The following is a 62,930-nucleotide window of genomic DNA, read 5'->3' on the forward strand; positions in this document are numbered from 1 at the left end:
TTTTGAGGGACCTCATCCTTGGAGTACCTCTGACTCAGCATCATGAGTCTTTCGTGGTTGCCAAAGGCATGAATGAATGAAACAAAGGAAGCACAGTTCTGTGCTGGTTAATGGACCAAAAAGCCCAATGAAAGGCAGCGATATATATTCAGAGCATCAACTACATGCGAGAGTCGTGGTAGGTTCCACCCTGGACGCAAAGTGAAGGCCATATCCTTCCCAAGGCTATTTGTCACACAGGCCCTGAAGTCTTGGCCTCAAATAGGCCAGGCCATAACACTCTGAGAAGTCGGGATTACCCTGTCCTGAGCCACTTTCCCCCTCTAGCTCCTGCACCATTAGTGGCCCCTGACCTCACAGACCTATTCGTCCCAACTTGTCTGAGCACACACAGTTGTTTTCTTTTAATTGGCAGCCTTTGGAAAACAAGTACCTGAGTGAGCACAGAGCAAAGGGTTCAGGCTGGGAGGCAGTTCTCAGAAGCTCCTTTCCAGGAAGAGTTCCTAGCCCTTCTGTGCTTCCGTGTGATTGAAGAACAAGGACGCAAAAGAGGGGCCCACACGCTGCAGCGCGTTATCTTTGGATTTGATAATCACCCTAATGAAGCCCCAAAGCTATCGTTTGGGGGTGAGTTTCTCAGACATGGAATTCTACCAAGGATTTCAATCAACAGGCTTTCCTCACCTCCCCTTGCTTGTTGCTTGCCAAGCCACATTCGACGCAAAGGGAAGAACAAGCGATGCATTGAGACACGTGCTCACCGCAGCCAGGGCATGAGCAATGTCCACCCACACAGGCTGCACGATTATCAGCAGGAAGGCTCTGTTCTCCCTACTGCAGGCTGCACCAGGCGCTTCCCCACCTCTGACCCAGTGGCTGAGCCAGGCCTGGGCAGGAGGCCCAGAAGAAGCCCAGACCTCGCTGGCCTCCTACCTCCTGTGTTAAGATCTTGCTGGGATGAGAGATCCTGAAGTCCTTCCCTAACAGGACTGTCTGTATAAGGCTTGCCTTGGTGTTTTTACAATCTCCACCTTTTATCGTCCTTTTAAAATCACAACACCAAGCAGGAAAATGCCAGGATGGGTTGTTCTGCTTATCTGCTCTCCTGCTCATCAGCTGCCCTGCTGTCTTCCCAGTTCCCCCAATCCTTGACGTGGGAATGGACGTAGACATTTTCCCTACTTGTGACTGAAGCTGTGGAAACCTCAGCCTGTTTTCAATCGCCCTGTTGCCTGCCGTGTGGCTCCATCCCTTTTGCACTGTAAGAAAAACAATGGCTGTAGCGTTCCAGCTCCAGTGTGGCTCAGTCCCCCTGGGAGAAGCTGATGTACTTTCCAGCACAGGGTGGGGCCCCCAAAGTGTGGATGAGGACAGATGTGGGACCAGCGATGAGGGAGCCGAGTAAAGAGGCTGCCCTCAGGGATAGGAGCCCTCCTTAGGGGTGGGAGCAGGGGTATCGGGTGTTCCATGATGAGGTCACTCTGCAGCCAAGCCCTGAATAGCTGAAGAAACAGGAGAGCCAGAGATGCAAAAGTGTTGAGCCATATCAACTGCAGGGACAAAACAGCTGGTTACTTAAACCTTTCGTGTACAGTATGCATGTAAAACCCACGGGAAAATTTGTTAGAATGCACATTTATGGACTTAACCCCAGACATTCTGATTCAGCAGGCCTGGAGTAAAGGCCAGGTAGGAATCTGCATTTTCCACAGCTGCTCTAATGTAGATGGTCTGCCAGCTGCCACTGGAGAGGTCCTGGTCTGCAATAAGTTTGGTTCTCCTGGAGACCTGGGCCAAGGTAATTTGCAAAGTATGTGCCTGCTCAAATCCTAAGGACAGGGGTCAATGTTGCAGTTTAGTGAGTTAAGCTGCCACCGGCAACACCAGTATCCCATAAGAACACCAGCTTCAGTCCAGCTACTCTACTTCTGATCCAGCTACCTGCTACTGCACCTAGGAAAGCTATGAAAGGTGGCCCAAGTCCTTGGGCCCCTGTACCCATGTGGAAGACCCTGATGAAGTTCCTGGCTCCCAGCTTCAGCCTTGCTTAGCCCTGGCCATTGTGGCCACTTGGGGAGTGAACCAGCAGATGGAAGATCTCTCTCTGTATCTCTCGCTGTAACTCTTTCAAGTAAAATAAAAATAAATATTTTTTAAACAGTCCCAAGGACAAATCTAGAATCTGGAGGAACTAACATAAGGCTCATCACTTGAGGGTTACATCTAGGGCCCAAAGGAGGCACAAGTTCAAGGATCTGAGGCAATCTTTGTAGTGAACAAGCCTCCCAGAGCACGTGGAAGCCAATGGTCTGGTGGACAGCACACATCAAGTGAGCCCTAAATGCACATTGCTCATATACCATGCAAGGAAACAAGGCAGAGACCTACACAAGTGCCTGGCCCCTCCAAATCCAGAGTTAATAGGCATCCTTTGGAAACACAAGTCCTTTGGGGAATTTTACCTTCCCTCAGCAGAAACTCGTAAGTATAGGGTCTGCAAGGAAGCAAACCGTATTTCAGCATGATGACCCTATGTTCTGTGAGAGATTCTGAGGATGACACAGCTCTATTGTCAAAGAAGTTATAATACAGTCATAGAGAGAAATCTAGCACATAAAATACTTTAGAAAAAATGAGTATTTAAATAGGCCCCAATACTGGATAACACTGAAGTTGTTGGCCATAATCTAGATACAAAGGGGGTCCCTATGAGGCCAGGGAGAGGCTCACAGACTAGGCAGATGGCCAGAACTAGGTGATTTAAAGTCCTCATTATCCTTTCTGTTTGGCTCCTTTTCCAGTAGGTGAGACTCTGTTCAATGAAGCCCACATCATTTGAAAACAGACCTCAGCACTCCAGTTCACCCCATATCCATATCCAGTTCTCATCTTGCACCTTTGGAAGTCCACATTCAGTATCTTCTCCTGTTCCTATTTTCTCAGCTCTGATGACCCATCTTTGTTAAGTTCTCACCATCCCCTTGAACCTGACATTACATATCACTTTGACTTTAATTTTGTTACCTTCTCTCCCCTACCTCTAACACAATGGTTCTCAGACTCCCACCAGCCACTCTGCCTTTGGCCATCTAGATAGGTAAACATGCTCCCTCACCCAACCCTGCCTCTGATATGTCCATTCTTGTACCTAGGCTTAGCCTCCATGAGGTCTTTATGGCCCCAAAGGAGAATTCATATTTTCAAGATGGAAGAGAGCAAGTGGGCAGGATATGAAGGGAGAAAGGAGAGACGGCAGGTAAGGAGCAGAGAGAAGACCCTACACTTTGAGATCAGTAATAACGTCCTCCCTCTCAATCAACATATTTCCTATTCTTCACCAATCAGTTGGGAAAGGAGAGACCTGTTGTTCCTGGACTTGAATAAAGTAATGTTGGGCTTAAAGCACCAGCCAATCATAGTCTTCTATGTCTTGATGAAACCAGATAGGAAGGTGGTGGCTAAAACATGATTGATACATAAGGGAAGTCTGGAGAGGTTGATAATTAGTGGAAGAACCTCAATTCCCTGGCCTGATCTTGGCCAGAACCAGAATGCTAGAGTCATTTCTAACTTAACTTCATTTGTAGCCCCAAGTCTTCAGAGATTCAGAACCAATGAGAATTCTGAAATCTCCACATGATTCCTAACTGGCTTTGTGCTCTACAAACAAATCATGTCCCAAGCAAGAACCATCGTCCAAATACCCCACTGAAGTATCGGTGGTAGAAAACCAGTCTGATGCTCATCAGGGGTGGAGAACATCAAGCCCATGGACTGTTTAAGGCCCACAGCATCATTTGGTCTGGCCCTACCAAGGCAGTGGGACTCAAAATCCAATAAATCTGTACAGGCTAATTTTTAAGTTGACAATTTTGTAATGTTACAAATCATGTTATAAATATCCAAATGGTCCTTGTCAGAAAAAAGGTTCTTCACCCTGCATGAGTTGAGTATCTTGTTTCTTCTCATTTTCAACCTTTTTTCTCAGGCATACACATATGCCTGGAGAATACTGCACATAGTAAGTTTTCAAAAACTCTGCTAATGAGAAGGATTCATAATATTAAAAAAGCAATGTTCCTGAGAGTCTGAGCTATGGGAAGATTCCTGCAGGATGCCAAGTACAAGTCTCTTCAGAGTCCCTCCTGCAGGAATGTAGTTTCACAGATGTCCATCTGCTCTGTAACTTACAAGCTCAAATTAAACCAACAAAGGGACTAAAACTTGTCAAGTCCTGTATCATCTTAATCGTACCTTTTGCAAATTTTCATGACAGTGAGCATCTATGACCAATCAGCAGTCACCTTCCAAGGTCCAGCCCTTGGATTTGGGGGGATTTATAGCCTAGATCTGTAGCTGGATTGCAGAGGGTGGCAATAGTTAAGCAAGCAAGGATAGGTAAGAATTATCTATTTTACTCATATAATAAAACTATAGAAAAGCCATTATTCACTTCCCCAAGAATGCTTCATTCATAAAGATTCACAGAAAGTGTGAATCTCTGGCCCAACTCTTTCCTTCCCCTTTCATGAGTCAGTCACAGCAGGTTTTCTCTTCAACTTCATCTTATTACCATGATACCAGCAAAGATTTTAGGAGACGGCACAGAGGTCTATGGCCCTGTCTCCCATACATGAAGATCAGAGGTCTCAGGAGACATTTTTCATGAAGGCTTGTCCAGAGCTTGGGCCAGGCCCACTGCATTCCAGATTCCTAAGGCTTAGCTAAAAAGCTTATGGGAACAAAAAGCCCTCCAAGCAGGAGAGAATCAACATTTTCACTTTCTAGTTGTTGTCTTCCCTAGCAAGCTGTTCTCTGACAGATTTATAGGGCACTATGCTATTTCTCCCAGAAAGACACTGATTTAATATGTACTAAACTCTACAAAAAGTTATAGAATAAAATCATTATTCAGATTCTTGAATTTTTTTGGATCCCCTAAACAATTTGAGAAAACCGAATGTCATGTTTTCCCAGAGAGAAAAGCATCTGCCATTTTGGCAAACCAGGTATGATGTGATCTGAGAGAAGGAAACATTGCCCAGTCCTGGGTTCAAGGCCATAGGGCCAACATAAAGGAAAAGAACAAAAAGACTCTGTATTGTTGAGCTGAATGGCCACCCAGAGATGCCAAAGAGTGAACTTTAACTTTCCCAACAGAAAGGCAACCACAAGAAGCTTGGCAGCTTGGGGAAAAAGTTCCTTCATGAATGTGGGGCCTTTACAGCACTTCCTCTTTAGACAGAGCTAACACAGGGCCTGAACCGCGTGTATCTTTTCTGATTTTGTTTTAATGGCCGACTCAGAACACGAGGTACAGCTTTGCTTCTGTCTTTAGAACTGTCCTTGCTTTGCCCTCCAAGGCCTGCAGCCAGCTGAGCATTTTTGGCCAAACAGAAACACTACCCACTCCCAAGAATGCCCAGGAACCAGCAGACCTAGGTGGTTCCTAGGCCTATTTCCTGTGTTCAGATTTTGTGGTGGAATCCCAGGTTGGCCTTGCTACAAAGGCTGGAAGGTGGGAAAGGTGAAATATTCTCTAACACATTTCCAAGTTTTCTATTTACTGGATAGACAACAAGCCAATAGCTGTTTGGAGGAACTAGCTGACTGGCAGCAATTTTCCAAGAATTTCCAAATAGCCATGCATGGCCTAAGGGAGGGAGGTACTAGGAACGGAATAAAAAGAAATAAAAGTAAAAAATGATTTATTGGTGCCCCTGGCAATTTAAGCTTGGAGTGGACAGCACAGCCACTTGCTACTGCAGTGTGGAAATTAGCCAAAGGCGGTGTCAATTAGAGCTGCAGAGGGTGGCAATTTCGCTTGAGAAGCCAATCTAGGCAAAGGGTAGAGGAGCTGGACCACTGCCTCAGCCACCTGCCAGGTGGTATGCTGTTCGCTCCCACCAAGACTGTGAGGTGTGTTACACTATGGAAAGAGAAGGTTAAAGGGTTGAGAAAAAGCATTTTCTCTAAGATTTATTGTAGACATGGAAGATTCAGTGTCTATGGATAAAAAAAAAATTACAACAAGAAAATAGGAAGATAAACATTTGAGAAAATGTTTAAGGAGACTCAAAACCAGAGATGAGATGATAATAAATGAAATGACATGCACAGATGAGAAAAAGAAAAAGGACATGTGTTGCTTTCCTGATCAGAGCCCCATTCTTTAGATGTGAGTTCAGGTTCTCTGGAGGAGCTACGTGATTGGCTGATGAGGAACCACAGCAAAAATCATCTGCTGCAGGCCCTAGTGAGATTTGGGAGTGGGGCTCCCCATTGAGGGGTAGAAAGGGGCTCCATGAGTAATACAGACAGGCAGTGGAGAGGTGCATCATCCTTTGAGAGGCAATGACAAGGTGACTTTGATTTAAGAAATAAGTCACCACAGTCAACTCACAGAAACACTCAACTGCTTCTGTATTAATGGGGATAATTTTGGAGTCATATAGACACCACTTTTCTTTGTGTGTGCAACTGGAATAACAATGATGCCTCCAAGCTTGACTATAGACTTCAGAAGAGCACAGAAAGTGTTCAGAATTGCTCCTGGACCACAATAGATGTTCCCTTCCCCCTTCCCTCTGAGATAGAGAGCACCAACAGAAGAAGCATGAGATACATTTTCCAGAGACAGAAAAGTAAAGGGCATGGGAGAATCAGTGGTTTTTCTCACTGATTCTTCCAGTGGAAAGTTGGAGGTATTGGACAAAAAGGAAGATAGAAAAAGCAAAGGATTGTGTAGACAAATGGAATTCAAAGCAAGTTTTTTGTGTCTGGCTCTTGGTTTCAGACACTAACATATAGCCTCTAAGAGGGGCACATATCTCTCAACATCTTGAGGCCAAATGAACTGATTCCGAGGCTTCAACTAATATGGGAGAAACGCCATGGAGAAAAACTTTAAACAAAAAGAGATTTGGCAAGAATGACAATATTGGAAAGTTGGTCTGTAAATCACACGAAGAAATAACTAAAAAGCAAGCAAAAACAATATGAAGAAACTCTGTCTACATCACATGGCAGAGTAGGGGGCAACAGAAAACAGAATCCCATCACTTAATGGAAAATTTGACCTCAAAAAATTTCACTAGGACTGGTTGAAATGGAGCTCAACATTGGCATATTGCAGGCATGCTGAGAAGGGAAGACAAAATAGTTGTAGAGCAAAATAGTGCTCTGTGCTGCTGATGGTATTACTCAGTACAGGCAGAGATATGAAATGGTGCAGATGTTATGGTGTGGATATTGTGTGAACCCATCAGATCTTCAGAATCAAAGGAGCCATTCTCGCAGTTGCAAGAGTACAACCTGCTATATTGGTCTCTTACAGAGGTAACAATTACCACAAACTATGTGATTTATTTTAAGCAAATGTTGACAATTTTTCAAACAAATTTGTTATCATACAGTTCTGGACACATAAATGAGTCTTACAAGGCTAAAATTAAGGTGCTGTTAATGTTGCATTCCTTTATGGAAACTCTAGGGGAGCACATAATTTGTTTGGTGGGAGGCATTTTATTGTGTGTAAGTGTGTATACACATATACCTTTTTCAGCTTTTAGAGTTGCCTACACTTCTTGGCTCATGACCCTATTCCATCTTTGAAGTCAAGCCTTTCTCACATACCATCATTATAATTCACTTTCTCTCTCTCTCTCTCCCCTCCCTCTCATCCCTGTTTCATTTTTAAGTTCCTAGTAATTATGTTGGACCTACCTGGATAATCCAGATTCTCTCCATTTTGGTTCCATCTGCAACCCTAATTCTCTTTTGCCGTGTAACCTAACACCGTCGCTGACTACAGGAATTGGAATGTAGACATCACTGGGGGCTGTTATTCTGCTTGCCACGCCTGCCAGTAGTTTACAACTAAGTCCCTTCTCATGAGTTACCTTCAAGTAAAGGCAGCTACCTTACCAAAGTTTATGCGCACAAATAAAACTAAAATCCAATGCTGGTCAATTTAAAGCTAACAGAGATCCAGCCTCCCTGGGCCAACCTAGTTTCAGAGCCCCCAAGAACCAATGGGAGCCATTGCTTACTGCATTACAAAATCCTGTTTCTTTCTTCCTCTGATTAATCATGTTTCTAAGAGCTCTCCCCAAAATCTTCCTGATAACAAATCTCTGTCTCAGAGTATTTCCCAAGAAACCCAACCTAAGGTAGTTGATGTCAGAGGTGGTCCAAGAAAGCCAACTCTAAAATGAGATTTGGGAGATGAATGACCTGCTGACCCATTAACAATGAAGATCCCATCACCAGTTAAAAGTGGAGTATGCTCTCTGCCATGGCCAGGAAGTGCAGTGGAGGATGGCCCAAGTACTTGGGCCCTGCACCCCAAGGGAGACCAGGAAAAGCACCTGGCTCCTGGTTCCTGCCATGGGATCAGCGCGGTGCGCCGGCCGCAGTGCGCTGGCCGCAGCGGCCATTGGAGGGTGAACCAACGGCAAAGGAAGACCTTTCTCTCTGTCTCTCTCTCTCACTATCCACTCTGCCTGTCAAAAAAAAAAAAAAAAGTGGAGTATGTAGAAGTACATGTTATACTAGTACAAGAGATAAAATACATGCTAGTGTGAGTCAGGATGGGATATGAGCAGAAGGAAATGCACCAAAGGATGCAGTACCTCCAGAGTTTGAGCCATTCAGAGGAAACCGGGATTACTGTGGTTGAGTATTATCAGTTAGTGTATTGGGAAAGGCCACGAAAATCTAGGGGGAATCAGTTTCTAAATAAAGCTGTCTGTCTCCTTGGCAGCACCAAAAAGGACCATCGCCTAGTGCAGCCAAAAGGCAGAAAAGGCTGAGAATCAGCGTTCAATTACAAGTACAGCAGAGCTCAAAAGGGTTGAATTTTCAAACCCAGCAAATCATCTACACCAATGTTAGGACTCTGGTTGAGAAAAAGGAGAACCTAGGCAGGCGCGGCAGCTCACTAGGCTAATCCTCCGCCTTGGGGCACCAGCACACAGGGTTCTAGTCCCGGTTGGGGCGCCAGATCCTGTCCCAGTTGCCCCTCTTCCAGGCCAGCTCTCTGCTGTGGCCAGGGAGTGCAGTGGAGGATGGCCCAGGTGCTTGGGCCCTGCACCCCATGGGAGACCAGGAGAAGCACCTGGCTCCTGCCTTCGGATCAGTGCGGTGCACCGGCCGCAGCGCGCCGGCCGCGGCAGCCATTGGAGGGTGAACCAACAGCAAAGGAAGACCTTTCTCCCTGTCTCTCTCTCTCACTGTCCACTCTGCCTGTTTAAAAGAGAGAGAGAGAGAGAGAGAGAGAGAGAGAGAGAGAGAGAAAGGGGAACCTTGAGACTTGAGATGAGGACATTCTGAGTAGAGGCACTAAAAAATCTTGAAACCTCTGATCTGAGCTGATAGAAGTAGACCCCTACTCTCTGTTAAAGAATTTTGTAATGCCTTTCATACTCAAAGACAATGCAGGAGTCTCTGCCCACAAAAAAATGTGGTCTCCCTCAGGTTGTGGTCTATCCATACCCTCACAGCCAAAAGGAAGACAAGTCGTAGCCCAACATGGCCAGGAAAGTGTTGGGTCTTCAATGAAAAGGGCCCCTAATCCCAAAGGAGCCGCAAGTTGCAGCCAATATGTACCACCCTGAGTTAACAAACTAACTGGCTGGAACTTGAGGGAACTGTATCAAGGGGAAGAGGCTATAAATTTCAATAAGGAAGATGTTGTTGCTATGAAAGCACTCTCTTACAACACAGGATCCATCAACCCTGGTAAGCACCCAGGCAGACGGTGTTAACATTCGGCCAGGAAGGTTTTTGAAAATGAGGCAAAAGCAAGGCCCACAATAAGTGAAATAGAAGTCAGAACTACCATGAATCAAGACTCAAAGACAGGCATGGGGGACCAGCTTTGTGAAGTGACAGGTTAAGCTGCTGCTTGCAACACTGGCATCCCATATGGGTGCTAGTTTGAATCCCAGCTGCTCCACTTCCAATCCAGCTCCCTGCTAATTTGCCTGGGAAAGCAGTGGAGGGTGGCTCCAGTACTTGGGCCCCTGCATCCACAAGGAGACTCAGATGAAGCTCCTGGCTCCTGGCTCCTGGCTTCAGCCTGGCCCAGCCCTGGCTATTGTAGCTACCTGGGGAGTGAACCAGAGGATGAAAGATCTCTTTCTCTCTCTCTCCCTCTCTCTGTAACTCTTCCTTTCAAATAAATAAAATAGATATTTTAAAAAAAGGCACACATGTGAAATGTGGTTATATAATGGAAGGTGAGCAGATTCTGTTCTAAAGGAGGCTAGGAGCACATTGCCTTCACCAGAAGGATCAGAGATATACTGGGAGAGCAGCAGCAGCGAGGACTCAGTAGTAACTGTCCACTTTTGAGTGGGCTGGTCATGAAAATTAAACAGTCATGATCCCTGGCCCACATTCCAGAACTGAGCCAGTTTTCAGACCCTCCACTTGTTAATGGAAGGAGAGGCCATATACCAGGAGGAATAACCCTGCAATGACACAGCAAGTATGCAAGGTCATAATCACCTCAGTTCTTACCTACAGGGTTCCAAGGTCCCTTACTCAAGGAGCCATAAATGGAAGAAAAGGGAGTATCTCAACAGTTCCAGAACTGGTGGCTGTAGACCACGTGGACAGCTGGAGAACTGAAGGATCATCACGCTTCCTGTTTAGAGTGAAGATATAGCAGAACAGCTAATAAAGTGGCACGAGAAGGAACAGAGATCACAAGTTACACCAGTGAAACTTAGAACTGATTTTTTGAGAAGATAAACATAATTGATGATGTTTAGTTAGACTAACTAGGAAAGATAATGGTCAAATAAATAAAATTATAAATGAAAGAGGAAATATTAAAGCTGATAGCACATAAGTACAAGGGATCTAAATAGATTACTGTAGACAATTATATACCAACTACTAATTGAACAACCTAGAAGAAACAGATACATTCCCAGAAATATTCAACCTGCCAAGACTGGATTATGAAGAAAAAGAAAATCTGAACAGATCTATACATTCAAGGAGACAGAACCAATAATTTAAAACCTGTTAATAAAGGAAAGCCCTGGCCCATATGACTTCCATGATGAACTCTATCAAACGTTTAAAGAATTAACATCAATCCTTCTCAAACTATTTTAAAAAACTGAAAAGTCAAAAACACTTCCAAACTCATTTTTACAAGGCCAACATTACCTTAATACTAAAGCCAGTTAAAAACTACAGGTCAGTATCCCTGGTGAATATACAAATAGATGCAAAAATTCTCAGTACTGATAAACGAAATCCAACAACACACTAAAAGGGTCTGAAACCATGATCAAGTGGGATTGTCCCTAGGGCAGAAGAATCATTCAACATACGTAAAAGGATACGTTTTATGCACTGGAGCTCACATTGTGACCCCACGTGCTAAACCACCACTTGTGATGTTGGCGTCCCATAATGGAATGCTAGTTTGAGTCCTGGCTATCCTACTTCCAATCCAGCTCCCTGCTATGCACCAAGTATTTGGGTTTCTCCCAGCCATCAGAGAAACCTGGATGGAGTTTCTGGCTCCTGGCTTTGGATTGGTCCAGCCCCAGTGGTTGTGGTCATTGGGGAGTAAACCAGCAGAACGAAAATCTCTCTCTCTCTTTCTCCTCCACCCCCATGTCTGTCTGTCTGTCTCTCTCTCTCTGCCTTCCAAATAAATAAATAATTGTTTAAATATTAGACATTAACAGAATGAAAGATAAAAACCATATCATCTGGCTGGCACTGTGGCTCACTAGGCTAATCCTCTGCCTGTGAAGCCAGCACCCCGAGTTCTAGTCCCGGTTGGGGCGCCGAATTCTGTCCCGGTTGCTCCTCTTCCAGTCCAGCTCTCTGCTGTGGCCCAGGAGGGCAGTGGAGGATAGCCCAAGTGCTTGGGCCCCGGACCCACATGGGAGACCAGGAGAAGCACCTGGCTCCTGGCTTCAGATCGGCGCAGCACGCCTACAGCCATTTGGGGGGTGAACCAACAGAAGGAAGACCTTTCTCTCTGTCTCTCTCTCTCTCACTGTCTAACTCTGCTTGTAAAAAAAAAAAAATCATCTAATTAGATCCAAAAAACAAACTTCACACAATTCAACAACTTTTCATGATTTAAAAAAAAAAAAAAAAACTCTTCCACAAATGGTATATGAGGAATGTATTTCAACATAATAAGACACAAACCTACTGCAAACATACTCAATGGTGAGCTAAAGAGCAAGCTATCCACTCTCATCCCTTCCATTCAACATGGTACTAGAGGTTGTAGTCAGAGCACTTGGGCAGGAAGAAGAAACAAAAGGCATCAGGTCAGAAAAGGAATAAGTAAGTTGTCCCTGCAGATGACATGATCTTATATGTAGAAAACCCGAAACACCCAACCAAAAATCTGCTAGGACTAATTTTAAATGGCAATAAATTTGCAGGCTACAAAATCAGGTGTGTTTCGATGCATTAACAGTAAACGTGTTAGAGGTAGTGTCATTTCCCATCCCACCCAATGACCAACTCGGGGAATTTATGTCCTCCAGCCCCACAATTCTGCGTTCTGCAGCTCTAGAGATTTTAGCTCCATAAACAGAAACACTTGCATCAGGGACACTGAAAGAATCCCATTAAACTTTAAGCTACAGCTGCTTCCCAGGCACTTGATAAAACTTGTGCCAGAAGATCAACAGACCAGGAAACACATCACCATGCTGGCAGTGGTAACTGATCAGAAGACTGAGCAGTCTCTCCTCGGTGTTAAGGGAATGCTTAATACAATTCTTTCATACAGATCTCTCGGAACCTACTTCCTTGGGATATGGTCTAAATTCAGATATACATAAAAATCCTTAGAAATGTTCATGTAGTGTGACCTAGTAGCTCACATCTAAGCTAATCTGAGGAAATAATGAGAGATGTAATCAGAGTTCTGAGTTTACTGCTGTGCCACTAAGTTTTGCTATAAGGAACCTGAATAGTTCATAAGAAAGACAATTAAAACAACCGTATGGAATTCTTTTCAGCCACTTACAATTCATAATTTTGAAGAATACAGTCATAGGAAAATGTCCACAATATGATTTTAAATGAAAGCAGCAAGATACAAAATGATACAACTGTAAACTGCTCAGAAAAGTATTACTTAATGAACTATCATGTTTAAGAGAAATCTGATGATCTCAGTGGTACATGTGTGAGAACCTAAAAGAACAACCAAATTTTGTTTAAGTAAAATTCTAGCAGCCAGATACAGTTCTAGATAAAATGAAGATAATGAATCCTTCAGCATTGAGTGTTTCAAGAATACCATAAATGACACTTGGCAAGCTTGGTATAGAGTTAAGTATTCATTTTCAAACTGAAGGCACCGTTTACCCCTGTGTAATTCCACTCGGTGCTGGGTGTCTTCACTGGGTGTGGTTGCGGTACGTTTTCCATTGCTTCCCCTTGGTTTGCTTTGCTTGGATTATTTTTTTCTTCACTAACAACTTAACTCTTACAGACATCTGATTTCTTTGGCTTACTTTGACAACTCAGTGAGAAGGAATTTGCTTGATCATCCCCACCTCAAAACCCTATAACCCTCAGACCTTTATCACAAGCATTGGAGGAAAAGAATTCAAATGAAAGAAACTTGCTTCAGATGATATTAAGACATATATCTAAGCAATAAGAGAGAGCAGCCCCACCCTAGTATCAAGGCAAGAGGAGAGCATTTTAAAAGTAAGAATTTATATTCTGAAAAACTAATTGTGATGTTATGTTCCATGTTTAAATATTCCCATGTGCGTAATTTCTCACTTCAAGCAGAGCCCAACCAACCAAAGCAGTTCAAAGAATCTGACCCCTTTCCATCGCCAAGATCCTGACATTTTCTAGGTCTGAATAAAACCCAAAAGCTTATTTTCCCAGTTCTTCACCCCCACCCAAGATAGTTCAACACCTGGGATAGATCACTGGATGGCTTTAAGGAATGAAATGAAAGGAAGACCCACCATCCCCAACCACCACTCCCCCACTCACCTGACTCCTTGGCCTGAGCTATGGAAGAGAAACATCATGGAGAGAGAACCCTGTCTTTGTCTTCTTAGCTCGCTTGGCAGTCCCTTCAGTGAACAGAGTCAGTCTCTGTCTGCCTCTGCCCAGCTGCTCCCAACCAAAAATGTCCCACCCTGACCATGGATGAGGAGCTGCTCAAAGCACATGGGGCCCACAACTTTCTCCGTGAACCATCAAGGTGTGCTGGTAGCTTCACCTTTCCCTTTTACCTCCCGATTCTCTAGAACATACCAGGAGTTCTTTAGAGAACTGAATGAGGCAAATGGAACTGAAAAAGACTGCATGGTGACAGAGGGAGAACAAGCGAAAAGTAAAGATACTCTAATGTGTCTATTCCCTCTCCACACTTTCTTTTTCTTTTTTTTTTTTTTATTTGACAGGTAGAGTTATAGACAGTGAAAGGGGAGGGGAGGGAGAGGGAGAGAGAGAGAGAGAGGGAGGGATAGGGAGAGATAGAGGGAGGGAGAGGGAGAGAGAGAAAGGTCTTCCTTCCTTTCGTTCACTCCCCAAATGGCCGCTACAGCGGGTGCTATGCCGATCCAAAGCCAGGAGCCAGGTGCTTCTTCCTGGTCTCCCATGTGGGTGCAGGGGCCCAAGCACTTGGGCCATCCTCCACTGCCTTCCCAGGCCACAGCAGAGAGCTGGCCTGGAAGAGGAGCAACCAGGACTAGAACCCGACGCCCATAATGGATGCCAGCGCCGCAGGCGGAGGAGTAACCAAGTGAGCCATGGCACCAACCCCTCCCTCTCCAAACTTCCTACAGACCTGAGGAAGTCTTTTGGATGTAGAACCACTGATTGAAGAAAAGCCCATGTGAAACCAGAACACTTGTGTTTATTCAACAAACATCTTAAAGCAATTGTTATGTGTCCAACACTGTACTAGATGCTGGAGATGCACACCTAGGCACTGCCCTTATGGGAATCATAGTTGGGTGATGTATAGATTTATCAGAAGGCTGTCTCACAACATTTAGCAGACTGTACAGTGCTGTAGACTTTTCTACCTCTACATGTTTCCAAGACTACTGAGAAAGGAAGACACCAGTCAGAAACATCTTGTGAAATGGTTACCTGGAACAACTCAAGAACGTCTGTAGAAGTGCACCTGTTTATGTCTCCTCATCTAACAAGTGGGAGGACAACACTGAATGGGAGATAGCAGATGTTAACAAGTCCAAGGATCTGCTAACATCTCAGCCTGAGCAAGAGCTACCTGGGTGCTACTGCAGCTCTGGTCAAAACTGCAAAGCAGGTGAGGTTGGTCTACCCACCATCCTGGCTTAGCTTCATTATCAATCTCAGACACCACAAGCATTCACACTGCCTTAAACCTGCCTGAAATCCTCCAGTAAGTCTAGACATGCCACTGGACTAGCATCTGATTAAAATGCAAATGAGGTTTAATCTTACCAAGGATGCCTCAACATCCCCTGGCAGATCTTCCACTGAGACAGGCAGAGGTGGTGTAATGGGAAAAGCATGGGTTTGGGGCCAGAAAGACCTGGTTTTCCATCCTGCTTCCACCACTTACTGTTTTGTGACTGCAGGCAAGTTGGCTAACCTGGTTTAAGCCTCAAAGTTTTTTTGCCACAAAATTCAGATAACAATGCCTGCTCAAATATATTTTGAGGAAGACTAAAGAATCTCTTCATTTCTTATTCTATTCTTCCTCATCTGGTAAGGGGAACCAACAAAGCCCAGCAAACATTAAATTGGCAGTGGCCTAGAGCCTGTCATGTAGTTGACTGGTGTCAGTCTTCTCCGGGAGGTGTGGAAAGATGACCGAGGCCACGTGCAGAAATTCAGAGGCTCACCTGAGCAGCACCCAAGTCTCAGGCCAAAACATGTGGAGGAAGCCATCACTAGTATAATCTCCCTAAGAAAAGCATGAAAAGCAAAGTGCATTCTTAATTATTTCAAAAAAGTGTGCAGGGCAGGCATTGTAGCACAGTGACTTACACTGTTGCTTGGGACACCTGCATCCCATACTGGAGCCCCAGTTCCAGTCCCAGCTCTCCACTTCCAAGTCCAGCTTCCCACTGATGTGCACCCTGGAAGGCAGTAAGTGATGGCTCAAGTGCATGGGTCCCTGCCACCCATGTGGGAGACACAGATGGAGTTCCAGGCTCCTGGCTTCAGCCTGGCCCATCCTTGGCAGTTGTAGGCATTTGGAAAGTGAACCAGCATATGGAAGATCTCTCTATCTCTCTGTCTCTCTCTCTGCATTTTCTAAATATCTATTTATTTTGAAATAGTCACAGGGAGAGGGAAAGACAGGGTTTGGGGGGAGGGGATCATCTTTCTGCTGGTTCACTCCCCAGATGGCCACAATAACCAGCACTTGGCCAGGCCAAAGCTAGGACCCAGGAGCTTCTTCCAGGTCTCCCACATGGGTTGCAGGGGCCCAAACACTTGGCCATCTTCTGCTGCTTTCCTAGGCCATTAGTGAGGAGCTGGATTGGAAATGGAGCAGCTGGGGCACAAACCATGCCCACATGGGATGTCAGTATCACAGGCAGAGGCGTTACCTGCTACACTACAGTGCCAGCCCATCACTCTGCTTTTTAAGAAGAAATATATATTTTTAAATATTTGAGTTTCTAAATAATCTGCCCTAGAAATAATGAAGAGAAGGCAGGACTTGGCTTTATTTGAAGAGGTGACATTCTTGAGATTTGCAGGCTACCCCTTGGCAATACCTCAGGGCTGAGCTAGAGAACTCAGGACTGGCTCCACATCTGACTTGAACTCCCACTGCTCTCCCAGGCATCCTGTACTAGGCTCCACCTCACCATGTCCTCCACACACAACCAGGGAACTTGGGCTTTCCTGCCCCTTGTGCTGTTCACACTGCTCTCTTCTGCCCTACGAAGTCCTCCTTTCATGTCTGCCCAGCCTCCCTCCCCATATGTGCAAGCTCCAGCTCACATGGTCCCCCTAAAACCATGGAGAGCTACTAGCAGCCAGGCTCAGTGTCTATGGGCCAGGGCCCAGAGGCCCAGTGTGGCAGCTGAGGTGGTAATCGGAACACTGCATTCCTGGGGTTGTCTGCAGGCCTGTCCAGATGACCCTTAACCAAAGCGGTCCTGAGAATCAATCCATGAGATTACAGATAGAGATAAATACCCACATCCCCCATCCTAAACCCACTAAATCAAAATACTTTACAGGGTTGGGGGATATTGGGCATCTTTATTTTTAAAAGACTTCAGCCCTAGCTAAAAACCGCTTCTCTCAGATAAGGATTTTCTTCTACATAAATAAGAGTGGACACCATGGTATTACTTCAAAGACTCTACAAATAGAGCCGCTGGAAAATCACACAAAAAGGCAGTATTTGCACAACCTGAACACTTACAGATCAAAGGGGGCGGGTAATAAGTAGTTTGGGCTGTTCAAAGATCTAGGTAAGGAGCCAGTGAAAGGTTTCATTATTTCTCAGAATTTATTGGCAAGCAAGGGACAGGAGGGAAGAGAAACTGAAAACATCCAGACGTTTGTCCTGAAACTACCCAGCACCTATAGGCCTGTAATTAGCAATATAAAAATAGTTGTGGGTGAAATTATGATTTGCAAATACATCAAGTTCAGTGGAATCTCTCAAGTAATAAGGAAAAACAGTTTTCCTTAAGGACAAAGAATGCCAACCAATATGGTTGTTTGGGGAAGGGCAACCATGTGGGAAGAGACAAGAGGTACAGCAGACTTTGTTGCATTTTTGGACTTGAGGTGCAACACTTTATACAGCTGCTCATGAAATTTTAATTGCTTACATGGTTCAAACTGGCAGAGAGAGCAAGTCACAGGGCTGAACACTCACAAAAAATTAGGGAGGAAAGGTGAGACTCAGTGGCAAGTTTCCAGCAAGAAGAGGTGCTAGGCAGCTTGCCCTGGGGTCAGGACTTGCTGACTCTAGACTTAATTTTTCATTCTAATTAGCAATGTGGAAGAGAGAACAAAAGATCCCTCAAAGAACCCTAAGGAAGACTTGCAAAGGGAGAAGCTGGCAAAGCCCAGGGAGTGGAGAAAAATGAGAGAAGTATACCCATAAAGTCTAAACTGTGTGCAAAAACAGAAAGTAGACTATGTAGAAAAAGGCAAACTATCTCACTGGATGAAAATTCACTGGAAGCCGCTACACTCCAGAAGCAGAAAGACACAAGCCACAAAAGCACCTAAACCATCTAGAGGGTTAAGAATGGACAGCACCGGCCGGCACCGCAGCTCACTAGGCTAATCCTCCACCTAGCGGTGCCGGCACACCGGGTTCTAGTCCCAGTCGGGGTGCACGGATTCTGTCCCAGTTGCCCCTCTTCCAGGCCAGCTCTCTGCTGTGGCCCGGGAGTGCAGTGGAGGATGGCCCAGGTGCTTGGGCCCTGCACCCCATGGGAGACCAGGAAAAGCACCTGGCTCCTGGCTCCTGCCATCGGATCAGCGCGGTGCACCGGCCGCAGCGTGCCAGCCATGGCGGCCATTGGAGGGTGAACCAACAGCAAAAAGGAAGACCTTTCTCTCTCTCTCTCTATCCATTCTGCCTGTCAAAAAAAAAAAAAAAAATGGACAGCACCCTGGAGAGGTGTGGCTGTGTGGCTGCACAGGAGCCAGCCAGCCCTTCCCACCCAGCCTCCAGACCCAGATCTGCATGGGCAGAAACAAAGCGTGTTCAGGTTACTGATCAACAGCTATGGATGGTTTCTTCCTAGAAAAACAAAATGCTACAAAAATCTTCTACTAACCAAATAATCCACTTGAAAATTTCTTTCCCCAACCACTGCCATACTATGGTCAGCACATGCAGATGGCCAAAGCCAGAAAAGTGCCCACACCTCCACAGCGGTCTGTTCCAAGAAGAAAATGGTAAGAGTGGGTGGGTTGGAGGGGGATGAGGAATCTTGTTACTAGCATCTGTTCAGGGGAGAGTAGCAGCCACCACGTGTTTGTTGAGTCCCTGCTATGGGTCTAAGCCTGTATTAGACACATACTTGTTCTATTTAACTACAATGGTGACATCACAATAAGTGATTACACCAATGTCTTGAAGAGGCTGAGCAGCTCCATGGGAATACACACCGACTACATGCAACTGCCTGCATTTGAATTGGTATCCTTCAGGAATCACAACCTATGCTCTTGCCCTCTGTTGCTCAGCCACCTGGTGTTCTCTTAGGAGAGCTCTCTCCCCATTTCCCCCCATTTCTGCCTCTCTGCCAAGCGTCACTGGATGGTGCTAGCATACAGATCATTTTACTGTGTCCTCTTCAATGAGCACGCCTTTGTTTGTGCAGAAATGTTTGAGGTGCCTTCCACCAAACTCTTTGCCCCTCTGGCTCAGTACAGAGCGAGGAGGCAGAAATCCCCTTCTTCCAGGAGTGATCTTATTCCTTAGAAATGCTTCACATAGATCCTGACATTTCTGACTTCTAGTGAGTCAATCTCTGGCCCACTGTTTCAAACATCAGGTGGAAGGGATTGAAGAGGTCTGCAGTGATCAAGCACTCAAAGGGAGCTGGAAACGCAAGCTTGTTTGAGAAGAGAAGACAGCAGGGCAGTGAAGAATGCCAACACTGGAGTTAGAGGATCAGTGTGTACATTCTGGCCCTGGCACTTCCAATGGGAGCAGAAACAACCACCCTAACCTCTCTCCACCCAATTTTCTCATCAGCAAAATAGACTGTAGTGCACATTCAGAGGAAAGCACTTCGGAATGCTCAGTGGATGCTAGAGAAACAAAAAGAGAACAGAGGCAAAGATTCCAGAAGCCCCAAAATTCCATCTCAACATCCCTAGGCAGAGACTCCATAGAGTTACGTCTCTTACTCACTGCTCTTTGTTCACCATTCCTGGTTTCTCTTTTACTCCATAAATTAATATTTCTTTGAAGTTACTCTTGCTGCTATGATCCCAAGTAACCAAGGATAACAAAGAAGCAACCTATGCATTAGGTCGGGTGGCTACCAGAAATGGGCCACTGTGAGGCAGGCACTGGGCACAGCAATTAAGACACTGGCTGGCACATCCCCACTCCGTACTGGAGTGCCAGTTCCATGCCCAGTTCCAGCTTCCCGCTAATGTGCCCCCTGGGAGGCAGAAAGCGATGGCTCAAGTGCTTGGATCCCTGACATTTACGTAGCAGACCCAATTGACTTTCGCGCTCCTGGCTTCAGTCTGACTCAGTCCTGACTCTCGCAGGCACTTGAGATAAAAGATCTCCTTACGTGTCTGTCAATCTTTGTTTCTCTGTCTCTGTCTCTTTGCCTTTCATGTAAATGGTTAAAAAAAAATAAAAGATTTTTTTTATGGCAAACAAGAAGGAAGGGATTGTAGAATGGAAGGAGAAATAATCATGAAAATGGATCCCAAAAGGCCCAACGTCAACATTTCCAGCAATGAAAGATGATTCTTGCTGATTTGACATGAGGCTTTTATGATTTGCATCTCCTTAGCAAATTGAGAAACTGTTGAGACATTGAAAAATTAAACCTAATCACAGAATATCTGAGCCCAAGTTAAAAAAATAAATAAATAACCAAAAAAATGGAAGAACAAGTCCAAACGAGCCTGCAGGGCCCTCTTCCTGTCAAAGCTCACCATTCCACTGCCTGTGACAGCTGCTGCCGATCAAGTAAGGTGGGTGTGACACCGACACTGCTTCTGCCATAAAGGAGAGCAGGCTGGAGGAGGGTTCTACACAGTCAGTGTGTGAACTGCACATGAAAGGGTTTCCTACCACACACAGCCTCCAATATGAGATGTGGAGAAGACAGGAAACCCCTGAATAAAGTCATGTACTATTTTACAATGTTTCTTGAGCTTTTTTCCAACACCTAGAACTTGATACTTTATCAAAACATACCCACAGGATGAGAATAGTGAAATGGTACATGCAGAGGGATGGCTGGGTCACTGTAGCCCACTCCCAGGTAAGTAGTGACAGCCATTCCACATGGTAGAGGGAGAAGCAGGCTTGGAATCTGGCCTCCAGAGAAGAATGTGAAATAATTTCTCTCAACACTTTTGTTTAAAATGTTGATCCTAGGGCTTCACACCCCAGGAACTGAGATTCCGAGATACTGGACCCAGTATCTTCCTTTCATAATATGTTTTTCAGGTGATTTTGATGCAGGTAGTCTGTGGTGCCTGCTTTAAGGAACAACTGATCTAGTCCCACTTCATGGTGGCCTTACCTTGAGTCGCGAAGATGAGCAAAGGGGTGGGGACTTGGCCTAGGAGTTAGTATACTGTTTGGAATGCCTGTATCTCATATTAGCATATCTGGGTTCAAGTCCCAGCTTCAATCCTGATTCTAGCTTCTTGCCAGTGCAGAACCTGGGAGGCAGCAGGTGATGGCTCAAGTAGTTGGGTCCCTACCACCCACATGGGAGGCCTGTACTGAGTTTCCAGTGCCTAACTTTGGCCTACTATAGCCCCGGCTGTCACAGGCATTTGGGGAATGAACCTAAGATGGAAGAGCTCTCCCCTTCTCTCTGTGTAGGTTTCTGTCTCTGTCTCCTTCTCTCCACCCAGCCCCCTCCCACTTTTCAAAAACAAACAACAACAAAAGATGGGCAGAGTGTTGGCCAAGTTTCCCCCTAGGGAAACTTTATAGTCTCTCAAAAAGTAATAGGTGCCAGCAGCCTCCAATATCTAAATGCAGATAAATATATTCTGGGGAAGATGACCTATAAACCCACTCATCAACAAAAACGCCCTAGGTCAATCAGAAAAGAACTTTCTTGTAGGACCACATGGTAAGAAAAGGAGAGCAGCCATTAGGAAAGGAGAAAATCAGATTACCTCTGTTTGCAGATGGCATGACTTTGCAGAGAAAGAAACCTAAAGACTCCACCAAATAGCCAATTCACCAACTCATTAGTGAATTTAGTAAAGTTGCAAGATACAAAAATCAACCCATAAAGAACATCAGCATTCTTATATACCAAAACAAACTCACAGAGAATCTATAAGAGCAGTCTTATTCAGAAGATCTACACACATACCACACACACTCATAGTTTGGAACAAATTTAACTAAGGATATGAAACCTCTTCAACTAAAATTACTAAACCCTGTTCAATTAAAATTACTAAATACTATGAAAGAAATTGGACAAGGCACAAAAGCAACAGAGAGATTGCCCATGTTCATGGATTGGAAGCATCAATATTAAAATGCCATACTACTTAAAGTGATTTATAGATGCAATGCTTTACCCACCAAAATATCAATGACTTTCTTTGCAGGACTAGAAACCACAATCCTAAAATTCCTATGAAAGCATAAAAGACCCAAAATATCCAAAGCCATCTTGAACAAACAGAACAAAGCTAGGGGCCTCCCAATATAAGATTTCAAGACATTATCACAAAGCTATTGTAATCAAAAACAGTATGGTACTGGCATAAAGAAAAAGACATACAGACCAATGAAATAGAATAGAAATCCTAGAAACCAATGCACCCATCTGCAAGCAACTGACCTTTGACAAACATGTCAAAAACCTACAATGGACAAAGTACAACCTCTTCCATAAATGGTGATGGGCCAACTGGACAACGTGTATGCAGAATTTTGAAAGTTGACTCCCTACCTCCCACCCTATATAAAAATCAACTCAAAATGAGTCAAAGCTCTAAATATAAGAGCTGAAACCACAAAACTCCTGGAAGAACATATAAGGGAAGCCTTCAAGACAATGGCATAGGCAATGATTTTTTTGGTAAGACTCCAAAAACACAGAAAACAAAAGCAAAAATAAACATTATAAAATATCAAACTAAGAAGCTATTGCACAGCAAAGGAAATTATCCACAGTGAAGAAACAACATAAAAAATGAGAAAATATTTGTACACCATGCATCTGACAAAGGATTAACATCTAGAATACATAAGATTCAAAAAAACTCAAAGACAGAAAAATAATCCAGTTAGGAAAAAATTTGAATAAATACAAATAGCCAATTAGTACATCAAAACACCCAATATCATTACTCATCAGGGAAGCACAAATCAAAGTCACAATAAGGTGTCACCTCACTCTAGATAGAAAGGCTATTACATCTACATCTCATTAGCCACACGTGTGGGCAGCCTTCTACACATGGGCAGGGGAGGGCAGGCCTTCTTCCTTCTCACCTAGCACAGCCGACATGGTGTTCAGGAGCTTTGTGGAGGCTGGGCCTCCGGCCAGGAAGCTGGTTGAGGTTGTAGATGTCACTGATCACAACAGGGCTTTGGTTGATGGACCCTGCACCTGGGTAAGAAGACAGGCCACACCTTTCAAATGCCTGCCGCTGTCTTCATTCTCAAGTTTCCATACAATGCCCACTAAAAATATGTCCGAAAAGCCTGGGAGAAGGCAGACATCAATACAAAATGAGCAGCCACAAGATGGGCCAAGAAAATTGGAGCAAGGGGGCCGGCACTGTGGCATAGCAGGTAAAGCCACCGCCCACAGTGCCAGCATCCCATGTGGGTGCTGGTTCTAGTCCTGGATGCTCCAATTCCAATCCAACTCCCTGCTATGGCCTGGGATAGCAGGAGAAGATGACCAGAGTCCTTGGGCCCCTTCACCCACATGGGATACCCAGAAGAAGCTCCTGGCTCCTGGCTTCAGATCAGTGCAGCACTGGCCTTTGCAGCCAACTGGGGAATGAACCAGCAGATGGAAGACCTCTCTCTCTCTCTCTGCCTCTCCTTCTCTCTGTTTAACTCTGCCTTTCAAATAAATAAATAAATATTAAAAAAAAAGAAAGAAAGAAAATTGGAGCCAGAGAAAGGAAAGCTAAGATGGCGATTCTGACTGTTTTAAAGTCAGGAAGGCAAAGAAAGTGAGAAACAGAATAATCAAGGATGAAATTAAGAAACTTCAGAGGGAAGCTCTGCTCGAAGTTTCTCCCAGAAAAGCATTTGTTGCTAGGGGTGTTGTGGCTGCTGCGGCTACCGTTGCAGTGGTTGCTAAGGTTCCAGTGAAAAAGGTGACCACTGTGCCCAGAAAGCCACAGGCCAGCAGGCAGCGCCTCCTCCCAAAGCTCAGAAGGGCCAGAAAGCACCTGCTCCAAAGGCATCTGACGAGAAAGCAGGAGAGGCTGTAGGAACGTGATGAAGGATCTTTCCAACCAAAAAAAAAGGGCTGTTAACAAGACAGTAACAACTGCCAGTGAGATGTGGGGAAAAGGCTACCCTTACCCACTGTTGGCATCAACGCAAATTAGTTCAGCCCTTATGGAAAAGAGTAGGGAATTACAAATAAATAAATAAATAAATAAATAAAAACTAAGCATCGATCTATAATGTGAAACAAGGATTCCACTTCTGAGTATGTATCTGAAGGAACTTAAATCAGCATGTGAAAGAGACACTTATACTCCCATATCCATTGCAGCACAATTCACAATAGCCAAGATACAGAATCAACCAAGACATCCCCTGATGGATGAACGTATAAAGAAAATGTGATATATATATATATATATATATATACACAATGGAATATTATTCAGCCATAAAAAATAATGAAATCTTGTCATTTACAGAAAAATGGATGAAACTGGAGATTATTGTATTAAATGAAATTAGCCAGGCTCAGAAAGATGAATAACATATGTTCTTTGTGTATGTTAAAATGATTATTAGAGGTTGGGAAGGGGGTGGAGAGAGGAGGTAGGAGGAGGTTGAATAAGAGTACCAAAACACACTCAGAAGTATCAAGGTCTAGTGTTTCCCCTCACAGTGGGAAGACCAGGGTTCACAATAATGTATTACACACTGTATGAAGAAGTGAAACAGAGGAACTTGGTAGACTCCAGACACACAAGGTAATGAATTGGAAAGGCTAGTTACCTGATCTGATTGGTTCTCCCTGCACATATGTTTTGAAATATTGCACTATAGCCCATAAAAAATGTACAAGTGTTATGCATTAATCAAAAATTTTTTTAAATAAAATAAGGGGAAAAAAGAAAGACAAGAGGAGTAGCATCATATGAACCACAGACCCTGCCCACTAAAATTCCTGTTACATGAAGTAACATCCTTCTACATAAAGCCTGTGTCCCTTGGAGATAAAATTCCTGGAAAACAGAGCTTTTATTGCTTTGTTTTAGAAAGAGTTCAGGGCGAGTCTCTCCATTATAAAATATGAGCAAGTTAAGAGCTTAGTATATTCCAAAGCATCATAAAATCTAACATTATTACTGGCTTGATTCCAATGGTGAGCTTTTAAGAGGAGCAAAATAATAAGGCTTGTTTCTGTGAGTGCTCTGACAGAGAGAAGGGGCTTCACAGTTGAGGGGCGTTCCCCCAGAAACCTGGGAGGAGTGCATCCTTGGAGGTCCAAGTCCCAGACACAAGAACACACTCAGCGTTCAGGAACAGCCCCTCTCTGGGGGAGTTCAGTGTCTCTCCAGGTGTGTGAGTGAAGGAAACCAAACATAGACTAAGGAGGAACTGGCAAGCTTAGCTCCCAACCAGACTTAATCCAATGAAGTGAAATGCAAGCTACACAATGCAGTCAAGCAAAGGAACCAGGAAGATAATGCAGGGCCCTCCTCTCCACCGGAATGCAGCAGGCTCAACCCTCTGTGGCAACCTGATGCCCCATGGCCTTCCCAACCAGGATGCTTTTCTATTCTGTCCTACTGGTGTCTGTTGAGTGCCTACTGTATGCTAGGGAGTGGGGGTTCACAGTGTGTATACCTGTCATTCCAGAGCACTGTCCAGTTTCACTTGACATAAGAAGACACCTGTGAAGTTCCCTGTGGAATTTTAAACAACAAAGGATCAGAAACTCAAATTGTAAGATCTGAAAGCACAAGCTACTTATCTGCGGATTATATCCCAAAGGTTTCTTTTTAAATTTATTTCAGAGATCAGAACACATTTTTACTATGGTGAAGTGTTAGGCATGGCCATCAGGTATTCAGTCTAAACCTAATGAATCTACATAAGTGAAATCATAATTACATGGGCAATGAAAACAGGGGCACATTTATGCTACATTAATATAATTAAAAGTAAAATGCTTAAAATAGTTAGCTTCAGTAATGCTATCCTATAAATAATATTTAACTGAAATTTGATGAAAATTAGAATTTTAAAATTTTGTAGAAAGTATGAGGAGGCCGGCGCCGCAGCTCAATAGTCTAATCCACCACCTACGGCGCCGGCACCCCGGGTTCTAGTCCCAGTCGGGGCGCCGGATTCTGTCCCAGTTGCTCCTCTTCCAGTCCAGCTCTCTGCTGTGGCCCAGGAGTGCAGTGGAGGGTGGCCCAAATCCTTGGGCCCTGCACCTGCATGGGAGACCAGGAGAAGCACCTGGCTTCATCGAATCAGCGCGGTGCGCCAGCCACAGCAGCCATTGAGGGGTGAACCAACGGAAAAGGAAGACCTTTCTCTCTGTCTCTCTCTCACTGTCCACTCTGCCTGTAAAAAAAAAAAAAAAAAGTTTGAGGAAATATTTAGAGAACTTCAGATTCTTAGCTCACATTTTAAAAAATTTTTCTGTTTATAAAAACAGTATGTTTTCTTTGAAAATTTTGAAAAGTATATTAAAAATAAAATTGCCTAAAAGGAACACAATTTGGGAATTTGGATAGCAGCACTAACCAATTTTCATATCACTGTAAACCACACATACCCATATAACCCCCAAAATACACACAGATTCTTTCACAATATGGATAGCAGCACTAACCAACTTTCATATCACACATATCCATATAAACCTCAAAATATACAGAGAGATTCTTTTACTATTGATAAAAGGCTTTTAACATAGCTCAGATTTTTGGAGTGCACAGAAGAGATCTAAATTATCTGTCCAGATTAACTAGGTGATTTCTAAATAGGCACTCTATCCAATATCATTCACCTCCCATAAAGAATAAGGTCAATTCAAAGGCTGATTTTTTTTTTTACTTTATGAATTGTTGGGGCTATTGTTTACTTCTTCACTTCCCTCTGAATTAATTAAATTTCACTACAATTTACTTATGATTGATTTCCAGATTTAGATTCAGAATCATATACACTACAGCTAATAATTATAAATGCAAATAATCCTTAAGCAGCCATAGTTTCTTACAAACAGTTATTTTTTCAGAAAATTTGAGTAATGCATCCAGTAGGAAAGACATTGCCTTGGGACACTAAATGACAGATAAAATAAATACCAACTAATTACTAAAGAATCCAGCCTGAAATCATTTCCAATTGTGTCAAAGGCCACAGGTGGAGCTTTTGTTTAGTCTGTGTTTCATAGAGGAGTACCTGGGTTCAATTCTCATCTCTGGCTGCCTCCTAATGCACACTGTGGTAGGGGGCATTGATAACTTAATTGGGTTCCTGCCATCCACGTGGGAGACCAACTGAGTTCCATGCTCCTGTCAGTCTAGCCCAGCCCCAGCCATGTGAGCAGATGAAATTTCTCTCTCAACTCTCTCCCAAATAAATAAGAAAATAATTTTTAAATCAAAGGGTATTAGTTAGTCTTTCCTCATATGTAATTAATATTAGGTCTCAACTACACTGGATTAAATACTGGACACCCAGATAACTGATAAAACATTATTTTGGTGTATGACTATGAGGTTGTTTCTGGAAGAAGTTAGCGTGAAGCAGGACACTCTTGCCAATGTAGGCAAGCGCTGTCCAGCTTGTTGAGGCCTGGAAACAAGAAAAGGGCACGGGAAAGGTGGATCTACTGTGTCTTCTAGAGCTGAACATCCACCTTCTTCTGTGCCCAGACATCCTAACTGCAGGTTCTCGGGACTCCAGACTGAGGGACTTGCCCCAGCAGCCGCCAGCTTCTCAGGTCCTGTCCTTGGGCTTGGATTGGGAGTTACCACCACCTGCTCTCCTGCTGCTCAGCCTTGGAGCTCAGCCTGAAGTCCAACACCAGCGTCCCTGTCTCTCCGGCTTTCAGCTGGCACATAAGGGGACTTGTCATCCTCTGTAACTGCCTGAGCCAATTCCCAGTGTCAATCCCCTTCCATACATTAATATATCCTATTGGTTCTAGCCTCTGGAAAACCCTAACACTTTCTAAAAGGCAATGCTTGCTTTGAATAAACTCCAAACAGGACAGGTTTCTCCACTATGATGGTCTCCATCAGGTCCTTGTGGTTGTTATACCTAAGACATGAAATCACATGAGTGAATTCTAGGTGGGAATGGTACTCAGGAACTAGCGCACTTGTCCACAGGGTGTAACTGATTCACACATGTGCTCCTGTGCCTCTCAGAAAGGAGAACACAGGAAATTTCTTTTGCTGTACAGATGAATTTTTGGACCATTGTTTATAAGCATGCATCAATTCTGTCAAGAAATGTTACAGCTGGTGTGCTACAGTTGTGCTTTCTGAAAACTGTGAATGAGAGAATAGATTATCCTGCCCACCGATTCTGTCTGTATGCCTTTTCTAAATATATCAAAATAGAGAAGCTATTTTAATTCTCCATGTGCCTTAAGCAATATAAAACATCAAGCTTTACTCAGGCATGATTTGAAGCAAGCTATTGAAAAGTCACGTCCTACAATTTACTTCTCAGCTTCTATCTATAATTGGATTGATAAATAATCAAAATATGTACTCAATCAAATCCATTTTGAAAATCATTTGACTTAATATGAAAAATAAAATGGTCATTTGGCATTGCAAGGTAGAAATTAACTGAATAAAAGCCTTGTTTTAAAAGACTAAGCACTTTTACTGACAAAGCACTAAGTATGTACATTCACAGTTAGTTCGGCTGACACCATCTATCCACAAACCATCACCCAAAGCTATCCATCTCCATTCATGAGGGGCATCTGAAAATCACCTGTTAGCAATACCAAGGTGCCTCCCTGGACAAGGACGACTGCTGGTACGGTAACAGATACAGATAACTAGGAGGATTGTGTTCTATAGCGCAGCAGGGTGAGTATAATGAACAAAAACTCAATGTATACTTCAAAATAGTGGGAAGAGAGAATTATCCTAATTTACATCCATGTGTTAAGATTATCATACTGTTTGCCATGAATGTGTACAACTATATGTATCAATTAAAAATGAGAAAACACTTTGACTTTGCGATTTCATGGCCCTGGGAGTTCTCAAGACAGCATTATAATACTCCCGATGGATCTAACAGACTGTTGCGCAGTGGAAGCAGTGTTGAGGATTCACAGCTATCATGAGATTTCTGGGTTGGACTCTTGGAATTTCTTAAGCCTCAGAATTCTAAGTTTCTAATAAAAATGCATGGTAAGTAGAATCTGGAGGATTCTCTGAACTCTGAATTCCCCAATTGGTTTTAATCTTTATAGACAAACTCCTCTAATCTTCAATCCAGCATCTTTCTATGAAATGTCAGTATTTTGGTTAGTTATTATTCCCCAGTGAAAAATGTTATCATTTTAGGAGAAATAATTCTGTATTATAATTGTGATATTTTATATGTATTTAGCATTTATAGAAATCCTCTCAGGAATCCCCAAAATATGTCAGTGAACAAAAGTCTGTAAATATACAGCCATAGTATTAAGTACCTGATTAGCAACACAGAAAAATCACAAATTTTTATAGAAAATACTTCTTAAGAGATATTTCTGTTTTTTTTTTAATTTTTTAAAGACATCTCTATTTATGTAAAAGGCAGACACACACACAAAAGGAGGGGGGGAGAGAGAGAGAGAGAGAGAGAGAGAGAGGAAAGAGAGATCTTCCACTATCCAGTTCACTCCCCAGATGCCCACAACAGCCAGGTTGGATCAAGCTGAAGCCAGGAGGCCAGAACTCCATCCGGGTCTCCTACATGGGTGGCAGGAATCCAGGCACCTGAGCCATTATCTGCTGCCTCCCTTGGTGGACATCAGCAGGAAGCTGATCAGAAATGTAGGTGGGACTTGATCCTAGGTACTCTGACATGCATATTGGCATCCCAAGTGTGGCTTAACCCACTGCACCACAGTGCCTATTCCCATTTATTAAATTTTATTTATGCATTTAAGTATTTATTTGAGAGAGAGAGAGGAAAATCTTCCATCTGCTGATTCACTACCAAAATGCTGACAGTAGCCAAGGCTAAGGCCAAGCCAAAGCCAAGAGCCTAGAACTCAACTGGGGTCTCCCATGTGGGTGACAGGGATCCAAGTACTTTAGCCATCACCTGCTGCCTCCTGGGGTCTGCATTAGCAGGAAGCTGGAACTGGAAACAGAGTTGGTACTTGAACCTCGGCACCCCAGTATGGGATGCAGCTATCCCAAGAAGCATTTAACTCCTGTGCCAAAAGCCTGCCCCAGGTTTTATCTATTGATATTAACATCCTTGATGGAAAATCTCTGGTTTTTAAGGTGGTGGTAGTAGAAATAACACTAACCTTTGATGAGAACTTTCCATGGCCCAGGTATTTTGTTAAGTACTGGGCAACATTTTCTCACTGAAACCTCACATCTATCCTATGAAATAGAAACTAATTTTACCCTGATTTCACCAAAAGATGGTGGCATCTAGAAAGAGTAAATCTTTACCAAATATACGTAGCAGGAAGCTGCATAAGGAGGAGTTACAGTGGTCTCCATGGCAAAGTGCTGCTGGCTTGGACTAGATCATGAGAGTGGGAATCAAAGGGAGGGGACTGGAGATGCACCTGACAAACAGCGATCACAGCCACTGGACTGAGTGTGACAGAAGAAGGAGCAGAAACCACAGGTTCTGGCTTGAGTGCAGGCGTTCATTTCCATGAGGGAGACTGAGAGAGAAATAAGTTGATGTGTGTTACCAGAAAGAGAAGAAAACATTTTGTAGTCACGCTACATATATCATTTTATATATATATATATATATATAAAACTATACACACTCTCTCACACACATAAATAGATATATATTTTTAAAACATGATCTCAGGGAAGACTATTCATTCACCTTCTGTCTTTATACTGTCCCACCATGGGAAACCCTGAACCAGGACTCTGAAGTGCCTGTTTGTTTTTTTTTTTTTTGCTAATGTATCAGTTCATTAAAGTAGGGCACATGTTCCCGAAGGGAAATCTAACATGAAACCACCATTCAGTGGCCATCCCTCCTGCATGGTTTATAGGAACCTTAGCAACAGCATCGTCCAGAAGTGACTATTCTTTGTCTGCTCTCCCTTGCAGCACATTCCTCACTTCAAATCCAACTACCCCTCTTTAGCCCAAAAGTATCTTACTACTGAACAGGTGCCCTGTCTTCAATGCTATTTGCAATTCCAAAGGCATGCTCCTGTCACTGTTTTAACATGTATCCAGAAATGTCCATTCTGTGCCATTATAATCTATGCCACTTTGTTATATTTCTTTTGAATTTTAGGAAACAATAGGTATTAATAAATACTGGGGCCAGAACTGTGGTGTAGTGGGTGAAGTTGCTTCCTGCAGTGCTGGTATCCCATATGGGCGCTGGTTCAAGTCCTGGCTGCTCCACTTGTGATCCAGCTCTTTTCTGTGTCCTGGGAAAGCAGTAGAAGATGGCCCAAGTCCTTGGGCTCCTGCACCCATGTGAGAGAACTGGAAGAAGCTCCTGGTTCCTGACTTTGGATCAGCGCAGCTCTGGCCATCGCAGCCATCTTGGGAGTGAACCAGCAGAGGGAAGACTTTCTCTCTCTCTTTCTCCCCCTGCCACCCCGCGCCTCTTCTTCTCTATAATTCTGCTTTTAAATAAATAAATCTTTTTAAGGAGAGAGAGAGAGACAGAATAAGTAATGACAATCAAAGAATAAAAGTGTGAAATTGACCAACACAGCATCTGAAAAGCATGACAAACTGGACCCATGGAAACATGATGCCTAGGTGACTGGGGGTTAAGGCTTCAACATAGGAATTTAGGGAGAACACAAATCATCCCATATGTTCCAGTATGCACCTTACATGCTGATTTCATCAAAATAGTATCCTACATCTAATGCTCATTCTGCTTATTAATAAGCCACTAACGTTCACATTGAAAACTCTTTTATATTTACTACGCCGATTTACGAAGTTTCACCCACTTGTTTTCATCAGGGGCTTCGCCATCAGTCAGGTGCAACGGCATCTGATTGACAGAGTCTAGTATCAAGGGAGGCTAATGAAGTAAGTTTCTGACCTTTCTGCTGGAGCGGGGAACTCACACAGTCAGGTTGTATCTCTTTATCTATTCCAGCACAGATGATGTGATATTCAGTGTCTGCCAGCTTCAACTCTAGGGGCAACCTATTGCCTTGACAGAGAATGTACACCTGACAGTACCCAGGAGACTACAACAAACGGTCCAGTTACCATCAGTTGAATAGTGTCATGGGAACAACAGTATTGTGTGGAGTTTGCCCACATTTCATTACTTCAGTGGCTCACTGTCTCCTGGAGATTCTTCAAGGAACCTCACAGATAACCACTCAGCATTCATTTCTTTGCAGCCAAGCCATTAGATATCAATCCTTGGATTTTCACAAAGTATACAAAAGATACACTATAGTACAGTGAAATCCTCGCTCACACAAGCAGTGTATCACATGTTGACCAGCTGACCTATATTTAGACATATCAGCACCAAAAGTAGGGAGAATTAGAGAATCAGCTTGTGTTAAAATCAGAAGGCATTATGGCAGACTGTCGCTCCCCCTCTTCGTGGAGGAACGACACTAAACCTTGCCTAGGCTTCATATCCGAGTCACGGCACCATTATGTCGCTCCCCGTCTTCGTGGAGGAGCAACACAGGACCCTGCGCTGTTCTTTCGTCTGCTCGGCCCTCCCCGGGTTTGCTGCTGGTTCTTCCCGGGTTGGCTGCTGGTCCTTCCACCTCCGTGGAAGGGCGGTTCCCCCTGCCACCTTCCCCACTTCTGCGGGGGAGTGGCACACTGCCGGCCGGCTCTCTCGGGGGCTGCACAGGTGTTCCCCTTAGATGTTCCTGGTGCATGCCGTCTCTTTCCTCCTTTATAGTCCTCCTCCGCCAATCCTAACTCGGCTGCCCACACGCCGAGTACGCTGCTCTCCTCCAATCAGGAGCAGCTCCTGCAGCTTGTCAAGTTGGTGAGAGGCAGCTGGGTAGAAGCTGTTGCCTCCTCTCCCAGCGCCATATTGTGGGAGAGCAGATGCATAGAATAAGTCTTAATTCCAGTAACTCAGTCCAGTCCGGGTTGCTCCCCACAGCAGACATCTGATACAGGTGGAGAAACAGAGACCCAAAGAAGAAAGATGGTGGGATCATCGCATCTGATTTCATTTCTACCCACAAAAGGATGTGTTTAAGTAGCCTCCATCCCTCACTCTGTGATAACAGTCCTCACCTAAAGATTATTTTTATTTAGGTTGAATCCCTAAACCTGCCCATGTTAGCCTGAAAGGTGAATACAATAGATATTCCTATTCGGGGAGATGTAATTTAAGAGAGAACAGTGTTCTATTTCTGTTTGGACCAATACTGCAGGGTGGTGGGCAGAGGTACCTGAAAAATGAGCACTGCTGGGTCTCTATCAGAGACCCCCAGAGCCACGGTGTGCCCCTGAGCTACCTTTCACCTAGGCATCAATGCCCCGGCCCCAGCAAGCAGTCACAACAGAGAGGCTGCGGCCGCTTGCTCCATCCCATCTCTGTGCCAGAGAGCAATTCAGCCAGGTTTTAGGTCAGAATCTTCCTAGGTGGTGGAGGAAGACTCAGGGAAACTGAGAAGGACCAGACCCCCCCCTCCCCAAACCCTGCCCCACATCTTCCCTACTCAGGCCAGGCCAGTCAAAGGGAGCTCTGCTATGGGGGAGGGGGGAGGTTAAAGGTACACAATGACTATTTTCTTTTATGTTTTTGGGTGTGGGTGTCATTTGGGATAATTCTCTCCTCTATGTTTGACATTCAGCGATATCTGTGGTTGCAGTTCTGTTTTTTCTTCTGAATTTTTGTATGTGTTTTAAAACCCAAATTGTTCAAAGAAATGCATATTGTTCCTGGAAGTCAACATGGCATTATCTTCTAAATTAAATGTATTTTTACAGAGAATTAAATCTCCTGTAAACATAAAAGCTAAAAACTGTTTCCTAAGTCCCCTTGCTTCAGAATTTAAAGTATTTTGTGGTGATTTGGTTGGGTTTTTTCGGGGGGAGCAGAGGGTGGAAGGGATGGAGGAAGGGAGAGCTACCATACTTCAGTAGATCAAGAAAAAATTATTTAACTATTTACACATTGTGGGGAGCAACTCGGACTAGACTAAGTTACTGGAATTAAGACTTATTCTCTGCATCTGCTCTCCCACAATATGGCGCTGGGAGAGGAGGAAACAGCTTCTACACAGCTGCCTCCAGTTCGACCAGTAACCTGCAGGAGCTGATCCTGCTCCTGATTGGAGGAGAGCAGTGTACTCGGCGTGTGGGTAGCAGAGTTGGGATTGGTGGAAGAGGACTATAAAGGAGAGAGACAACAAGCACGAGGAACATCTAAGGGGAACACCTGAGGAACATCTGAGCAGCCCCCGAGAGAGCCGGCCAGCGGTGTGCCACTCCCCCGCGGAAGTGGGGAAAGTGGCCAGGGGGAACCGCCCTTCCACGGAGGTGGAAGGACGGCAGCCAACACAGGAAGAACCAGCAGCAAACCCGGGGAGGGCCGAGCAGACAAAAGAACAACGCAGGGTCCTGTGTCGTTCCTCCACGAAGAGGGGGAGCGACAACACATCACACTATACTACCTGATCCTTCAAGGCTTCCTCACGTTGATAAAGTTCATCCTGATTATGCTTCCATTCATGCAACCACTCCTTCATTCACGAAAGTTGACTGCAAACCCCTTAAGTTCAAAGCACTATGCTAAGAGAAATGTATAGGAGAGAAGCTTGGAGCATTTAAGAACGGGATGTTGGCACACATATACATTGAAGGCACATTATTTAAGCTTCTGAAATCTTGGACTAATTAAAGTGCAGGAAAAGTGGCATCGATGTAGCTGGCAAAACTGCAAACAAGGGAGATCTCAAGCAGTAAATTCATTCGCCAGTAAACCCCAATTCATTAAGTCTATCCAAAGGAAAAGCTAATTACTAGCTTTAGTTAATTGCTTTCCTGGCTCTGCAACCTTAATACAGAAGGCAAGAGGAGGCAAGAAGGGATTGAAGAAAAGATCCTTCCAAAATGTACTCCGGACAATCAAAATCACAGCTGCTCCTCCCTGGCTGTGGAGTTGGACAGATTCTCTTACCCGGGTCCTGCGAGGGCTTAGGAGAAACAAGAGGGGTGACTGTGAGAGTGGCGCATTACTTGGTCTTTGGCCTGTGCCCGAAGGCCCAACACTTTTTGAGTGGGGTCTTTCAAGACTCAGCTCAGACACCTTTGCAAGGAAGCGTTTGGACCCTCCTTGTCCCCATCTCCACACACAGCCAGGCCCACAGGGCCCTGATGCACATCCCCACATGTCTGTGCTTGCCCTTCACAGGGCATCCCGTAGCATCAGCATTCCTCCAGGCCTTTGGGTGCTTAGCACATAGTAGGCACTCAATAAATGATTTCTGGAAAGCTATGGTACATAGTTCACGAAATTTCTAGAATGTAAATTTAAGGGAAAATATAAAGGAAAATGGGCATTGCGTACATTTAAATAATACAAATATATAAAGGAAAGTTTACATATTAAAAAAAAAATTGGCAGATAGCAGAGGAGAAGCGATGGCTTATCCCACAAAGTATATGCAATCCACCACATCTTCCAAATTGCTAGAATAGAGGTAATTAGCCTAAAGGTAACTCTCAACTCCAATCGCTGAAGGTGTGGGGTCCACTTATTTTTAATAGAGGGAGCATTTCAGAACAGGATGTTGACACACGTATTCACTGAGGGAACCATAATTTGAGCTACTGAAACCTGAGACTAATTAAAGCTCTAGCTGTTGGAGCTCACCCTTCAAATTTTGCAAGATTATTACATTTAGAGAATGTGTGAGGTTACAGTCAAATAAAATTTGGACAAGTTAATCTGAAATATTAATTGGTGCACCTAATTATTACGCTGTTACACAGCAATTAGATATCTGCAGTAAAACAACTCATGTAGAGTATTGTAATAATTAGCACAGGTAAATTATACTTTCCTTTTGCCCCTCTGGCTTCACTTCCTCTCCGATACGTGGAGAAGTGTCTGTGTCTACAGTATCCTTGACGCCGTGTCTTTCTCAGTGCCCATGACACACACACCGTGAGCACACGCAGCAAAAGAAGGAAAGCCTGTGCAGCCTGGCCCAGGCTCCCTCTTCACACTCCTGACTCTGCAATGGCCCCAGGAGTAAGTGCACCCTCCACCCCCAGCATGCTCGCTCCCTAGCTCTCTCTCTCTCCTCTAGAGGAAGACTCAAGCTATGTCAGTCTGAAATGCAAAGAATTTAAGTAGCCTTACTTCAGGCAAATAATAGAAAATTACAAATTAAAATTATATAAAATGAATGTTTGTTTAAAATGAGAAAAGTCTCACCAAACTAAAAAAAAAAGAAATAAAATAACAAATACCAGAATATTCAGAAAAACAAATAACAAATTACTGGTATCATATGCTTCTGTAACACTTCGCCACAGACTTCCTTCTGGCTGTACACATTTCAAAGTTTTTCTCATCCAGTGTCGCCCACTGGAAGCCAATGCAGCCTATCACAGCAGTCCCCCAACCCAGCTTCAGGCTGGAACATCCAGTGGGCAACAGGAAGACTCCTGGGAGCCCCTCCACTGAAAGGATGGCTACACATTAGGTCGCTGCGCGTAGAAGTGGCTGCAGGCCACAGAGATCTATATTTCTGCTATGTCCCTTACATCAGATTTTAAAAAAGAAAGAAAAAAAAAAAAAAAAAACCTGTAGTCTCTCTAACTCTCCAATATTAGTAGTACGAACAAAGGCAAATTAAAATAGAAAGTTCAGTGAACTTGCCCAATTCTGGCTAACATATCTTACTTTGGCAAATGTTACTAAACACATGACCACACAAGTACATCATGAGGGCCCCTCCATGGCCTTGGAAGGGGCCCTGAAACTCAAGTTGGGGATCAGCTCATTGGCAAATCCACCTCCACCTCCTCTACATCCTTCCATGGAATGCAACATGACCTGGGTGCACCAGAGCCATGAAACTCCAGGCAGCAAGCACCATACTGTAGGGAAGGATGGAGGACAAACTGGAAAGGAAAGCAGGAAGAGGAAAGTCAGACAGAGGCCCTTTGTCTTCAAGGAGGGTTGAGGGGAGTGGCTAGGGTTCTAAGGTGTGACTTTGAACTCAAGCAAGTGAACTCCAGGACACCGGGCAACAATGAACTCAGTGCTCCGCACATGTTACTGAGTTCCATCCTCACCACCACACCACGGAGGAGAGGAGGAGGGCAACAGAGAGGGGAAAGAGAGAAGGACGAGGAGAAAAAGCAGCAGCAGCAGGAGGAGGAAGAATGAGAAAAGGGAGAAAAAGATTATCAAACTAAAGAGGAAAAGCGAACAGGGGCAGAAAGAGAAACGATTTTCTCGGTGTAGCCTCTTCACTGGGAGGCAGCAGTGTTTCTCTTCTGTGTCACAGTAAAATCAAAAGCCTTTTTTCAGACTGTTCACTCATCCTCTTAAATTAGAAAGAATGACCATTCTTTTGGCTTGGTTCTGCACAGTGCAAGTTGTCATGATCTCACTTTGAAAAAAGGGAAAAGGAGAAAAACATCCTCCCAAGAGACTGATATCACTTTAAACAAATGCCCAGTACCGCAGCCACTGGGTGACCGGCCATGTGCTCCAGCAGCATGTGAGTCTTGCAGGCAGACTTAAACTGGATGCCAATCTCCATGTCATCTTCCATCTTCAAATTTCTTCAGGCAATCCCAACACTCCCCAACAAGAGCGGGGTATTCCTTTACATTTGCTTGTACTACTCTTTTGACAAACTCTTATAATTCTCTTCCCTGGAAAAAAGGAAAACAGTAACAGAAAAGCTTGGAAATATCACTTAATCTGGGCCGCATGTGTGAAATCTATTCAGAAAATTTCAAAAACTCTAATTCTCAAACCAGCGGCTTGTTGAGCCTCCAGAAAGTTCAATTATTTAGGAGGAATGTGTTTAGTCAACATTAGAAGTAAATTCACTCATGGAAACTCTGGAAACCCCACTGTTGCACAGCTTTGCAGACTCATAGACTTCCTGATAGTCAGGGGCCTCTGGCGGTCACTCCGTGAATCCCCCAGCCACTGCGTGAGACCACACCTGGCCCAGGATTCCAGAGGAAACACCTAGTCCATACTGTTGGTGAAGACATCCAGGACACATTTCATAACCAACATCGGTACATTCCACCACACTATCGTCCTCACTTTTCGGAAGCCCTTCATTATTTCCAAAGATACGTCTATTGCTCCACAGCCTTTACAAAAATAATGAGATCAACATCTTCACAACTTCAACAGGAAAAATAGGCATAGCATTAAGTCACGTTCTTTTCATCTCCAAACTAACTTGTCCATACTTTTCAGTCCTTTAACCATCTGTGTGGCTCCCTCAGCTGTGGGCAGAATATCTAAACATCTCGTTCTACAAAAGAATTGGTTAGTGTTAGGTTGAAAGAAGTGTCATTGCACAATGCCTAGAAAACTTGTGTGGCCAAACCGCCTCCAGTTCCCTAAAACATGTTCAAAAATTAAAAGATGCTCTATCAAAGTCCAAGGCTGGGTAAATCTGAAATGATAGCACACGTCTAAGGCAACTGATGATACCAACCCCAAGCCAGCACACAGCACTAGCCCTAGGAGGTAAACTCAGAAGACAGTCAGGGAACCAGGAGACCTGGGCCTCCAAGGGGAGACACAGGCATGGGACAGCAGGTTGGCCTTTGGTTCACAAGCTGTGTTCACTCTCCACTGCCTCTGTCTTTCCTTCCTCTCTTTTCACTTCAACTCCTCACTTTACCACCTCTTCTTATCTATCCTTATCTTGGGATAGATATCTTGGGATATCCTGCTCTTAACTGGAAAACTAGTCAAAATCTCTGCTTCTTTTAATACTGAAACATCTTCAGAACCATAAGAAATGGATCTCCGGCTGAAATGTCCATGAGAGTATTTCAGGCATGGAAAGCTAAGACACTCTGGGGGAAAAAAAAAACTAAATGAAAGATCTCCACGAGTGAGATCCCAGTGGAAAGAATGGGTCATCAAAGAAGGAGGTACCTTTCTCTGAAGGGAGGAGAGAACTTCCACTTTGACCATGGCCTTGTCTAAATATGATCAGAGTCAGTGAACTCAGGGGGCTTCCATAGCCTTGGCAGCTCATGACAAGAGCCTAGGGTGATTACTGAGGCCATAAACAAGAGTGTCAATTTGTTAAGTCAACAAAAGGAGTCACTGTGCACTTACTCCTCATGTAGGATCTTTGTCCTTAGTGTGCTGTACATTGAGATTTAATGCTATAACTAGTACTCAAACAGTATTTTTCACTTTATGTTTCTGTGTGGGAGCAAACTGTTGAAATCTTTACTTAATGTATGCTAAACTGATCTTCTGTATATAAAGAGAATTGAAAATGAATCTTGATGTGAATGGAAGGGGAGAGGGAGTGGATAAGGGGAGGATTGCGGGTGGGAGGGACGTTATGGGGGGGAAGCCATTGTAATCCATATTCTGTACTTTGGAAATTTATATTCATTAAATAAAAGTTTAAAAAAAAGAAAAATAAATGGATCTCAAGAGCAGAACAATGTAAAGAGAAGGATGCTGAGCTGAAGTCAGGACACCACGATTGTTTTTTTGGGCTTCTGCCACCAACAGTTTCTGTAACCTTGTCACTCCCCGTCTTCGTGGAGGAACGACACAGGACCCTGCGTTGTTCTTTTGTCTGCTCGGCCCTCCCCGGGTTTGCTGCTGGTTCTTCCCGGGTTGGCTACCGTCCCTTCCACCTCCGTGGAAGGGCGGTTCCCCCTGGCCACTTTCCCCACTTCCGCGGGGGAGCGGCACACCGCCGGCCGGCTCTCTCGGGGGCTACACAGGTGTTCCTTCAGCTAGATGTTCCTCTTAGATGTTGCTGGTGCATGTTGTCTCTCTCCTCCTTTATAGTCCTCTTCCGCCGATCCCAACTCGGCTGCCCACACGCTGAGTACGCTGCTCTCCTCCAATCAGGAGCGGCTCCTGCAGCTTGTCAAGTTGGTGAGAGGCAGCTGGGTAGAAGCTGTTTGCTCCTCTCCCAGCGCCATATTGTGGGAGAGCAGATGCATAGAATAAGTCTTAATTCCAGTAACTTAGTCTAGTCCGAGTTGCTCCCAGTTGCTCCCCACAAACCTTTCTCAAGGGATTCTCCTCTTTGAACCAACTTCTTCACCTATTAACCAAGTGGTTGTACCAGATGAGCTCTTATTTCTGGCTTAAAAAGTCCATGGTTTGATTTTTGGAGGAGAAAACAGCAACTGGGAGAAGGCAGGTATGGCTGGAGTTCATAACTGCACCTTCTGGATGACTTCCCGCACTCTCCTCTTCATCAAAGGCTGCCTTTGGCTGCGGCCCACTTGTGGGGTGGCAAACACTTGCAAGGAAACATTATTTCCAAACTGAGACCTAACCCAGGCCCTGCACCCTGGTGCATCCTCCACCACAATGACAAAGGGTTAAAGCTGGGCAGAAGGAAGAATGAAGAAGTCAGAGTCCGAGCCTGCTCCCAGACACAGCAGCCCAGATGCTACTCACAGCTACCGGGCCTTTCAGCAAAGACTGCACTTAGGAGGTTGCTCTCTGTGTCCTTGTTTTCCCTTTTTGCTAATTATCCCCACTTCCATCTTTGGACCCAGCTGAGCTCTCACCACCTCCCGCTGTTCCCCTCTTCCTGCCCTCACATCCTTGATTTCCTAGTGAGTCAGTCTGCTCACCTACCCCCAGGATCAGTTCAGACTGCATATTCGTTCCTTTGTGCCGCCACTGGATTCCCTCTCAGAGTTCTCCAGAAGAAAGGTACTACGATGTAATAACATCATAAATATCGCTCGCTCCTGGTCATCAGGACATGGTAAACAGCTCTCTCATGCCATGGGGAGGAGCGTGACGGTGCAAGTTCTTCTGGCAAGCTTTGGAATAAGACAGATGAAGAGGCCTTAAGATGGTTCCGCCTATAACCCTACCCTTATGTCTGCTATCCTGAAGAAATAAGAGGTGGCATGCAAAGTGAAAAGGTAATGCAAAGGAGAAAGAACAAACTCTTCTCGGCTATGATGTCTGTGGCTTTAAGTAACATACAACAACAAATCCACTTGAGTAGTAAACATGTATCCAAAGAAATCAGGAGGTAGAATGGACTAGTGGATTTAGCAGTGCAAAACTATCATCTGACTTGTGCCTCTGCACTTCCTGGTTCCCTACCAGCTTCAGGCTAAACTTGGCTGCCCTAGTGGTCCACGGAGCCAAGCAGTGCTTATCAGCATTCTTAGTGTCCAAAAGACATGGAGAAAGCCTGATTTCATGCTGCTCATTCTCCGAAACAAGAACTTTTTTCCAGAAGCTCTCAGCAAACTTCTCACTGGCCAGAACTGGGTCACCTGCTGTTTCCAAAATCAGTCACTGGCTGGGAAGCAGGGAAAGAGGAGCAGCGCGCAGCACCAGCACTCCCACCTCCTCCCACTGAGATCAACCCCGCCCAGGGTACTGCTGGGGAGGGGTGTCTGTTTGGGAGCCAATCTGGATGACCTGCCCAAGAGATAAAGATACCTGTGTACCAGAAATCGACTTGAGTACAAAGAGACTTGCAAATTCAAATATAATAGTTCTTTCCAAGCCCAGGCCTTTGGGTACTTCAAACCTGGTCGCTACACATTGAGAAATAACAGCGGACTTTGAAAGACTAAGTAAGAAAGAGTGTGAGGTGAGGAGTTACAAGACAGAGGCGAGGCATGCTTCCAAGTTCGCAAGAAGCAACAGGGCACCATGAAGCCGCTGGAGCACAGGGAGGGGAGCGTCTGACTGCAGGTAAGAGCAATCCCTGACGCCCTGTGGCTCAGATCATGGAGGCAGCTGACGGAAACGACTTCAGTCTGGAGGGAATATTCACCGGGAACGAATCGGTGAGGGCTCCGTTCTGAAAATGCTCCAATTTTGCACCAGTCTAGAACACAAGTACTGGTTGCCGTACATTTCTAGGAAAATCTCCACTGACGAACATTGCCTACGTTTCCCAGTCACACTTTGCTATCTTTTGCTAGAGAAACAATTTTGGGTTTTTTTCTCAATCGCCTTGCTGTCCCTAATGACAGGCAATGTTTAAACTGGCTGTCACTGGCAGTGCTTTCCTAATATTTACTGGCAAAACATTTAGGTTCCTCTCATCTCTAATGAGGAGAACTTGGCAATAGAACATGCTAGGGTGAGATGCCACATGCCTTACGATTTTAAAGAAAAAAGTCATGCTCAAAGATGCCAAGCCACTCAGCCCAGACTGGCTATTCTTTCCTTTATGAAGCCACCAGACTACACCTCGGAGTTCTTCAGAAGAAGGTACAATGACGTAATGAAATCAGAAACGATGCTCACTCCTGGATGTCCACCGCGAACAGCATCTGGGGCTGTGGCAAAAGGGCTCTCTCGTGCCATGGGGGTCACAGAACGAGATCCCCTGGCTGAAAGGTTCATGACTCCAGTCCCTGGCGGTGTACTGGCCTGAACTCCCTGTCCCTCAGGGGACGCACATGCGAGGGTCACTGCGTCCCCCCAGGAAAGGCAATAAGGCCCCTCTTCTGCTGTTCCTCCTCTTCTCCAAGCTTCCCAGAGGTAGGTGAGGTGTCCCCGGCACCACGTGGCCCACGCTGACCAGGAAGAACGTGGTAGAGTTCCCAAGAGCTGCCAGGACACCCACTCCTCTGCCACCTGCACTTGCCTGCAGAATGACCGAGTGACGGGGTCCTGGGGAGGACCCCGTGTTGAACCTAAACAGCACCTAGGCTGCCATTAGCGTTCTCTGACGAAACACTGACAAGAAGGTTCCTCCGGGCCTCATCCAGGGGACCTTCCTCTCTACGAAGCAAACACAGCAAGCTCCAAGACAACCCAGACGCATTTCTGTGATCCCCAGCCAGGGCAGCAAGCGCTTGGGGCTACTTCACCTGTGGGGCTAAGCCGAGGGGCGAGGGTCTTTGGGTACAAGAAGGCTGTGCCCTGGTTTTGTGGGGGATCTGTCTAAAATATCAACCTGGGCCACAGGAGCCCAGTGCCATCAGCTGGCCAGTCCTCCAAAAAGTGCTGGTTCCTAAGTGCCCAGTACCAGGAAGAATTAGTCACAAGTAGAGAGAGAGAGAGAAAAAAAAAGCCTCTTGCAAAGAGCAAACTGGCTGCCGGGGAAGGAGAGGGAGAGGAAAGTGGGAGGACACGCATGGCTGCTGCTCCCTTCAGATCTGTGCGCATGACTCACTACCTGCGACTTCCAGGACCGGAATCCGATCTGACTCATCAGCCAATAGAAACTTTGACTCCTGCCTCGAGACATCGAAATGCAGCAAACAAACAGGCATCTTAGGAACATGTGTATCTCCTAGAGGCGCTTGATGGACACACAGGCACACCTTGTCACACAAGGAAAGTGACGCCGCTGTCAGATGCGCGGAACCCGTGCGTGTTTCCAGCAGTGGGAGTCCTGCCAGGTGTCACTGCTAAGAAAGGAGGTGGGGGGAGGGAAGGTCCCCTCTGCGTGTGGCACGAGACCCTTATTTGGTGAAGCTTCTACCTGTGCCCTGGTCCTTGGGCCAGCCTGATAACGCGGGACCACGGCAGGGGCAGCAGTGGCTGCTGACGTCCCATCCCAGGCAGATGAATGGAATTCCAGGCCGCTGCAGTCATGCTGGCTTGGGACAGTGGCTTGGAGACCAGACGTCAATGACAGAAGCATCAGGCTGCAGGGCCCATGGCAATGTGCGTACCCACAGAAATGTAACCCACGCCTTGGTTTCAGGAGCCGAAAAATGAAAGGAACGCTTAGGGAGGAAAAAGGGAAATAAAATAATAGGCAGCGAGTAATTTATTACTCTCCGGGTCTGTTCTGTAAATAGTTTAAGACCCTGGAGCCAGATGGCTCTGCAAACTCTCCAACCAGGAGTCACGTTAAGAAGCACGAGTGGGCACGAAGACTGTTTTTCAAGACACAAACTTTAGTTTTGGCTTGAGGGAGCCGGACAGGAGTCCATTCGCTTAAAACTCCCCTACTGGCAAGCAGCACTCGGAGTGGGTCCCCTCGATAGCAATACGCATACCGCCCCCAAGCGGCAAGCCGTGGGAGCGCGGCAGCCACCGCCGAAGCGACCGTCGCGGGGACTCGGCAAGTGCGAGCTGCGCACAGCGCCCTGCAGGCCCGGCGCGACTCCGCACGCTCAGCCTGGAGAGGTCAGGCGCGGGGCAGGCGTGCGCGCCAGTCCAGGTGCGTCGGCACGGGGGACGCCTGCCGCCCCACCCCGGCAGGATGATGGGCTGGGGTCGGCCTGCACCCCAGGGGCCACTTCTCCCGGACAGCTGGTTCTCCCGAGGGGTCCCCTGTGTCCCCATCAGGCCCACCATTTTTGCAAAGCCGTCTCAAAGCGTCCACCTCTGAGCCACAGCCCTGGGCGGGGTATTCAAGGGTACGAGCTTGCCCGAGAGCCCTCCCATGGGTCTGCGGTGGTCGCTAAGCCCCGTCGCTGCCCGGGACGCTCGCGCCAAACGCCTCGGGCCGCGTGGCCCAGGAGCCCGAGCTCCGAGGCTGCGCGCGCCAAGGCTGCCTGGGCGGGCGCCTGTTATTTCTGAGAAGTTGCGGCGCTCCTGCGCCGGCAGCCGCTCCCCCCTCAGCTTCCTAGCTGGAAAGCTGCGCGCCGGGCGGCTGGGGGCGGGGAGCGCGACCCAGACTGGCCCCCCTCCCGCTTCCTGCCCGGTCGCCGCCCATTGGCCAGAGGAATCCCCAGGAATGCGAGCGCCCCCTTTAAAAGCGCGCCGCTTCGCCTCGCCAGCCACTGCACCCGAGCCAGCCGGCCACTTCGGGTTTCCAGCGAGCGAGCGATCCTCCTGCTCAGCCTGCGAGTCCGACCGCGGTCCCCCGGGCTAACCGGTTACCCCGGCGCCTCTCCTGCGTCTTCGCCGCCGCTCCCGGCCGCTGAGCCCACGTCTACACAGGTAAGCGCCCCGGGCGGTCGCCAGGAGCCCGCACCGCCCTGGCCATCCATCTCGAGCTCCCAGGTTCTCCTCTCTTTCGTTGCCCCCATTCTGTCCCTCCCAGCCGCCGGCGGGACTCTTCAGCTAGGAATTCACAAACTAACTCATCAGAGCGCCCCAGGATTCCTCCAAGTCCTACCTAAACCTTGCTAACTGTCCTCTAGGGAGGAGGCTACTTCGTCATGCCCTCCCTCCTCCCCCTAGCTGCATCTCCTGGCCCTGCTGTTCACTCTCAACTTCCCAAGAAACAACCCCCCACCCCCGCTGGTGGTGCGGGTGCCCCTGGCATCACCTCCCTCCAACTCTCATTTTTTGCATGATGCCCTCTGGAAAACCAGTCCCGTGGTGTCTCCAGCGAATGTGAGGCCCAGGAGGGCTGCGGGGCTCTGGCCCCCTACTAGCCCCCAGTCTTCGCTGTCTCTGACCCTGTGCTCTTCTGCTTCTTGCTGCAGGCTCCCTGCTGGGCACAGACAGCTCCACCATGGGGCTGGCCTGGGGACTCAGTGTCCTGTTCCTGCTGCAGGTGTGTGGCAGCAACCACATTCCAGGTGAGTCTGTGCGACACCTCAGGGCAGGTGGAAGGAGAAGGCACTGGCTCTCCCTCCCAGCCGTCTCTCCCCTGAGCCCCAGCTGAGTATCAAGATGCAGCCTTGCTCTGATCGCGGTGTCCAGTCAGCTCTTTCAGTGGCTGCCCGTGCCTGTGGGCCGGCTGCCAGGGCTCGGCTCCCTCCCCCAGCCCCAGCCCCAGCCCCAGCCTAGAAAACTCACTGTTGTCCTTTCCTGTCCGGCAGAATCTGGGGGAGACAACAGCGTGTTTGACATCTTTGAACTCACCGGGGCTGCCCGCAAGGGCTCTGGGCGCCGGCTCGTGAAGGGTCCTGACCCTTCCAGCCCTGCTTACCGCATCGAAGATGCCAACCTGATCCCCCCGGTGCCTGACGACAAGTTCCAGGACCTAGTGGATGCTGTGCGCGCAGAGAAAGGTTTCCTCTTCCTGGCCTCCCTGAGGCAGATGAAGAAGACCCGGGGCACGCTGCTGGCTTTGGAGCGGAAAGACCACTCTGGCCAGGTCTTCAGTGTGGTCTCCAACGGCAAGGCGGGCACCCTGGACCTGAGCCTGACCGTGCAGGGGAAGCAGCATGTGGTGTCGGTGGAGGAAGCTCTGCTGGCGACCGGCCACTGGAAGAGCATCACCCTGTTTGTGCAGGAAGACAGGGCCCAGCTGTACATCGACTGCGAGAAGATGGAGAATGCTGAGCTGGACGTCCCCATCCAGAGCATCTTCACCAGGGACCTGGCCAACGTGGCCAGGCTCCGCATCGCCAAGGGAGGCGTTAACGACAACTTCCAGGTGAGGCCGCTTCTCTGCGCCCTGGTCCTGGGGCCGTCTGCTAGCCTGCTGACCTGTCGGGAGACCAAAGCCGCAGTTCCCATTCTAGAAGCATCACCTTCCCCGGAGGGCTGCTGTACCCCACTCCCAGAGCCCCCAGTTCAGTGCACTGGAATGGGTCTGAGAAGTTGCATTTCTAACAAGTGCCAGATAATGCTGAGGCTGAGATGGTAGTCGAGGAGCCACGGGTCAAAAACTCCCCAGGGAAGCCCATGATTTTGCTGTGACAGCCTGTTCAAGCCACAGGCACTCCTTAGGCTCTCAAGAAGACTAACCTCGAATGTGTCCCACCACTTTGAATACTGCTTCACGAGGGGCTTGCACGGCAGAATCAATAATCGCTTTGCTCTTGGATTCTTTGTAGGGGTTTGAGCTGGTCTCAGTCGAGAGGTTAAAATTGTGGTTATTTGCTGCTGCAGCTTCTTCCTGGCCTTAGCTCCTCCATGTTTGTGACTGTGGCTTTGAACTCCCACATTTAACTCTTTGACACTGGATAGTGTCATTGTATCCTCCAGGCTTTGTATCAGATTCCATTTCCTGTGTACCCAAGTAGGCAGATAACTGAATTCCTTGTCAAATACTGAAGACTTGGCAGGAGGCACAATTAAGATTTTGAAGTTGTTTGGCAATTTATGTTGGTGTGTTATTTTGATAGAGTGATCTTAAAACAGGGCCCTTTGAAGCTTTGTGAATGATCTGTTGTGTGCTTCTCTTAGCACAGCCTTCCCATAGAGCCCCGGTCTCCACACTGTATATGTAATGTGTGTCTTCTGCCCACAGGGGGCACTGCAGAATGTGCGGTTTGTCTTTGGAACCACACCAGAAGACATCCTCAGGAACAAAGGCTGCTCCAGTGGTGAGTACCCCTCTCTCTTTAAGGCATATGGGAGAAATCAGGGCAGGTGGGAGTGGGAATCCCACCAAAAACAAACAGAAATTTAAGCATAGGTGGTTGTGCATGAATTCTCCCCAGAGAACCCAGTTAAGAGGTGAAGTGACCTCAGAGGGCATTTGCACACACATGCACGTCCTCCACCTGTATCCCTCCCTCCACATGAAATAAATGGCATTTACAACCAAGAACTGGGAGGGCTGGCTGGTAAGATCATCCATTTGAAGCTATCTTATTGCCTTGTTCATTTTGTGTGTTCGCTTCCCAGCATCCACCAATGTCCTTCTCACCCTTGACAACAATGTGGTGAACGGGTCCAGCCCTGCCATCCGCACTAACTACATTGGCCACAAGACAAAGGACCTGCAGGCCATCTGTGGCATCTCCTGTGATGAGCTGTCCAACATATTCCTGGAACTCAGGGGCCTGCGCACCATCGTGACCACGCTGCAGGACAGCATTCGCAAAGTGGTCAGTGGCCTGTAGCCTCCCCACCCACCCCTCAGCCTGTTCACACGAGCCCTGGAGGCCTTAGCACAGAGGATGCCTAGCGATGGAACATAAACCTAGACACTAACGATCTGTCTCCTCCTTTCAGACTGAAGAGAACAAAGAGCTGGCCAATGAGCTGAGGAAGCCTCCCCTCTGCTATCACAATGGGGTCCAGTACAGGAATAACGAGGAATGGACCGTGGACAGCTGCACTGAGTGTCGCTGTCAGGTGAGGGCTCTTCACACACTAACATAAACCAAGGCTCGCCACCACGTGTTTGAAGCTGCAGTCCCTGGGCAAATACTCAGACGACCACATAATTCTTTTCATGTTCCCAAACCAGGTACCAAATTCTCATTTAGACTCGCAGAAGGTTTGTCCAAGTCCTAATTATACCCCAGGCTAAGTATTTCAGGGAAAAAAAAAATCTGCTGAGACATCTGAATCATTTACCTGCTTCAGTTCAAAGGCTAAGTGTTGAATGTCGGGTGATTAAAGCCTGGTTGGGACGTTCCTTCTTCGTCCCCTCCCCCCTGATTGGTATTCAGCTGTGGCACAGAGGTTCTTTCACCACAGTACCGGTTGTTGCTGGAGTCACTTAGCCCCATATTGTTAGGATGCCCCTGTATTCTTAGCTCGGATTGCATTGCCTGCTACCCCTACACCACTGGCAGAGGAGCAAGGAGGTTTTCCTGGCTCGTGGAGCAAAGTCAGGCTTTAATACAAATCACAGATGACTGAATTTGGAAGCCAGCTTCATTACATTTCCATTCTCTTCCAAGACGATAAATCCAGATTTATAAATGCAAAAAAAAAAAAAAAAAAAAAAAAAACGGGGGAGAGATGTGCTTATAGGTCTTTTTTTTCCCCCTACAAAAAAGCAAACTTAACCATTTCAAAGTTCTGGCTGAGTTTTGTCAGCTCAGTTTCAAACACGAGTTTGAGTATGATATTTATTGGTTCTGCTTATAGAAGTTCTTCATGCTGTAACTTCTACCTTTGAGTAGCAGTTAAAAAGGGCTCTCCAAGGAATTAAATGACAAATAACTAGCACTGCCACTGTCTCCCTGAGAGTCGGGACCTCTGCTACACAGATCTTCTATCAAAACCATTCCACGAGAGCATTTACAGCCATGACCACGTTCTGGCTTATCATGGAAATGTGACACTACGTGAACTTGGGTTTGCAACATGCGAGGTAATCCATTTCTCTGTCACTCTGTTGCTTTGTAGAACTCAGTCACCATCTGCAAAAAGGTGTCCTGCCCCATTATGCCCTGCTCCAATGCCACAGTTCCTGATGGAGAATGCTGCCCGCGGTGTTGGCGTAAGTTCCCCAAATGGCATAAGCCCTCTTTAGCCAGCGACTAGGTCAGTTGTAATACATCCTGGACAGCAGAGCACAACATTGGACCTCACCCTCATCGCCCTCATATGTGTTTATTCTGTTTCTTGCTGCAGCAGCTGGTTAACTGATAGCTTATCTGCTGTGCGGCACCAAAATCTTCATTTATGACTAAATATTATCACCCATCTGGATTATAGTATAGGCAGTAAGAATCTCGGTATGGCTGTTGGCTCTGATTTTATGCTTTGAGGAAAGGAGATGAATATGCCACCTCCATAGCCCTAAGTTGGCTGTTTTTAGCATTTTTTTCTTAGAGGAGATACAGAGTTAAGAAAAATCTGCTTACCAAAGAAATCAATAGGCTTATGGTATGAGTGTTAGACTGAATTGAGCCTGAAAATTCTCGTTGACAGAGGAGAACTAAGAGAATAGTGTCAGTTTGAGTGCTAAGGCCCTGTGTTGTTCCAGGCCCCCTCTCCTTGGTTTTTGGTTGCCAGTATACATTAACTGCTTTCCTTAGACAGTGTTTAGGTACAGATCATAGACATGAGTCATCACAACTACGATAAGAAAGCAGGAAAGTAGTATTTGCCCTTCATACACACACCCACACACATACACACACCCCTGTACACACTGGCCATGGCTTGGACTAATCAGTATTGGCACTGGACTGACCACTTGTATATCAGTTTCTGGTCAACATTCACTTGAAGGGTGTTTTTCAAGGGAACAAAGCTGCTGGAGGCTAGCAGAGCTCTGAACTTGAATCGGAGGTTGCTAGGAAAATTTCCAACTGATGGCAAAAGAAAACAAGCTCTCTGTCGTGTCTGATACAGCTAGATGTGATTGTAGTCATGGTGCTCAGGCAGATGGTAAACAAACACATTCTCCTTTCATGCAAATATGTGCAGAAAATACCCCCAGATGCTGGGATGAGAGGAACACCAAACTGACTAACCTCATGACCGAGTTGGAGCCAGAGCTGACAGCAGCTAAGCCGCCTTCAGGCTCATCTGTCAAGCACATGGTCCACAGCTTCCCTGACAATCAGAAACAGCTAAAGCTCCACATGCCTAAAACTCGAGCATTCTTGGAAGCCTAAGCCTGGAAATGCCTGTCCACATATCTTAAGTCAGCAATAGGAAATTCATTTGAAATGAGAAAGGAGAAAGGAGGAAGCAATGAATAGGCAAGCAGAGGCTGGGAGAAGGCTCAGCTGTACAGACCCAGGCAACACATCCTGTCACCCCCAGTGCTATACACACAGCCACCTGGGGTAACCAAAACTTTGTAACCTTTGATACTAAGTTCTGCAGATCTCATCTACAGCATGTAATAATATTGTATTATGTACTTGACATTTGCCAAGAGACTAGATCTGAAATCATTACCAAGAGAAAAAGGAAAAGAAAGAAGGTAACTTTATGGAGTCATAGATAAGTTTATTAACTACTAGCTTGACAGTGATATTCAAAAGGCAGATGCAGACCACAGCACCAGTTGTACACCTTAACTTTATATGATTGTTGTCCGTTATACCTCAGTAGACCTTGAAGAGAAATGTATTGCTTTTTACTCTCTAGCAAGTGAAGGGCTGTGAGCAGAGCCATCTAAAGAATAGCTTGCCTTCATCACTATGTACTGAACGGCCTGTTCTCCCTGCAGCCAGTGACTCAGCAGATGATGGCTGGTCTCCGTGGTCTGAGTGGACCTCTTGCTCTGTGACATGTGGCAATGGAATTCAGCAGCGTGGCCGCTCCTGTGACAGCCTCAACAACCGATGCGAGGGCTCCTCGGTCCAGACGCGGACCTGCCACATCCAGGAATGTGACAAGAGATGTAAGCATCTTGACCTCTTAGAGATACAGAGAACTGACCTGTCCTTATTGTCACCACTCACAGCAGCTCTGCAGCAGGTTCTAGAATCTCTGACCCCGAATCCCTTCTCCCACATACTGTGCACCTTTGAGCACAACTTGCCCTCTCTGTGACTTTCCTTATCTGGAACTTGGGACAGTAAGTTCTTGATAAGGTTATTTTGAGCTTTTTATTTAGATGACACCTATAAAGCACTCAACATGGAACTTTGTTCATGGTTAACACCTGGTAAATACTGCATTATTAATAACAACCCATAAAGACAGCTAAAATATTACATGTACTTCTGACATTCCATGCTGGCGTTAGGACACATGGCCAAGAGCCAATTTCTGCTACACAGGGTGCAGTTGCCATTGGAAATATTTCTGTATGATCCCGAGACAGACCTCTATTTGGCTACCAAACCAATACCATCAGTGACCATCCGCTTTGTACTTCAGTTAAACAGGACGGCGGCTGGAGCCACTGGTCCCCGTGGTCATCCTGTTCTGTGACATGTGGAGATGGTGTGATCACAAGGATCCGGCTCTGCAACTCTCCCAGCCCCCAGATGAATGGGAAACCATGTGAAGGCGAAGCTCGGGAGACCAAGGCCTGCAAGAAAGATGCCTGCCCCAGTAAGTGTGAGCTCAGCCGCAGGGCAGTGTGGGCGGCAGCTCTGCCCAGCTGGTTGCCTGGCATCTGCAGCCTCCAGTTCAGTGGGTCATGGAGAGGGAAGGTTACTTACTAGATAAACAAACAGAAGAAAAGACCTGCAGTGCTCAGCAGCTTCTTTTAATGAAAAGCAGAGAGGAGACTATTTCAAACTAGCCCTCCTCCCAGATAATCTCTCCCATGTCAGGGAAGCAGCGATTTCTTGAATAAGCTTAGGAGAGTCTCGTATGACGGTGACAGATTTGAACAGCGACCTTAATTTTTACATGGAACTCATTTTCTTACAGTCAATGGCGGCTGGGGTCCTTGGTCTCCATGGGACATCTGTTCTGTCACCTGTGGAGGAGGGGTGCAGAAACGAAGCCGGCTCTGCAACAACCCCGTGCCCCAGTTTGGAGGCAAGGACTGCGTTGGTGATGTGACAGAAAACCAGATCTGCAACAAGCAGGACTGTCCAATCGGTGAGCCATGCAGCCCAGCGCAAAGATCCCCCTAGGAGCTTCCTGCTTTACTGAACGCCACAGCCCGCATTTATGACCCTTTTAGCTACAGACACCCTACAGTATCTTAACACTGGGTGCCTTTTGAAGTGCCCAGCATGGCAGGAACAGCAGCCCAGACCAACCATTAACCTGTCTCTCTCATCTCGTCTCAGATGGATGTCTGTCCAATCCCTGCTTTGCCGGTGTCAAGTGTACTAGCTACCCTGACGGCAGCTGGAAATGCGGTGCTTGTCCCCCTGGGTATAGTGGCAATGGCATCCAGTGCAAAGATGTCGATGAGGTGAGGAACTGATGGCTCTGAGTTAGGAGACCCAGGACAGCAGTGAACCTGTCCTAGCCGTGTCCTTATGGTTGCATTTTCTAAACATTAAGCAAACTTTCATCTACTCCACAGTGCAAAGAAGTGCCTGACGCCTGCTTCAACCACAACGGGGAGCACAGGTGTAAGAACACAGACCCTGGCTACAACTGCCTGCCCTGCCCTCCACGCTACACTGGCACGCAGCCTTTCGGAAGGGGTGTTGAACATGCCATGGCCCACAAACAGGTACAGTTGGCTAGGCTGGTACTCCAGAGTAGAGAAGAGCTGTCCTTGACTGAAACAACTAGGAGAGGGAGGACTGTCATTTTATACCCTGCACTAAGAGAGAGGAGAGGAAGAAATGTACAGTCTAGTTTCAGAAGCATGACTAGAAAACCTATAGTAACTCCTGCAGGGGAAAAGTAGTCACATTTTAAAATGCTGCTCTGGAATAAGTTGTAAGTAAATGAACCTGTAAATGCCAAAGTGCTAAGCAATTTCAAGAAACATAAATGTACAGCAAAGCTTGTTTGTAGCCTGGTCGTCCTTGCGGGCAGAATGGGGAATTAATCCACACTCCTCCAGTTGCAGCCTCTGACAGGGAGCCAACCAGGATCTTGATGTTACTTGTTTCTGTGTTGTCTGGGAACTTTGGAAGGCTCTGTGTTAACATCAGGATGGTATATCCTCAGGTGTGCAAACCACGCAACCCCTGCACAGATGGGACACATGACTGCAACAAGAATGCCAAGTGTAACTACCTGGGCCACTACAGTGACCCCATGTACCGGTGTGAGTGCAAGCCTGGCTATGCTGGCAATGGCATCATCTGTGGGGAGGACACAGACCTCGATGGCTGGCCTAATGAGAACCTGGTGTGTGTGGCCAACGCAACTTACCACTGCAAAAAGGTACAGCCATCTTCCTACGTGTGCCTATCACCTGTAGCAGCAGAGTATGCCAGGGACTTTTAAATGCTAACAACTCAAAAACGAAACTGAAAGATGAAATTTTCCAAAGGAAGAGGACAGTAATCCACAAATGTTGAGTCCTTTGGTGCCAAGAACACAAACAGGGCAGGCTGTGTTGGCATGTTGTGGTGCATGATGATTCTTTGGTCCAAAAGAAGGCTCACTCCCCTACCAAGTTCCATGAGATCATGCCTTGTGTTCACAGCATGTGTAAAGCCTAGAGCATGTATACGCATTCTGTATGTGCAACCCCCAAGAAGGCATCTGGTTGCCGTCACAGAACAGCAGTCCGTTCTTTTTTGGTTCAGAATGTCCCAGTGCTCCGTCCCACCCCATGCATGATCCATGAGCTGAGCAGAGAAACTACAATCTACAGCTGTAATGTGCATCTTCTCTTTCCTAGGATAACTGCCCCAACCTCCCCAACTCGGGGCAGGAAGACTATGACAAGGATGGAATCGGAGATGCCTGTGATGATGACGATGACAATGACAAAATCCCAGATGATAGGGTAAAAACAAAATATGTGCCATCCCGTTGCTTCTCTTCAACTTTGCAACAATGTGAAATATTTCAGGATTCAAGGAACTTATGGAATTATAGGAAGAATTATGCCAAGTTGATACATAGGATAATTAGAAATTATTTATTGTAGTTTAGTAGCTTGAGGAGACATAAATGTTGCCAGGAGAATTTTTAAAGGAGGGTTTTGTTATCCATCACAAAATTTTCCCCCCTTTGAGAGAAATTAGAATGAGTCACCAGTGACCCTTTGATCCCCAGATTTAACAGTCATGTCTCAGTTACAGTCAAGTTCACTTTGGGCATCTGGAGACCTGAGATAATGAGATGACATGTTACCTCTTAATTGATTTGTAGCCAATAGAAACCATTTTCCATTCATTATGTCCTGGCTTTTAACTTGTATGGTGATCGTTTTACACGGAGTACTCAATACATCCACCAAGTAGAAAATAATCACTGCAAATTTTTTTGCAGTTCTCTGCATACTGTGCATGTGGTCTGAACCCTGAGCTGGTTCCACAGCAGCGTGCTAAAGTGCTCCCTTTCTTCTTTCTGTAGGACAACTGTCCGTTCCATTACAACCCAGCCCAGTATGACTATGACCGAGATGATGTGGGTGACCGCTGTGACAACTGCCCCTACAACCACAATCCAGACCAGGCAGACACAGACAACAACGGGGAAGGAGATGCCTGTGCTGCAGACATTGATGGGGATGGTAAGGCACTGCCTAGCCTAGCAGACCCCTGGGCAGTGGGAAGCACCCACAGATTTCAGCTCACTTCTCCCTAGGCCTGGCCAGTATGATGTGGTATGGCTGAAACAACCAAGGCTGGAGATACCAGCTCTGATTTGTCCCCTGTTCCTTGCAGGTATACTCAATGAACGAGACAACTGCCAGTATGTCTACAATGTGGACCAGAGGGACACTGACATGGATGGGGTTGGAGATCAGTGTGACAACTGCCCCCTGGAACACAATCCCGATCAGGTAGGTGGATTCCTATTAGAGTCTTTCAGTCAGGTCTGCAAACTTCACTAGCTAGGTCTTCACAAAGTGAGTTTAATGGAGTCTAAAAACTTTCATCATGGTGTCCTCAAAGCCAGCTGCACCAAGTTCATGTACACAGTTTGTCTGATGTGACCATCTTACAGAGTCTCATGTATCTTTAATGTACAGATCTTCTCCGACTTCTCAGACAGTCCACTTGATTTGCTGTGACCTACCATTGTTGAGATAAGTTAGCTAAAACAGAGATCTGAGACTGATAATTCTATCATACTACTAATCATGTCTGAGACTAAGAGTGTTTTAAGTATATTCTTCACATACGTTTTATAATTTCACCTTGAAGAAAACAACCCATAACCATGTCCATGGCTAACTATATAATCTGGCTGTGAGAAAGTCGTCAGACTAGAAGAGGTTCCAAAACCTGGGAAACCCCATTTCTTTGTTATTCTTCCACAGCATCTGGTATTACCAGATTATACCCAGAGAATATATAGTTTTAAAAAAACTCAAATATCCCTTCTGAGATTTTCATGTAAAACCAAGGATCAAGGGGAAAAAAAAAAACTTTCAAAATGTAATCACTAACATTGCTTTCTGGAAAAGTATTTCTATAACACCCCACTGGCCAGATGAGACATGGGGGATTTTCCCTGTTGTGGGGGCATTGATGTTCTCGTTGTCACTGCTGATTGATACGGTGGCTTACTCTCCATGTATGTCTCTTTCTCAGCTGGACTCTGACTCGGATCGCATTGGAGACACCTGTGACAACAATCAGGATATTGATGAAGATGGCCACCAGAACAATTTGGACAACTGTCCCTATGTGCCCAATGCCAACCAGGCTGACCACGATAAAGATGGCAAGGGGGACGCCTGTGACCATGATGATGACAATGACGGCATTCCTGACGACAGGGACAACTGCAGACTTGTGCCCAATCCTGACCAGAAGGACTCTGATGGTGAGTCAGTGGAGCCACACTTTTAGAAAGTGGCAGACATCACAGCGATCTTAAGGAAAAAAATACAAAGCTGAATACTCTTGGGAAGATAAAGTGACTAAATGCCAATTCTGACAAAATAGTAAATTTCTGACACTAATCATGGCATTTTAGAATTTCACCAAACCCTTGCCTTTTTGACCACAGGTGATGGTCGAGGTGATGCTTGCAAAGATGATTTTGACCATGACAACGTGCCAGACATCGATGACATCTGTCCTGAGAATGTTGACATCAGTGAGACTGACTTCCGCCGGTTCCAGATGATTCCTCTGGACCCCAAGGGGACATCCCAAAATGATCCTAACTGGGTTGTACGCCATCAGGGTAAAGAACTCGTCCAAACTGTCAACTGTGATCCTGGACTTGCCGTAGGTGAGTAGTGAGTTCCTACATCACGAGGCTCACGCATACATGGGAAAGAAGCTGATGCAAAAGCGACAGATACCATCTGTCCCTATGGGTGCTCAAGATGTCTGGGAACAGGATGAAAAACCTGAAGGTTGCTGGTTTTAAGCTGGCCCTGACCTCATCTTCCAGGTTATGATGAATTTAACGCTGTGGACTTCAGTGGCACCTTCTTCATCAACACTGAAAGGGATGATGACTATGCTGGATTTGTGTTTGGCTACCAGTCTAGCAGCCGCTTCTATGTTGTGATGTGGAAGCAAGTCACCCAATCCTACTGGGACACCAACCCCACGAGGGCTCAGGGATACTCAGGCCTCTCTGTGAAGGTTGTGAACTCCACCACAGGGCCTGGTGAGCACCTGAGGAATGCACTGTGGCACACAGGAAACACTCCTGGCCAGGTAAGCAGCAATGCCCTATAGAGGGGAAGGTGTCGATGGGTACTTGATGAGCACTGGGGATGCTCTGCTTTTCCTAACAGGGAGTCTTGAGGTTTCCAGCATCACCAACAAGCCCTACTTTGTAAAAACCATAACAGTGTCTGATAGGGCAGCTCACTATGGCCAAGCTTCAAATGTGAAGATGGTGTCAACCTCTTCAAATAAAAAAATTCCCTTCCCTTTTCTCTGCTTTCTATATGCATTTAGTGGCATCAACAAATGAGAGAGGACTTGGGGGAAAAATCCTCCATTGCTGCCCTCTAATCTGGGTCATTTTGATGCTTGGCAAGTACTGTTTTTGATATAATGCAATACAGATCTTGTCCTGATAGAGCTGTGCTTCAACCTCTTTTCTTTATCCTGAAGGTGCGTACCCTGTGGCATGACCCTCGTCACATAGGCTGGAAAGATTTCACTGCTTACAGATGGCGTCTCAGCCACAGGCCAAAGACAGGTTTCATTAGGTAAGATTGTGTTGGTTAAATTGAACCTACGTTATGCTGATGGGCAAAAAATGAGGAGGTAAACAAGTGTCACTGAGAATTTTGTTTTTTTGTTTTTCTTGCAGAGTGGTAATGTATGAAGGAAAGAAAATCATGGCTGACTCAGGCCCCATCTATGACAAAACCTATGCTGGCGGTAGACTAGGGATGTTTGTCTTCTCTCAAGAAATGGTGTTCTTCTCTGACTTGAAGTACGAATGTAGAGGTAAGAACAACATAACACTTGACATCTGTAATTCAGACAGACATGGAGGGTGCCAGTTATGGGAAAAGCTGATTTAAGATTGAGAGACAAGGTTTTTTAGGACATAATGGTAAAAGCAAAATAATGCCTATGAACCATGAATGATGAAATTCTAAGTCTTTATTAACCATGAAAATTTGCTTAGCAATTTCTATGTTCTTATACGCCATGCAAAGGCAAATGCCTATATAGTTCAGACCTCAATACTTTTCTTTAACTTGTGTATACCTCACACACTGTTTATGGCTTTGTTTGCACCACCACAGCACAAGTACTCCCTCACAAGTTTCATCCTGGCATGTTGAATCAGTTTTCCCTCTTCATCAAAGCTCTTTGTTCTCCATTCCTTTTCACTCAGGAATGACTTGAGCTGTCTCTGAGTCCAGCATTGGATCTACCACAAAATAAGTGCTTAAATAAAGATTTCCTGAGCCATGGTCTGTTGTCTACAAGATCAATCAGAATAAAGAAGGATGATTGATTTTTCTCAAAAAATATCTAAATTATGGAATAATTTGAGTCTGAATTAAAAAAAAAAAAAAACCTCCCTAAGCATTTAATACCGAAGGCCTTAGAAAGCACAATACAAGTTTTGGATAAACATTAATGTGTTGGAACAATCTTACATTATGACGTTTGTCAATCTAAAATAAGAGCTATCCCTAGGTTGTTAACTTGGCTGATATTAAGATAACTGGGCTGTTATTAGTTTTTAATTATGGACTTACGACTTACTAACATATTTGTCTGTTCAACAGATTCCTAATCAACAAGCTGTTGATCTAAAGACTGATAAGAACCAGTGTTGGTATTGCACCTTCTGGAACGATGGGCTTGCGAAAACCCCCAGGATCACTTCTCCTTGCCTTCCTTTTTTCTCTGCTTGCATCCATGTGGATTCCTAGAACATAGGACCTGCCTCAAGAAAATGCAGTTTTCAAAAACAGACTCAGTATACAGCCTCCAATGAATGAGAGAAGACATCTTCCAAAAATATAAACAGTCACGTTGGTGTGTTCTTGAAAAAGCAAACACATCTACTTGCTTCAGCTGGAAAGGTGCCTGCTCCACTCTGCTCGTGTCAGAGCAGGGTACTGTTGCGAGGCTGTCTCTGAGCAGTGGACTCAGCATTCTCAGGCGGGTCAGAGAAGGGAGGAATCACTAGAATTAGCAAACAAAAACATACCTGACTACTCCCTCAGGAATAGGGGGAGCAGGGGCTGGAGCACTAAGGGGGAGGGCGCAGACCCAACAGGCGATCGAATGAAGAAAATATGGAAGAACTGTTACATGCTCGGTACTAAATCATTTTCAGGGGATTGAAAGACTATTGCTGGATCTCATGATGCTGACTGGTGTTGGCTGATGAACCCACGTGAATTAGGCACTTATAGAGGAGCAGGGGAGGGAGGGAAAGACTGGCTTCTGGACTTCTTCCCTGACCCCAGGCCGTTACACATCAGAGTAAGAAGTCAGAATGAAACCAGTGTCAGTACTGGCTGCCATTGCCTTATGGCATTGAAATTCCTGATTTTCTTCCAGATGTAGCTTGTGTAGATACAGCGTGAAAGTAGGAAAACCTACCATCTCAGCGAGCACCAGCTGTCTCCCAAGGGAGGGGCAGCTGTGCTTCTATTTTTATGGTTAGAAAGGCACAAAATTATCATCATCCTAACTAAAACATTCCTGTTCTCTCTTTTTCTGAATTACCATGGAGTTCTCCAGTGCTCTGTTTTGAGTGATAGAACTGTTTTGTTTTTTTTTTAAACAAACACTTTACAATATAAGATATTTATTGACTTACTGCAGAGGATCTGTCTGAATGATTATTCATGGAACAGGAAGAAGTGTCAGGACTGTCCATATCATCTTTGCTAAGAGTCTTCATGACTGTAAGATTGTAAATACAGATTATTTATTAACTCTGTTCTACCTGGAATTAGGTTTTATATGGAAAGCGTTTGAGAGCAGGTCACTGAGATATATCAGCAAATGGCTTGCAAGAATGGCGCTAGGGAAATCAGCTGTAACAAGCTGTTCCTGGTGCTCAGAGCGAGGGATTTGGGACTTTATTTTCTTTGTTCTGTCTTCAAGTGGAATTCATTGGTTGTCCATTTGCAAGTGTTTTAGATTGCAAAGAAAGCCATGAGGTCTTTAATAATGTTTTATCCCATCCCTTGTGCCTGTTTCCAGGGAGGAGAAATGCATATACACTTTTTTTTTTCATTTTTCCAAAAGAGAAAAAAATGACAAAGGTGAAACTTATATACAAATATTACCTCATTTGTTGTGTGACTGAGTAAAGAATTTTTGGATCAAGCAGAAAGAGTTTAAGTGTCTAAAAACTTAAAGCTACTGTAGTACCTAAAAAAGTCAATGTTGTAAATAGTATAAAATTTCTTTGCAGAAAAGTATTCCCAGTAAGGAAATCGCATTGAAATGTTGAATACAGTTTCTGAAAGTTATGTTTTTTTCTATCATCTTGTATACCATTGCTTTATTTTTATAAATTATTTTCTCATTGCCATTGGAATAGATATCTCAGATTGTGTAGATATGCTATTTAAATAATTTATCAGGAAATACTGCCTGTAGAGTTAGTATTTCTATTTTTATATAATGTTTGCACACTGAATTGAAGAATTGTTGGTTTTTCTTTTTTTTAATTTGTTTTTCGCTTTTTACTCCCCAGTTTTTACTATTTGCCAATACCTTTTCTAGGAATGTGCTTTTTGTACACATTTTTATCCATTTTACATTGTAAAGCAGTGTAAGTTGTATATTACTGTTTCTTATGTACAAGGAACAACAATAAACCATATGGAAATTTATATTTATACTTACTGTGTCCGTGTTTATTTCTTTACCGGCATTATGGAGTGTAAGTACATACCATTCTTAAACCAAGATAGTACTCACAACATGAAATTACAGTAAATAACAGTGGCATTCACAGTTCCTATACAATTTAGACTGAGTTACCCAGGCCTAGGCTTAGAAGATTGATTTGCTGGATTTGTGGAATAAAAGAACAAAATAGCAAGTTAGCCTATCATATTAAAAATAACCTCTAAGTCATAAGCCTCGAAAGAATACAATTTCACCTGTTACGAAGGTCATTCGAGTTATTTACTGAATCCTTTCCAAAGTCCAGTTCTGTTTCTGAAAAGAAGAGTGAAGACAGAGGGGGAAACCACAGTGAAGGGACATGGAGCTCTCAGCCACACTTCCTGACACGTGAATAATGGCTCTGAGTAGGCACTGTGCAAGTCATGGAGAAGCTTCAGAAGTAGGCATGAGGGAGGGATCATCCTTGAAAAGTTGAGCCACTTTCTGGAGATGCAGTAATTGCTTTGGTCAAAAACATGATTACAGAGAAACAAGATTTGGAAAAAAATGCATAAAGTGTGTGGGTGTATTAAATGATTTTGTGAAGAGAAGATCAAAATGTTGACAATAAGCAGATCTTGAGTTGTGGATAAGCTAACCATGAATGTGTAATAGTGCTGGACTGGCCGGCACCGCGACTCAATAGGCTAATCCTCCACCCACGGCGCCAGCACACCGGGTTCTAGTCCCAGTTGGGGCACCAGATTCTGTTCCAGTTGCTCCTTTTCCTGTCCAGCTCTCTGCTATGGCCCAGGAGTGCAGTGGAGGATGACCCAGGTCTCTGGCCCCTGCACCCACATGGAAGGCCAGGAGAAGCACCTGGCTTCTGGCTTCGGATCAGCGCGGTGCACTGGCTGCAGTGCACCAGCGGCGGCGGCCATTGCGGGGTGAACCAACGGAAAAGGAAGACCTTTCTCTCTCTCTCTCTCTCTCTCTCTCTCTCTCACTGTCCACTCTGCCTGTCAAAAAAAAAAAAAATAGTGCTGGACTGTCAGTTTTAATAAAAATAGATCAAAGACGAAAATAGGTTAAAGGTCTGACTTTGAGACCTCTTGAACACTAGATAGGAGTGGCCAAGTGAAATATAATCTTCCTCCAGTGTGATTTTTCCCTGTTGTACTAAAAACATCTCTTTAGGTAGCAAGATCACATAGGACTGAATTATCCAATCATTTTATACTGCAAGTTAAAGAAGGAGGAACTAGAAAGTGTTAGTGATGGTTGTGGAGTTGGGAAAACTGAGCTAAAGAAATAGCTGTGACATATGACATTGTTCATTCTCAGAACATACCAAATGCATTAAATCCTAAGAGAGAATGTGAATTCATTTTTAGGTGGTAGAGCAAAACTGATTGAAAATATCAAAATGAGACAAAAAGTAGCGGGAACAGAGAGCTTTATTTTCCCAGGCATGTTCTATTTTTATTCCCAAACTGGCCTTCAACTCAGTAGGTTATACTGAAATAAAGGACTTGTTAAAAATTAAAATTATAAAATAGAGATGACAGCTCTTTCTTCCTCTAAGAGTTTATTGTTATGCATTTCAGGAGAGTTAGGTTGAAGGGCCATAAACTTCAGGCCTTAGGGGAATTTACAATAAAGGTGGTGCCAGTATTTTTTTTTAATATAGAGCCATATAAAAAAAAAAAAAAAACTCAAATTTTAGGCCCCTAAATTTTTTCCTAAAATGAATTATCTCTTTCTCTCTTCTAAACTTTTTATTCTGTATCTCGTTATGGGGCAAACATTAGGTATATAAGGAACCTCAAAATAAAAACAATTGTAGTAAGAAGGCTTTAATCAGAGTGGCTCTTTTTGTTTTGAATTGTAAGTTCAGTTTACCTGCCTTTTTCAGAACTACCTTCTGTTACATGCTGCAGAATGCTTTCACCTCTTCTTATGGCAAAAATTATTACATAAAATCACTGCTTCCTTCCCTTTAACGAAAATCCTGTAACAGAAAGGCTTCCTATGCCCCCAAGTACTATTTGCAGAAGCACCACTATAAAGACATAACTCTTTTGCAGTGCTGGTTTACAACTAATTTCTCTGCTTTTCACTCGCTATCTTCCCTCTCCCCTTCCTTCTCTCTAAGCATTCCTATCCTTTGTCTGTCTCTGTCTCTCTCTGTCTCTCTGTCTCTGTCTCTCTCTCTCCCCCCAGACACAGACACATACACATCATCCATCCAATACCAGGAAAGCAAAGATTTAGAAAACTGAGCTCCTCTGAAAGACTGATGGGCAATGATGGCTCCTCTCTGTTCCACTCCAAAT

General features: G+C 45.4%; 1 protein-coding gene and 1 pseudogene across 1 annotated transcript; both read left to right on the plus strand.

Moving 5' to 3' along the window:
• Positions 1-23,202: 23,202 nt before the first annotated feature.
• On the plus strand, positions 23,203-24,155 carry LOC149123079 (large ribosomal subunit protein eL14-like; annotated as a pseudogene).
• Positions 24,156-44,837: 20,682 nt separating this feature from the next.
• On the plus strand, positions 44,838-60,604 carry THBS1 (thrombospondin 1). Its single transcript, XM_002717799.6, has 22 exons — positions 44,838-45,148; positions 45,640-45,735; positions 45,979-46,538; positions 47,358-47,433; positions 47,738-47,940; positions 48,068-48,190; positions 49,196-49,289; positions 50,979-51,152; positions 51,635-51,811; positions 52,136-52,309; positions 52,504-52,631; positions 52,746-52,898; positions 53,345-53,563; positions 54,027-54,134; positions 54,707-54,866; positions 55,021-55,139; positions 55,894-56,128; positions 56,315-56,542; positions 56,708-56,979; positions 57,385-57,482; positions 57,587-57,726; positions 58,524-60,604. Exons 2-22 carry the CDS (start codon positions 45,669-45,671, stop codon positions 58,529-58,531), a joined length of 3,516 nt encoding a protein of 1,171 aa, XP_002717845.1. The 5' UTR covers positions 44,838-45,148; positions 45,640-45,668; the 3' UTR covers positions 58,532-60,604.
• Positions 60,605-62,930: the final 2,326 nt, after the last annotated feature.

This window comes from Oryctolagus cuniculus, chromosome 12, assembly GCF_051225735.1.
Source record: "Oryctolagus cuniculus isolate XC-2025 breed Fujian yellow rabbit chromosome 12, ASM5122573v1, whole genome shotgun sequence".
NCBI lineage: Eukaryota > Metazoa > Chordata > Mammalia > Lagomorpha > Leporidae > Oryctolagus > Oryctolagus cuniculus.

Coding starts and splice junctions, on each gene's coding strand:
- THBS1 (XM_002717799.6), top strand. CDS start 45,669: ATGGGGCTGGCCTGGGGACTCAGTGTCCTGTTCCTGCTGCAGGTGTGT. Junction 49,290..50,978: donor ATGCTGCCCGCGGTGTTGGC/GTAAGTTCCCCA, acceptor TTCTCCCTGCAG/CCAGTGACTCAGCAGATGAT. Junction 56,980..57,384: donor CAGGAAACACTCCTGGCCAG/GTAAGCAGCAAT, acceptor TTTATCCTGAAG/GTGCGTACCCTGTGGCATGA.